The 72,089-nt window shown below is 32.7% G+C and overlaps 4 protein-coding genes and 1 long non-coding RNA gene across 6 annotated transcripts; 3 read left to right on the top strand and 2 right to left on the bottom strand.

Moving 5' to 3' along the window:
• The first annotated feature begins 30,400 nt into the window (after positions 1-30,400).
• On the top strand, positions 30,401-36,961 carry LOC133284774 (transcription factor MYB51). The gene is made up of 8 exons (XM_061481853.1): positions 30,401-30,533; positions 30,641-30,770; positions 31,538-32,222; positions 35,352-35,379; positions 35,412-35,477; positions 35,578-35,857; positions 35,957-36,089; positions 36,735-36,961. The coding sequence occupies exons 1-8, from the start codon at positions 30,401-30,403 to the stop codon at positions 36,807-36,809; spliced, it is 1,530 nt and encodes a 509-aa protein (XP_061337837.1). The 3' UTR covers positions 36,810-36,961.
• A 3,398-nt stretch (positions 36,962-40,359) lies between these two features.
• LOC133284755 (uncharacterized) lies at positions 40,360-41,664 on the top strand. Its single transcript, XR_009747938.1, has 4 exons — positions 40,360-40,532; positions 40,830-40,906; positions 41,006-41,070; positions 41,502-41,664. It is a non-coding gene; the product is annotated as an uncharacterized LOC133284755 (long non-coding RNA).
• Positions 41,665-51,908: 10,244 nt separating this feature from the next.
• LOC133284791 (mitogen-activated protein kinase homolog MMK2-like) lies at positions 51,909-56,922 on the top strand. Of its 2 annotated transcripts, none has more exons than XM_061481871.1 (7): positions 51,909-51,958; positions 52,254-52,479; positions 52,588-52,717; positions 53,911-54,048; positions 55,260-55,592; positions 55,969-56,152; positions 56,259-56,922. In XM_061481871.1, the coding sequence occupies exons 1-7, from the start codon at positions 51,925-51,927 to the stop codon at positions 56,432-56,434; spliced, it is 1,221 nt and encodes a 406-aa protein (XP_061337855.1). In that variant the 5' UTR covers positions 51,909-51,924; the 3' UTR covers positions 56,435-56,922. The 2 variants fall into 2 exon arrangements, with proteins under 2 accessions (XP_061337855.1, XP_061337856.1); XM_061481872.1 differs by lacking the exon at positions 51,909-51,958 and adding an exon at positions 52,030-52,044.
• Positions 56,923-57,071: 149 nt separating this feature from the next.
• LOC133284771 (probable polygalacturonase) lies at positions 57,072-59,241 on the bottom strand. Its single transcript, XM_061481849.1, has 7 exons — positions 59,222-59,241; positions 58,686-59,030; positions 58,461-58,581; positions 58,200-58,374; positions 58,000-58,070; positions 57,819-57,905; positions 57,072-57,665 (listed from the first exon to the last, which is right to left on the bottom strand). The coding sequence occupies exons 2-7, from the start codon at positions 59,025-59,027 to the stop codon at positions 57,196-57,198; spliced, it is 1,266 nt and encodes a 421-aa protein (XP_061337833.1). The 5' UTR covers positions 59,028-59,030; positions 59,222-59,241; the 3' UTR covers positions 57,072-57,195.
• A 9,150-nt stretch (positions 59,242-68,391) lies between these two features.
• LOC133284756 (protein SPIRAL1-like 5) lies at positions 68,392-68,861 on the bottom strand. The gene is made up of 2 exons (XM_061481822.1): positions 68,622-68,861; positions 68,392-68,466 (listed from the first exon to the last, which is right to left on the bottom strand). Exons 1-2 carry the CDS (start codon positions 68,859-68,861, stop codon positions 68,392-68,394), a joined length of 315 nt encoding a protein of 104 aa, XP_061337806.1.
• Positions 68,862-72,089: the final 3,228 nt, after the last annotated feature.

Genomic DNA, 72,089 nt, shown 5'->3' with positions numbered 1-72,089 from the left:
ATTTTCATATCAGCCATTGACAGCTGATTCACAATACCTTTGTAGGTGTTCAGGTGTTCAATCATGCTCATGTCGTCCTTGTATTCAAGCTTAACAAGTCGGCGAACCAGGTGTGCTTTGTTCCTGGGAGTCTTCTTCTGAATCATGGACTCCAGCTTCGTCCACAACTCATACGCGTTCGTGAATTCGGACACGTGCTCAAAGAGGCTTTTATCAATATATTTCCTGATCGTGGCTACCGCCTTCTGACTCAGGATCTCCCACTCCTTATCTGTCTTGCCTGCTGGTCTCTCATCAAGAATAATGGGCTCATGCAAATCTTTGTAGTAGAGATGATCTTCCATCATCGGTCTCCAATAAGTGAAGTTGTCTGCGGTCAACTTGAACATATCTCCATCATGAGTTATGCCACTGGTCTCCATCTCGTCTCCCTCAGAACCCGTCGAACCAGGCTCTGATACCACTGTTGGGAAAAAATCGGTTCCCTCAAGCTCGGCTCAGGGGCCTTTGTGCGGAAGTCAATCAACAAGATCCTGATCTCGGATCTCGGCAATACCTCAGCCTGAACTTCACCAGGTCAGGCAGCGCAGCGGAAAAATCAAAACGTAAACACAGGAGAGAGAGAGAAGAACACAACCAGATTTAACGTGGGAAAACCTTCTCCAATGAAGAAGTAAAAACCCACGGGACCTAGTCCAGATCAAAAATTCACTATGAAAATAATGGTTACAAATAATCAAATACACCAATGTGGTGGTTAACTCAACCTCTCCAACAATGGTGATAATCAAACTACCCTAGAGATGTTTCACTCAAACTCTCTCTCTAGAGATCTTTCAAATGCAAAGCATAAAGCCTTGCTCAAACAATCAAATACTTCTCTCAAATTTGTTCTCTCAAATCTGACCTTGCCTCGACCCACAACTAATGAGTATATATAGAGGAGGTGGAAATTAGGGTTAGGGTTTTTAGGAAACCCCTCAAATGGGCTTGGGCTTAGCATTGAAGAAGGAAGCCCAACAGAAGCGACTCTAAAAGTCAAAAGTTTTCACGTTTCAGATTTTCAATATTTACATATTCAACGATTGTGCTCAAGTAATAAGAAAGATGTAAGAGAGACTTACGGACTATTTGACTATTTTGCTCTTTTTTATCCTAAAAATTATTAGTTTGCTCTTGTCCTAAAACTATATACCAATATATCTATGTTTAACCAATATACTCGAATATATGACCCTATACTCAAGCATATCAAGTCTCATGAAGATGTACCCGAGTACATGTCTAAGATACTCGACTACTTTCTATTCCTGGACATGTACTCGAGTATATGATTAAAAAAATTCAAATTTTCTCCGAAACATTGCAAACGCGGAGCTCTAGAAAAGTTATATGGAATAAAAAAAATCTGATTAAGATATTCGAGTCAAAAGTTATGGCATTCCAAAGTTTTATTCAAAAATTTCCAAAAAATTTAATGCCAATAGATTTTGTGATACTCACAAAGCTCCTCCTCAGATTACTCGGTTTCATAGTCTACGTAATTTCATAGTCTACGTAATTTCATAGACTGACATGGTTTCTTATAAACAAAAAACATTTCACATTCTCTGCTACCCTTCTCGTGCTAATGTAGCTTCTTACGAAATACAAACAAACAACATTACATACCCTCTCCAAAATTTGCGTTTAAGATTAAAAATACAAATCATTATATAAACAAAAAACAAATCAACTCTATGTGGAAAATTGACCTTGATAGAGCTAAATAGGGATGTGCATAGGTCGAATTGAATCGAATTTTTTGAAAAACCGAACTAAATTGGTTTAAATGGTTCGGTTCGAGAATGGATCGATTTGGTTCAAAACTGGTTCAGTTCGGAAGGGGTTCGATTCGGTTGGAAACGGTTCGGTTCAGAACTGGTTTGGGTCGACCCAATTTTAAAAAGAAAAATAATTTAAAATTTAAAAAATAAATTTATAAAAATCAATTTAGTTCGATTTGAAAATGGTTCGGTTCGGAAATGATTCGGTTCGGTTCAAACTGGTTCGGTTCTTAAACTGGTTCTAAAACCCGGTTCGGTTCATGAACTGATTCTTAAAAATTGATTATTTTAAGTGCGATTCAGTTCGATTCATGGTTCAGTTTAGTTTTTTTGTTATTTTACATACCCGTATACCTAAACAGTCAAATTATACTAAGAGTGAACAAAAAAGCCAACATAGTCTTTTGAAGACTAACAAAAGTTAGATTCGGTGATAAATAAGTCGTCAACATGGAGAAGGTAATTACTAAAAAGATTTTTACTAATAACCAACCACAATACTACTTGAATCATTAGTCTCAAAGTTAGGTTTGTAGAAAGATCTCAATAAAAAAAGAATTTCATAGAATTTTTATATGCATACATAAAATGTATAGGCATTCACGCGACTAATACCCGAATTAAACAACTTGTTGAAATGTACCTCATTTAATTGAAAATCAAACAACGGAGACGTCTTCAATGCTCCGGAAAAGTCAGGGTGCATGGATGCAACAAGCTTGTCTAGCCGTTGATTATATAGAAAAAAATAATTAAGGGTAGGGATTAGAAAACCTAGAACTTGGTCAACGGATAATGATAAACATTTTAAATTACAAAGGTAGTCCCTGAAATAAAAGCAAAATGTTTATAACATTTATTTTGAGTAAAAAAAAAAATTAGAATTGTTCCATGACAAGGGTTTAAATTTCTTGACCCCCAACCTTTATTAATCCTACAATATTTCTATATACTTGAAACCATTCACAAAATGCAAAAATCAAAGCCTTGAAAAATAAAATTCCATATCACTCCACAAGAAGTTCGATGGTAAACTAGCATCAATTTTCATAGCAAAAAGCTATGACTCTGATTGATTGTGTTCTTATTTTCCTGTTTTTCTTAAAATTATTTCATAGAATTGTTTCTTATAATTATTTTTAAAATAAAATATTAAAAAAAAGTATCCAATGAATTTTGTTTTAAAAATAAGTTTTAAAAACTTAGAGAATGACCAAGGCAGCGTCAACCAGTGACAATAGTGCCGACTTCCACAGTGATGGCTTAAATAGTAATTGATATTGAAAGTAGATATTATGTGAAAACAAGTTAAACAAAAATAAACAATGTATATTCTTAGGGAGTTACTAATCTCATATTGCTTGAGATAGTTCTCTCATGTATGTGAGATAAATATGAGAAATTCACACTTTAAAACAAAAAGAAAAAAAAAACTGACACAAAATTTGATGAGTGTATAACATGAGATAGTTATCTCCAATGGCATAAGAAAAATATTTCCCATTATTCTTATTGCATAACAATTAAGTAATTAAATAAGTTTTATTGTACATTTTAATTATTAAAAAAAAAAACTGTTTTCAAGCCGATAAATCAAATAAGCCCTTTATCCCCTTCACTCTCTTATTTTCTTGGAAGGAAATATCTGAGAAATGGCATTCTGGTAGTTTTGGAGAAAAGAAAGGGCCAATTGGTTGTGGCCCTGTAAAGTAAAGAACGGACAACGTTATTCTGAGTCACCTCCTAATGAGCCAGGAATTGATCGAATCTCAGAAGCCCATCATCAGTTTCACTTTGGACTGTAACCCCATCCTTTTCTTGGCTCTAACCATTGATCAATTCATTCTCTTTCCTTTGGACCCACCCATTTCGGTAGTGTGGGTGAGTTTCTTTTTCGAGTTGGGTTTTTTTTTTTTTTTTTTTTTTTTTTTTTTCATAGTATCCTTCGGTTTGTGAAAAATCAATCTTTCATATGTATTATGTAGGTTATTAGATGTGGAAACCTCTATTAATAATGCAATGCAACATTTATTTAGAATAAATTTGTAGATATTCTCCCTCACCAAAAAAAATGAGGGGGACGTTTGGAAGTTAGGGGGCGTTTGGTTCAGGAATTTTTTTTGAAATAGCAGGGAAATGAGATAGATAGAGAAATGATTGGAAAGATAGATAAAGTGAGATAGGTAGAAAAATGTAAAAAAAAGTTGTTTGGTGGGGAAAAACTTTACTGGGAAAATTAGGTAACTTTATGAAATCAACAGTGCATTAAAAGTCAGATAACCGATTTTCCGAAAAATTCTACCTTGAAATTGGGTTTCTAAACAGTGCGGATATCTATGTTTCTCATAAATCCAGACAAATTGGATAGATGGGTTTTTGGTGAAAAACGTTGAAACAAACATGGTATTTCTAAAAGTCATACTTGAGAAAGATAGATATCCGCTGAAAAGATCCCAACCAAACACCACTTTAAGGTAGTTTGTGTTTCTTACTTTCTTGGATAAGATGAATGGTAGTGTGTCCTCTTCATTAGAGATTAATGGCAGATTACCGTTAATTGTGCCATGAAAGAGGGCTTCAAAATTGGGTTATACATATCAGGGTTTCTGTTTTACAATGATTTATTCACTTTTGAGAATCTAGCCTGCCTTAGTTGGGCAAGGTGGAGGAGATAGAAAAGAAAGCATTTCACAATTTGAGTCACCGACCCTTCTAAAAAAATATGACAAATAAAATTATTCTAAATTTTTTCCCTTTTTCAATATCGCAAGGGCCATAGATATAGCAACTATAATAAGGTTAGAACTTAGAAGCTAACAATAACAAACCACCGACCTATCTCAACAAATATTACAAATAACGTGACACGCATCCTTATATTTGTTTCAAATATTTTTTTTATTTTATATTTTGTTAAAATATCTGCTGTTATACTAAAGTGAAGTTTATTGTTTGTAGAGTATCTTAATCTTTTAATCTACTTTTTTTTATAAAGAATAACATATGTTAATTATGCATATTATATTATTTGTACAATTTTAAACTTTTTGTCTTACAATCAACTTTCTTCTTTAATTTTACCTGTGAATTATGTACACGTATTTTATAATTTTAAAAATTTTATTTTAAATATTTTTAATTTATATTTTTAAAACATTTATTAAAATTTAAAATATCCTTAAAATACACTATCATATAAAATCAACTAACGTTTTTGCTTCCTTCTTTTTTTTCATTATACTTGGCGCGAAATAATGAATTAATGCTTCATGCCGACACTAAATATTTTATGATGGGCTAATTAACAGTTTGTTTGTTTTAATTAAATCATGAACACAAGTAGGTATATTTAGTGGGAGGATTTTTTTATTTTTTATTTACCTCCATCTAAGGCCGAAACGTAAAATAAATGTTGACTATGAGAAGATTCTATAACAAGTAGACCAATTACCTTATAAGTTATAACTCCCTTTCCTTTGTTAGGATATTATAATTGAAAATTATTTCTATTTTTATCGTAAAAAAATTTCTCTGTCACACTCATATATAAAGTGAGTGGATCTCATTGTAAAAGAGAAAAGAGATAAAATATCAGTAAGCTAACTCGCTTTTATGTGAGTGTGACATATGTTATGGACCTATATAAGATTCATATATCTGAAGGCCCAAGCACAAAGTTAAAAATGAACTTAAACATGATGCACCCCAATACCTCGAATATCCAAGCTTAGAGGCAATTGTTATGACCCTATATAAGGCCCATATATATGAAGGCTCAAGCTCAAAGTTAAAGATGAACTTAAACATGATGCGTCCCAATACCTCGAATACTTGAGCTATTAGGTTGATGGACAATTGTTATGGATCTATATAAGGCCCAAATATCTGAAAGCCCAATGAAGGGCAACCACATGACAGCAATATAATGGCACATCAGGCCCATAGACTAGAAAAGGCCCAAAACTCTCATACCCTCCGGCAAACTCTATAAAGAGGAAATAAAGCCTATAGGTATGACTTAATCTCTCTCTTAATTTTATGTTGTCATTGTGCACACACACCACCCCATTGGCTAACGTCATTATCAGTTGTGTACAGTGATCTGCTATCTCAAGTTATCTCATTCGTAGATATCTTAGAGAGAGTACTTGATCCTACATTGATCTACTAGCCTTTGGCTAAATATTTTTGTCATCTAGACAGAACATGTAAATTTTTTCTACAGCAAAAGTAAAAAATACCCTATTATTATAAAAATACTTCAACAATATATGCCACGTGATATGAGTAGAATCACTAAAATCAAAAGGGCAGGATATACTTTTGTAGTGGTAAATATATCTAAATTAATGGTAACTAAGTTGGTTGTATGGGTGATAAATTTTTGTAGTGGTAAATATATCTTCTCCAAATTAAAAATATTTTAATTTGATTTAAGTTGGAAATCAAAATTTATGTTTATAAAAAAGTTATATTTGAATTGATTTGTACAAAAAGTTTAATTTATATATTGTACTCATTTAAAATAGAATTAATTTGATTTCATTATTTTATATTTAACTTGATTAATTCGGATTTTAACTCAAGTACAGGTCATTATCTCAATATGTCATCTCACTTGTATGACTCGTCTCCTAATATTTGAAACTAGGCAGTCTCATAGTCCCCGAGTTAAAGGATTGCTCTCCTCACAAATAATTTGACTCACTAGTGACCTAGTAGGGAGAAGATATTGTGTTTACCAGTAAGTCATGTTGGGAACTCGGTTCCTTCAGATTGGTTCAATGGTTTTTTTGCGGAATTCAATCAACAAGATTCTCGATCTCGGATCTCGGTAATACATTAGCCTGAACTTTATCAGGTCGGACAGCGCAGCAGAAAATCAAAACGAAAAATCACAAAACAGGAGAGAGAACACAAGCAGTTTTAACGTGGGAAAATATTCTCCAATGAAGAAGTAAAAACCCACGGGACCTAGTCCAGATCAAAAATCCACTATGAAAATAATGGTTACAATGAATCAAGATTCACCAATGTGGTGGTTAACATAACTTCTCCAACAATGGTGATAATCAAACATCCCTAAAGATGTTTCACTCAAACTCTCTCTAGAGATCTCTCAAATACAAAGTATAAAGCTTTGCTCAAACAATTTTCTATCAAATTTCTAATCTCTCTCTTCTTAACCTAGCCTCCACCTTCAAAGAATATATAGAGGAGGTGGAATTTAGGGTTTAGGGTTTAGGATTTTTAGGAAACCCTTCAATGAGCTTGGGCTTAACATTGAAGGAGGAAGCCCAACAAGCCAATATCTTGTGTTTGTATATATTGCATGAATTATTTTATTTATTTATTTATATATTTTATTATGATTTAATTTAACCAATTCAATTATTGACTCACTGTTAATCAATAACTCAATAATCCTACAATATGACCGAACCGATGCCCAAATCAAATTTAAGAACATCGGTACATGGTGCATGTTGTCAATATGGCCCTCAAGGCGATGGAACAAGACTTTTTGGGAAGTCTGCGGTAATTTTTTTTGTATATATATATATATATATAAGTGAAAATTAAACACATAACATAATACAACCTATCCAAATTTCTCATCATTAGATCAAACTTAGTGACTTAAAAAAAATCTGGGATAATCTTTGAGATTAAATGCAGCACGAAAATTATTAAGTCTTCTTTCCTCTAATTCTCTTAAATACAATTACACTTAATTCATTTTTCCTAAGATTTCAAATCAAAATTTCTTTCATTCAAAATTTATCCTAATCCATCCTTAACATAGTATGTTAAATATGACCTAATTAATTTGATATATATTCTCTTCGTTGGAGAATTTTTTTTTAATAATTGTAATTTAAATAAAAAAATACAAAATTAATGTGGTTGGCAAAGTATTTACGAAACTAATGCAACCAATTGCGCATAAAATTGAACGTAACTGGTTGCGCATCTAAGGAGGCAGAACGAGCACTGAGTGGCGCCTGTGAACATGCAAAACTCAATACCCGTTGCGCCTGTTTTGGTGCACATCTTTTCATGTAATGTGTTCAAATTAGTGCGGAACTCACATGATGATGTCACTTGACACAATCCATCCCGTCGAGTTCAATTACCCCTTACCATCACCACATCCTCAATAAGTAGGCATTTGTTTTCTAAAATGGATGAAGTGTGTGAAGATGGTTAAAGACACACATTAAAATAGGCGCAACTCAGTGCCTGTTGCGCTTCCTATGATGCACAACTAGTTGCGACCAAAACGATACGCAACTGGTTGCATTAGTTTCGTAAATAGTTGCCCAATTGCTTTATTTTTTGTATTTTTTTATTTAAATTATGATTTTTATTTTTTTACCCTTCTCATTGCGATCCATAAACTTACACGTTCACACACAAAAAAAGAGAAATATAAAAGTGCGGTGCATTAAAATTTAGAGACATGGAATTCCACAAAATTTACCAATATTAATTTTATAAAATACAGTAATTGAGATGTCACACAAGGCACCGGTAGGGTTGGCAAATGAGTCAACCTGTCAGGTTGGTTCGTAATCCGTCTAAAATGAGTCGGGTTGGGTTGGCAGAAATGAGCTGCCAGCTCAGGAAAAAATGAGCCAACCAGCGTGTCAATTGGACCAGCTCAGGGGTTGAGATTTTTTTTTTAAATACAAAATATAATATACAAAAGTGCACAAAACCCACATTCGCTGTCATCATCTTTCTTCCTTCTCTAAACCTAAGTCCTTAATCTTCTCACATCGCTGCCATTTTTATATTGGTAGACTGTGTTGGCTCTGTTTGGTTCAAATATCTTATCCACTTGGTAGCAAGTGATTCTGATTGTTTTGTCGATGTTGGTGCAAATTTGTTGTGAAAAAATTCAAAACTAGAACATTTTGCTTTTACTTCTCATTCTGTAACCCTTTTCTATTTTGCTGTTTTTATATAAACTATTCTGTAAGACAATTATATTGTTTAAGTTGATGGAAGCCACATAGTTGGTACGTTAATACTATAGGTTCATTTAAATAGGCTGAAAACAAGCCAACCCGCGAGCCATATTTTTGATCCAACCCGCGATTCAACCTAACCCGGCTCGAGTCGAGTCGAGTCAGATTTTTTAGCTCTCTTTTTTTCGAGCCAATCCTAACCCGACTTTTTTTTTGGGTTGTACGCAGGATGAGCCGGGTCTAGTCAGGTTGGCCTGTTTTGCCAATCCTAAACACCAGACAAAACAATAATGAAATAACTAAACCAAAAATATGATCAGCCATCCGAAAAAAAGAAAAAGAAAAAGATGATTTTTTTAGTTGAATTGATTTTTTATATTTATAATTTATAATTGCTACTGCTCCCTATCACACCAGCCGTGCTGCTGCCAATGTCTTTGAATCTAATTTTTAAATTATGAATTCATGACACAACTGAATTTTTTAATTTAATTGAAGGAGTAGCATAATTTTTTCTGTTTTTTAGTTTTTTATTAAGTGTTTTGTACATTAGGCTAGCCCAATTTCTTATTGGATAACTGTCCGCTAACAACGTTTCCTTTAATTAATTTAATATTTAAGCCCAAATTGTTGAAGGTTTATCGTCATAAAACGCGGAGCGCATCGTACCGATGCGATGAAGAATAAAGACATCGCTTTAATTATCTAGGGTAAAGTAGTGAGCGTGACAATTTTTTAGTTCTCCTTCTCAAGCCTCACGATCTGCAACAACGCACCACGAACGGTCCCAATTCCGCTCTACGGTTGATCTTTCAGGCTATGACTCAAGGGGATCAGGGGGTCGTGTGGGCAACCGTTCAGATGATGAACGTCAACCTCTTTGTAAGGGTGTAAATATGCTAGGCTAGGTTTTGCTTTAAATAGGTTAGGCCTGTGTAAAAAATATTGGGTATGGCCTGACCTATTAGCCTCCTGTGTAGGCCACAAATTACAAGTCTGGCCTGACTTATATTTAAAAAATAAAAGCTTTGGCCTAGGTCTGTTAGCCTGTTTAAGCCTATTAAACATTCAACAATAAAAAGAATAACTAAAATAATATTATTTTATATCAAAATTATTAGAATAATAACTTTGTTTATTATATTTTAAATAAATAATATGATATAGGTCGGTCTGTAGGCTTATAGGCCCGATATGTAGAAGAAAAAAGCCTATGGCATATTTGTTAAATAGGTTTTTTTAAAAGCCTATGTCTCTTCTATTTTATTATTTATAATATGCTAAGTCTGGCCTAGTATAGGCTAGGCTGTACGCCCCTGTAAGCCGGCCTAGCCCATTTACACCCCTTCCTCTTTGGTGTGTTTATGATGTCTGTAACCCTTGGAGGCACTAGAGAGAAAAGAAAGTTTATATACCCTGCCCAATCCAAAATTAACCCTAAGCTTCATCGGTTAAAATTACACTTTGTGCTCACTTTCACTAAAATTATTGGGCTTAAGTAAAAAGAGCATACTAAACGCAACAATTATTCCAAGTAAAAATGTAAAAAAAAAAAAATCAAGCTTGCGGGGCAGCTAATTTTCAGGTGGGACTAGATCAAGCAAAAAAATTAGTTCTCGCTATCAAAACCAAACCACCATGTGTTATATCGGGTTAATTGAGTTGGCCCGTCCAGTTTGTCCTTTTTGATTCAAATTAAATCCTAACAGATTCTATGATGGAGGTTAGAGACTTAGAGGGTAACACGAAATTAGGGCTGGTTGAGCTCCCATTTGGTTGATGAGTGGACGGGGTCCTCCTCCTATGTCAAATTTGACAAATTAAAAATATTTATATTCAGATTTATATTAAAAAACTACAATTAATTATAAAAATATAGATGCTATTTAACCGTATACTTTGAGTTCTAATAAATGATTAAAGTCAAAAATTTCAATTTGTCATGAAATCGTGAAAAATGATCAAGACCTTTCAGATTTCATATATATTGTTTGTTAGATTATTTTTGTTATTATTTTGATTATTTAAATACGGAATAAATTGAAATAAATGATAAGAGATAAAAGAAAATGTAGATAAAAAGATAGAGGAAGGTTATAGTTACTACATCTTTTTCTTACTATTTGTTATTATTAAATCGTAACCGTTGATTTCTGTCAATCTAACGGTTATAATTTATTAGAAGTAATAATTAATTAATAAGTATGACCCAATAAATTATAACCGTTAGATTGACAGAAATCAACGGTTACGATTTAATAGTAACAGATAGTAAGAAAAAGAGGTAATAACTATAACCTTTCCCAAAAAGATAAGACATAAAAGAAAATGGAGATAAAAATATAAGAGAAAAATAGAGATTAAAAAAATAAGAGACAAGATACGAGGGAAAAAAATAGAGATAAGACTGTAAATGAAAAAACAAAGATAAGAGAATAAGAGAGAATATAGATTTAGAGAAATATTATACTTAATACCATTTTATCCTTATTACTCTTATTATTTGATTGGTTACCGTTGGATCAATTTGAAATCAATATTAATTATTATTTTTTCCATTTTTTAACCTTTGATTTCAAATTAATCCAAGTGCAACTAATCAGGTAGTAATAGTAATAAAGCTAAAATGGTACTAAGTATAACCTTCCTCTAAATCTATACTCTCTCTTATCCTCGTATCTTTGTTTTTTCATATATAGTCTTATCTTTATTTATTTTTCTCATATCGTATCTCTTATTTTTTTTAATCTCTGTTTTTTCTTTTATCTTTTTATCTCCATTTTCTTTTATGTCTTATCTTTTTATCTCCATTTTCTTTTATCTCTTATCACTTATTTCAATTTAAGAGGAAAAAGTGAACAAAAGAGAGCACATCCCATTTTAAAAAAATAATATAGACTTTACACCAAAAAAAAAATACCCCATCCATGAATCATGTTTAGCAACTTTTTTTTTCCCTCCTAAACTTCCTCATAAATATTTTGTTGTATTGATTTCGAGGACTTGAATCCATGGGTCTAGGTTTAAGATTGTCCAAAGAGTATAATAGTAATTGAATCTTATTGTAGTGATTTAAGTTTATCCTTTTGAATTGACTTTTTTCTAAATTTACTGATAATCCCCCCCCCCCCCCTGATTTTGGGGACTTAAATCAAGGATTTAAGTTTGAGTTTGTCTTAAGCATAGGTTTTAGTTTATATTTGAGATTTATTGAATCTTATTGTAATAATTTAAATATATCCATCCATAATTTTTTCCTGGTTGAACTAAGAATGTTTTCCATATTAAAATCACACATGTGTTATAAAAATAAAGAGAAAGAAGACAGAATTAAAAAAGGAAAAAATTACAAGTGAAATAGAAGGAGATTTAAAGAGATATTAAGAACACAATAGAGTAACAAAAGAATAGTTCTTCAGGAATTCATTTCTTCTCATCTACTTCTTTTCTTCACAAGAATACATCTCTATATATAGGGAACAAGGATGGAAGAGGTTACAAGTGTACATAATGTAGTTTAATACATCATTACTAATAGTTGTAACCACAAAACCATATAATGACACCTAATAACCTCTAATTAAAGTAGTCATCCACCATGTAAAACATGTGTGTTTTACAACAACATGATGATCATTATTTTTATACATATTATTATTTTATAATTAGTTTAAATTTAATAATTTCATTTCATTCATATTGAGATTGATGTTGGATAATAATAATAATAGAGAACGCTATTGGAAGCTACTTTACTACTCATTTGTCATGCGTCACTAGAAGCATGAAAACATCGGTCAGGGAGGCGAATAATCAAAAGATGGAAGTAATATAATTTTTTTTTTTAGTACAAAGGAGGGGCACAAAGGCCCAAAGAAAAGAAACAGAAAACTAATAACTCGGAGGAGCCTCTGACACTAAAATATGCCTAAGCCCGAAGGGACAAAGGGCAAGAAATTGAAAATCATCATGAACATGGGAGACTAGATCTGCAATCCAATCAGCACAAACGTTATCATCTCTACGAATATGTTGGAAGATGACATGTCAATCCTTATCCCTCAACTGATGGATACTTTGCATAAACACATTGTTTTCAGTATTTGTGACATCATTAGAAATGGCTTGGATGGCAAGGAGTCACTATCGACTATTAAGTCTTGCCCAAATATAAATACTTTGCACTCACAACTAATGTTTAGTAATTGTGTCATAATTCACATAGTCGTATGTTGGACAATTGTAATAATAATTATTCAAATAAGAGAATAAATAGAAGATCAACAACAATGATAGAAAACGATCATAAAAGGGGGACCAAGTTAGGACTAAATTTACGCGGTTTTGAAGAAAAAATAATTTTGAATGAGGAGGAGGAAAAAGTAACCACCACTATTATGAGATTCATTATCATGCAACAATGATAAGGTTAAAAACTAGCAAAAGTTGTTATAAAAAAAAAAAAAAAAAAAAAAAAAAAGCTAGCAAAAGTCAACATATGTACGAAATTGAAAGAAGAAAAAGAAAAACTATTATTACGGTGAATAAATAAAGGTGTATTTTTTTTTAATTTTATTAAATAAAATTATATTATACTTTAAATTAATAAAGATAATATACTATATATTTACTCATTTTCTTATACAAATTTATTAATACATTAGTGTATTTATTGGTCGCCTGTGTTCCTCCATTTAATGTTTGATGGTTAAGTATGCACTTTATTTATAGGTGCATAACTCAATGTTTGCTTCACCACTTCAATGAATGTTATCCATCTAATTATTGATAAAGATTCCAGAAGAAGGCTTATGCTCTCTCCTCACCTTTATAAGCTAAAGAAAAACCTTTTATAATGGTTAGCTTAGAGAAGCTTAGACACTGTGTGTGTGAGATCCTCTAAAAAGAAGTTTGAGTGTGAGACATTTTTAGAGAAGATTCTTGTAATCACCATTGTTGGTGAAGTTTGAGTGAACCTCTAGTGTGATTAGGAAAATTTGAATCCTTTGCAATACTACTATTTATAGTGAAAGACTTTCTCGATAAATGTCTCGTGATTTTTACTTCTCTGTTTTAGGGAATGTTTTTCACGTTAAAAATTGCTGTATTCTTCTTCTCTATCTCTTTCTTCTGCAATTTCTATTTTTTATGTGAATTGGTCGACTATTCATTACAGATCAGTTGATTGTGTTGATCGACCGGTACCGATTATTAGTGTCGACCAATAAGCTTGTATTGCTCATCGGTAAAATTGCTTTCACGTGAACTATTTGAGGGACCCGTTTTAACATTTATATCTAGAATTGAGATATTAATTTTTTTTTTCAAAGATGTTTATACAAGAAAGACGGAAGGTTAAGTATGCTTAGTGACTTGAAAAAATTCATTTATGAACTCAGGTCTTTTTAAAGAAAATTTGTACCGTTCGTAATAAGAATATGGTTGAGACAAACAGGACATCATATATGATTGATTATATTCAACCTCCTAATACTTGGCTACTTCTTTTGTTTTTTTAGTAAGATCATATAAAAATATATTTTAGAATCTTCATTCTTAAGAGTTAAATATTTTTTTCCCCTTAAAATACGTAACTTTATTGTTGTTTAATATCTTTTTATGGTTTTAAAAACTCTTAAATAATTATTTTATTTTGTTAAAATATATTTTATCAGTGTACTTATGAAGGGATATTTTTTCAAAAAATATGTTTTATAACGCACACATTGTAATATATGTGTATTTAACAAGTAGAGAGGTTCATTTGTTTTGAACTACAAATTTTGATAAAACATATGCTTTTTGACTTGACTAATACAAATTCCAAAATCATTCACTTGAATAAGTTTCTGGTCGAACATATTATTAAAGTAACGCAGCTTACAAAGATGCGGCAAATGTGGCACCGCGTTTGGTACAAAATGTCTGACACATCACTAATGCAATACTGCAAATGACGCATCTTAGATGCATTAGTGAGCTTGTCGTATCTTTGATTGTGGAACATTTGTTTATCTGTGTATTATAGTGAGTGAATTTTCATATAATCATTAATCAGTGTAGCAAGTTTGGATTTCCAAAAATTAAAGTAGAAAGTTATTTGCCTCTTCTTTAACACCTGTAAATCCCAAAAGTCCCCTTCTGTTGTTTTCGTTTCACACAAGCACTAAGGACCTGCATGCCCAACTAATATATAAAATACAAAATATCAAGCCAAAATTATGAAACTGGGCAATTATGAAAGTTATTTAAAAAATAATAATATTTTCAAATAGAACATTAAAGCAGAGAAACAAACTAATCATTTAATCAATGCTGGGTATGGAGTATATGAAAATCCACTTGCAATTGTTTATTTATACTATTAAATACTAAATAGTGTATACTAAATACTATGAAAATCCACTCACGACTTTCATGCCCAGCGTTGATTAAATGATTAGTTTGCTTCTGTGCTTTAATGTTCTATTTGAAAATATTATTATTTTTTAAATGATTTTCATAATTGCCCAGTTTCATAATTTTGGTCTGATATTTAGTATTTTATATATCCGTTGCGCATGCAGGTCCTTAGTGCTTGTGTGAAATGGAAACCATGGAAAGGGCCTTTTGGGTTTTACAGGTGTTAAAGAAGAGGCAAACAACTTTTTTGCTTTAATTTTTGGAAATCCAAACTTGCTACACTGATTAATGATTATATAAAAATTCACTCATAATAATACACAGATAAAAAAAATGTTCCACAACTAGAGACACGACAAACTCATCAACATGTCTGAGACGCATCATTTGCAGTACCGCATCAGTGATGTGTTAGACGCTTTGTATCAATCGCGGTGCCACATTTGCCTCATCTTTGTAAGCTGCATTACTTTAGTAATATGTTTGACCAAAAACTTAGTTAGGTGAATGGTTTTTGAATTTGTATTACTCAGGTCAAAAAGCCTAAACCATATCATTGTGGTGTATTTAACAAATAATGTGCTCTTTGGGCCAATAGTCATGCATCGTAATGGTTTACAAAAAAATAAAAAAAATGAAGCAACTCAACACGGTTTGAGTGTAAATGATGAGAGGCCATAATGGGTTCAAACCCAAAAAGTTTATTAAGACCCATTTGGTACAACAAAGTGAATAAACCGACTTCAAAATCAACCACGTCTTCAAAGATTTACTGGATAATTGGTAAAGGCACCCCAGTTGGGTACAAATTGTTTTTTTTTTTTTTAAAAAGAAAAGTTGTTCGAGTTTGTACTGTACTTTGTATCTGACTTCTGAATTGCCTGTCAGAAGAAATTTGTTCCTATAAGCCTTGGGTTTGTGTGTGAAATTGCTTATTCATGCAATATCAATATGCTAGCCAGTAAGATTTCATGTAACGGTTAAAATGTTTAAAATTATTAGAATGTGGGTGTTTTTTTTAATTTAAATTTTGAATAAAAAAATATTAATTTCTTTCTTTCTCTGTCATTTAAAATGACATAATTTTATGTCCTTTAAAAGGACTAATATTTTTCTCATTTGTTATATAAAAATAAGAGATTTAATGTTTCTAAAGTGAATGTAGATAAGTTATCTACATTCATTCCCAAAACGACGTCGTTTTAGATTTAAAAACTAAAACATTATAATGAAAAAGACTATTATAACTCTGAAATAAATTATAATTATAAAAATACCTTGATTTCCGTCTCAAAACGACGTCGTTTTGAGCTTACTGTAGATAAGTTATCTACGTTGACTGTAGAAAAAGTGAACCTAAAAATAATTGAGTCTCGTTATAATAAGAAGAGAGAAAAAATTAATAGAATATAATGAGATCTACTCATTTTTATAGGAGTGTGGTAGAAAAAAATTAATAATAAAAATATAAATACTTTTTCCACAAAAAATAAGTGCGGAGAAATCGGAAATAATGATAAAACTGTTTTTTTTTTTTAATTGAGAATTTCCGGAATCAAATCCGAGAGAAAATAAGATTGCAGATAATAATTGGCCTCAGTCCACTCTCCTTAATCACACTGGAATGGAAAAAGTGAATTTTGTTAGGATTTTATGTATTAATATGAATAAAAGTTTGAGTTGAACGGATATGTCTTTTTGCTACCAAATAAGTGTAATTTTAAATTGTAACCTTTTATTTTTTATAAATACTAAGGAAATTAGAATTTTTGATTTTTGTAATATTTTTCCTACTATTTTTTTACATTCATATGTTTATATTTGCATCCTTCTATTCACCGTGATTCTTTAGGCATTTGATTATGTTCAAGGGGGCTCATGATCAATAATTTCACCATTTTTTAGAAGAATTTTGTTCTATTCCAAGAGGCGATTGTCCAACATTCTTGGGCATTGGTAAAGAAGATCACAAATCATCGTAAGGAAACAAGTTCGGTTGGGCTAGGAATATTCTTGCATTTCTCATAGATTCATATATCATGTGAGTTTTCTTAAATTCTAATATTGTGTTGAATCGTATGTTTACTTTTCTTTTTGATTTCTATTTTCTAGAACACAGATTATTCAATACATGATCCACAACTGATTCGTAATTACATTTTCGATATATATATATATATATATATATATATATATATATATATATATATATATATATATATATATATGAAAAAGTATTTTTACAGCCACTTTAAATAAGATTATCTACAGCTATATCTTTTTAACTAAGTACGACCGGTCGTACTTAGTTATAACAATAAATCCGTTCTTTTTTTTTCTCTCCTCAGACACTGTTGGCTGACGTGGCGGAGAGAGAAAATGTATTTTTAATGTACGACCGGTCGTACTTAGTTAAAAATGAGTAGCTGTAGACAACCTTATCTAAAGTGGCTGCAGTTATGTTTTCCTATATACATATATGTGTGTGTGTGTGGGAAAAAGTATATAATGTGACATTAGATAACTCTGTCTAATATTCACCAAAACGAAGTGGTTTTGGGTTGAAAAATTAAAAAAAAAATTAGAATAATAAAAACTATTATAACCATGAAATAAATTAAATTTACAAACACACTATGATTTTCGTCCTAAAATGACGTCATTTCTGCGAATATTAGATAAAGTTATCTAAAGTAACTTTAGAAAAAACGGCTTACCAAAAAAAAAACTTTAGAAAAAACGAACCCTCTATATATATAGGAGATAGATCTTTTGACTCTTGAATAAGATTTACAAGTCTTACTCCCCATCACAACCGTTGATTTCTATTCATCTAACGGTTATCTATACAAACTGATTACTATTAATTTCAAATAAATAATAACCGTTAAATGGACGGAAATTAACGGTTGAGATTGAGAATAAGAATTGTATATCTTATTAAGGAGTCAAAATATCTCTCACTATATATATATATATATATATATATATATATATATATATATATATATATATATATAAGGATTTACATTTCTGTAGCTGTTGTACGTGGCAGGAAATTATAACCATACAAAGTATGAAAGCATTAAATGTGGGGAATCATAACCATACACCCGTCGTTGCTGTACATAACCGTTGATTTCCGTCCATCCAACGGTTATGTGTAACGCCTGACCGCTTCAAGAATCAATGACTATCCCCACATACTAACACGAGATTTTTCAGTGTGTTTTTTCTTCACTTGCACACTTCCTGGAAAAATTTCCCAAGAGGTCACCTATCTCAGAATTGCCTCAAGTCAAGCACGCTTAATTATGGAGTTCTGCTGTTCCGGCTACCGAAAAGCAGATGCATCTTGTTAGTATAGGTAGTACCAATTAATTCTTATAAGCTATTCTCAACTGTACCGTCCCATACCAGCACAGTCTCTGGAATCCCTCTCTTTCGGGTGTTGATTCGATTCACTCATGTACCCCCGTCGCTGGAAGCCTGCCAGGAGCCGCTCCTTGTTCATGCCCTTTCGCACCGGCGATCACTCCCCGCCCTTCGTCCGCGCCCGGGATGTTACATTATAGTTTAGGAAGTTATATTAATTAATTAATTATTAATTACACTATAAATGACAACCGTTGATTTTCGTCTTTCAACGGCTGAGATGGAGAGTAGGACTTAAAAGTAGATGAGGAGTAAGACTTAAAAGTCTTACTATGGAGTCAAAAAAACCCTTATATATATATATATATATATATATATATATATATATATATATATATATATAGGCAGGATCATTTGATACCGGTGTCAAAAAAAAAGTTTGACACCTCATCTTAGAGCCGTTAGATTACAAAAAATCAATGGTGTCACATGCTTACAAATCAGAATCGTTGATTTTTTGTAATCTAACGGCTCTAAGATGAGGTGTCAAACGTTTTTTTTGACACCGGTGTCAAAGGATCCTGCCTCATATATATATATATATATATATATATATATATATATATATATATGGGTAGGATATTTTTACACCGATGTAAGAGTTAGAAGTATAACACTCAATCTTGATCATTAATCCACTTGTATCCAATGGTTCACTTTACAAAAAAAATTAAAACCTTTAGATATAAGTGGAATCAACAGATAAGATTAGGAGTGTAACTTACACTAGTGTAAAATGATCATGACCTATATATATATATATATATATATATATATATATATAGGAAGGTTATACTTACAACCTTTTTTCTTTACAACCTCTTGCAACCATATCTTAACACCGTTGATTTTCGCTAATCAACAGTTATGATTTTCGCAAATTAAACTCATTAATTAATTATTAATTCACAATAAATGATAACCATTGATTATCAGAAATCAACGATATTAATATATGGTTGTATGAGGTTGTAAAGAAAAAAGGTTGTAAGTATAACCTTTCTTATATATATATATATATATATATATATATATATATAGAGAGAGAGAGAGAGAGAGAGAGAGAGAGAGAGAGAAAAGTGTTTGACATTTTAAATGACATAAAGTTATGTCATTTTAAGAGAAAGATAGACACAAAATAATTTTTTTATTTAAATTTTAAATTAAAAAAATTCATCCATTTTCTCTCTCCCATGATTTTCATTTTTTTTATGTCTATCTCTCTTAAAATGACATAAATTATGTCATTTAAAATGACAAACACCAAACTCATATATATATGGAAAAAATGTGTATCATTTTTTTTTTGAATATCAATTGTTTATCATTTTAAAGGATGTAAAATTGTGTCATTTTAAGTGAGAGAAATATATAGATAAAGGAGGAGAGAGAGTGGACAAAAAAATATAAAGGTGTGGGACCCACTTATTTATGAGAGTGAAATAACATAAGTTATGTCATTTAAAAGGACAAATAATTTTCCATATATATATAGGGGTAAACGTTTCTATAGCCACTTTAGATAAGGTTATCTAAGCCTACCCAAAAACTACGTCGTTTTGATTAATGAATGGTGTTTCTGTAATTTTTTTTTTATCATATTCATTTTACTGAAACACCCTTCATTAATTCACCTAAAGTTACAGAAACACTCTTAATTAATCAAAATGACGTAATTTTTTGAATAGCTGTAAATAACCTTATCTAAAGTGGCTGTAGAAATATATATATATATATATATATATATATATATATATATTAATATTTCTCCAGCCACTTGAGATAATACATAGCTATAACATTGAAGTTGTTTTTTTCTTTTTTCTCTTTCTCCTCAGTTAATTTTCAGAACTTGTCTGCTGACGTGGAGAGAAAGAAAAAAACAACTTTAACATTATAACTATTTACTATCCGTAATAGATAGTTAAAAGAGGTAGCTTGAGATAAGTTTATCTCAAGTGGCTGGAGATATTTTTTTTTCATATATATATATATATATATAGAGGCAGGATCCTTTGACACCGGTGTCAAATTTGAAGTTTGACACCTCATCTGAGAGCTATTAGATCAAAATAGATCAACGACTCTGATTTGTGAGCATGTGATACCATTGATCTTTTTTGATCTAACGACTCTCAGATGAGGTGTCAAACTTCAAATTTGACACCGGTGTCAAATGATCCTACCTCATATATATATATATATATATATATATATATATATATATATATATATATAGGGGAGGGTTCTTTTCACTCCAGAGTAAGACTTCATCTTAACCGTTGATGGACGGAAATCAACGATTGTCATTTATAGTGTAATTAATAATTAATTAATTAATATAACTTCCTAAACTATAACCGTTGGATGGACGGAAATCAACGGCTAGGATAAGGAGTAAGACTTATAAGTCTTACTCTGGAGTCAAATGATCTCTCTCCATATATGTATATATATAGAGAGAGGTAGGATCCTTTGACACCAGTGTCAAATTTCAAATTTGACACCTCATCTAATAGCTGTTAGATCAAAAAATATTAATGGTGTCACATGCTTACAAATCAGAGTCGTTGATTTTTTTTGATCTAACAACTCTTAGATGAGGTGTCAAATTTGAAATTTGACACTGGTGTCAAAGAATCCTACCTCATTCATATATATATATATATATATATATATATATATATATATATATATAATTTTAGCCGTTTTATAATATTTTTTTTCTATTTTGATATATCGATCTTAATTACTTATTTGGGACAAATCAATTTCGAGTATTTCTACAAATTTTAACTCTTTAAATTTGGTCACGAGACTAATATAGAAAATATGAAGGCGGAAACTTGAGGATGACATCTACGTCAAGCAATGGTAGAGACATTTCATCCATGACTTAATAAATTAACCAACAATGCTTATGGAGGCAATGCCCTTATTTTTCTTCCACTGCTAATCATTAGTTACAAATCGAAGTGGTAGGGCCAAATACCACTCCATTGCTCCTCCTTAAAGCTAAGTATAATCATTTACCCTTTTTCAATTCCTCCGAAAGATCTCTTTTAAAAATCATTTATACATTACTTTTAAAGTTTTAGCTTGCGATTCATACAAGCAAACGTCGGTTTCTCGTCTTTCCCATCAATTGCGGTGGTTCATTTGCATCAATCAGCTCTTGCTCTTCCTATCACTTTCAATGCTCCCCCTTAACCATATTCTTTATACGTGTTATTACAAAACGTTTGAAATGCCATATTAAACAAATGCCTAGTTATATTTTATATATTTATATCTGGTAAAACTAGTTATATATTGTAACTAATCAAAACAACACAAGGCCATTGTACTACAAAAAAAAAAAAAAACACAAGGCCATATATGCTGCATCCTATTTAATTTCTTCAAAAGAAACATTAGCTTCCATATACATCTTGCGACATACCATCTTATGCAATCATTTTCAAGACAAAGAAACCATCTTCGAATTCACTAATTTATATGTAAAATGATCTCAATAGTGATATTACCACCAAGGAAAGTACGGAAGTTCATTGCATGGAATTGCTTTTAGAGCCAATGTCATTGTGTAATAGCAACATGATCTCACCTCCATAACTAAGAGGGTCTTTCATGAATACTTACTGCCTTGGTGACCTCATGCTGCCTTTCTCTTAACCACATGTCTGATTTATTATTGTATTTAATACATTGTCATATATAATACTTAAATCATCTTCCAATAATTCATGAAAATCTAAAGAAAAGTAAGGAAAACCACTTTTCACCTTTTGAGAAATATGTGATTGTGTGTGTGGTTATAACTTATAAGTGATTAAGTGGACCTGCCAATAAACTTGTACATCTAAGAATCCAAATCACAGTCATCAATAAACCCCCAGTTCCACTTTAAGTCACTAGCTAGTTGCCTGCTGAAGTGGTCCACAGGACCAGGCAACATGAGTGCTGGTCTTATTAGGGTTGAAATTGTTGCAAAGTGTCAATATCAACAATGATTATAGCTTTTGTAAGATATATTATTAATTGTGAATCCAACATTCTTAAATAATAGAAAGATTGAATAGTAGAATCAGTCCTTAAAAAATATAGTATCAGTGAAATTGATCATTGAAATATAAAATAATTATATAAAAATTTAAATATACAGTTTGTCGGTCAAATTAGTATTCTAATTAACTATTTTAACTGACGAAATACATATTTTAATAACCTGTGATAATTTATATACTAATATAGCCAATGTTATTATATCCCTTGCAAATTAAATAAAGTATTTATTCAAATAGAAATATACAAACTGGTCTATCAAAAAAAGAAAAAGAAATATACAAACTGAAAGTAATAGGACTTATTGACAATTAAGGCTATTAACTTTGGGTTTTATAAGAGTTGTTGTAGGAAAAATGATTGTGTAATGTTATAGATATTCGTTTTGCGCGTGGTAGTTTTTTTTTTTCTTCAAAAATTGTGGGCCCACAAAATGTTGTGTGTGTAGGAAAGTTTGTTGTGTTATGTTAAATGACAAATGCAAACTCCATTAACTTTAGTCGACGTTTCTATCCAAAAAAAAAAAACTTTAGTCGACGTCAATCGTGTTACTTATAGACATTGTTCCACAACATTAATGAATTATTATTCCTTCTTAATTACATTAAGACACAATCAAGTCAAAATAATTGAGATTGCTTAAATCATAAAGCAAATAACTTTTTTTTTTCTGTCTTTTTCATATGTGCATGCATATTGCATTAAGGATTCTCTTGTAAGCCATGAAATGAAGAATTAAAATGTCGAATGCTTTCAGAATATATGAAACATACGCTGTTCCACCGTCAGCAATACATTTATTAAAATTCGAAGCATTTTTTTTTTTTTGGTAATCAAATTCGAAGCATTTAAATCGTGAACAGTTTAGCCAATATATTATAAGTAAGAATCAAGCAAAATCTGATTTCAAGTATGTAAAATGGGATTAATGGTTTTCATATAGTAAGAAATAATTTTATGTCCTGAATATATAAAAAATGTGGGGCCCATATGAATTCATGGGAGGAGAAGAGAGAAAAAAGAAAATATGAACATCATATATTTTGTATGTATATAGTAGATAAAATTTATCTTTTATAACATGAGAAATATTATTTTTATATAAAATATACTTAAAAAATATAGAATTTATCTCAGTTAAGAAGCTCCGTGTTGCCGTACAAGTGCCTCTCTTTTTTTATTAAGAGAAACAAATATCTAAGTATATATATTTTTTAAATGGATAGATTGATTATGGGAAAAAGAAGAATAATATTGTAGGAAAGTTGTTAGGTTATGTTATAGAGATAGGAATTGTGAGACCCACACTTGTTTTCAAAAAATAAAAAAACAAAAATAGTGTGGGTCCCACAAATTCTATATCAATAACATAACCTAACAACTTTTCTACAACATTATACTTCTATTTATCATTGATTATTCTACATACATTTATCTACCATTTTCTAATAATATTAAACATAGTTAATAAAATCGGACCGACCCGGCCGGGTCGACCCGAGAACCGGTAAACCGGTCATATAATCGATCCGGTTGAAGTAACGGACTAGCCATGCATCAGAACCGGTGCGACCCGGTCTGACCCGGCCGGTTTTCATAAAAACCAGTGACTCGGTCGGTTAACCGGTGACCCGGCCCGGTCCACAAAAAAAAAATTCCAAATTTTTATTTTTTTTCAAAAAAATCATAATAGTCATATTTGAATTTTTTTTTTTTGCTTATTGACTTACATAAGTTATGTACCTACAACACTAATATTATCTCAATTATGTACTATGCATAAAAGTTTGAATTAATTTATAGTTAGAGATGTTGTTTTATGAACCTAAAGCCTCGTATCACGATCATTATATTTTTGTTTGATTTTTTATTTGATAATAATATATGATTTATTATTTGTTGTATTAAAATATTTGAAATTTTTATTAATTTTTTTTAGATATTTGAGTATGTTTATAATTTTTTAATATAAATTATAAAATTGCATATAATTACTTGGTCATGCGATTGAACCATATATATATATATATATATATAGAAAAAATATTTCTCCGGCAACTTGAGATAAGTTTATCTCCGGCCACCCAAAAATTACGTTATTTTATTTATTTATTTTCTTATATAAATTGATTCACCTTTGAATGGTTATAATTCCTTTTTTTTCTCTCTCTTCCTTTATCACCCTTGATTCATCTTTATACGGTTATGATTTAGTAACCGGAGATAAAATTATCTCAAGCAGCTTGAGAAACGATAAGCCCTATATATATATGTGAAAAATATTTCTCCGGCAACTTGAGATAAGTTTATCTCCGGTCACCCCAAAACTACATCGTTTTGTTTATTTATTTCCTTATATTAATTGATTCACCTTTGAATGGTTATGATTTCATTTTTCTCCCTCTTCCTTTATCACCATTGATCCATCTTTGTACGATTATGATTTAGTAGCCGGAGATAACTTTATCTCCGGCAGTTTGAAAAATGATAAGCCCTATATATATATGTGTGTGTACGGAGAAAAAAAGAAGTCGATTTGTTTATCACGAAAAATTTAATGCAGATTTGAAATAAATTTTATAAATAAAATTTTCTAGGACATAATTATTAAATAAATAATTAAAAGATAAAATAGATAAGAGATTTGTAACTTAAAAATGAATTGTGTCTATAATAGACTCTAAGAATGTTACATTAATGACTCCAAAAATCTACAATAATAAATCCCTTGAAAGATATTTCAGGGGCATCTGTCTTTGTTTCTTAATCGCTCCCTGCTTTGCAGAAGATGAAGAATCAGCTAGGGGTGGCAAAAAAACGGGTTGGCCCGCCCCGACCCGCCGCCAACTCGCCAAAAGTGGGTTGGCCAGCCCCGCCCTGCCTCTTGGATGTGGGTTGTAAACCCCAACCCGCTCCGTTTTATGGTGGGTTGGCGGATCAACCCGCCTAAAAAATAAAAATAAAAATAAAATATAATTAAAAATTAAAAATAAATTATATTTTATAAATATTTTAATATTACTTATTTTCATAAATCATATATTCTTTACAAACTTATTTTTATCTCCATGTATAGATTACCTTTGTTATAAATAAAGTTTTTCTTCTTTATTTTTTCCATAGAGTATTAAGATAACAAAAAATTAGATATCACAAAAGCTTAAAGACAAATAAAATACTACTAATAGTAAAAAAAAAAAATTGACCCGGCTGGCCAACCTGCCCCGACCCACCGCCAACCCGTTTTGACCCACAACCTAACGGGGCAGGTTGAGGCGGGATAGTGGATTGAAATGTGTAACCCAACCCGCCCCGTTTTGGCGGGTTGACCCGTCGGGTTCAACCCATATTGCCACCTCTAGAATCAGCCATTGAAAGTCAGGAAAAAAAGGAATATCATAAAGTTTCAAAATATAATCATGATTAACAGACTAACATATAGTTAACAAAAAAATATTAAAACATTGTATATTTCCTAACTATCTAACAATTTTCAAATATATAGTTCAAGGGGCAGGTTATATTTACAAACTTTTTTGTTTACAAACTCTTACAAACTACACCATGTTCTCCCGGGAGAACATAGTGTAATTTGTAAAAAATTTCAAAAAAATTTGTAAACGGATCCTTCCTCATAGTTCAACAATACTTATAACAATTAGTGGCAGAGCCACGTTAATGCCAGCATGTACCTTGGCACCGGCTAATTTAGCCACATTTCAAGTGTAGCTAAATAAACGTAGCCAATCATGTTTCAAATTTTTTGAAAATTAGCCACGTTTTGGACTTAGCTATATAACCGTGGCTATTTTGGCACCAGCTGAAATTTTTTATTTACTGGCTAAAATATTGGCTATACAACTTCTTCCCTAGCAACATATAGAAATATTACGTAGTAGAAAATTATAAACGCACAAATAGTAGGTAAGTACTTAACTCTTTCTCTATCTTAATCTTTTTGTTAGAATGATTAACTGAACAATTAAAATATTCTTCCTTGACGACATCAAATTTTATAATAACGGTGACAACAAAGTACGGAAAACATCAGTAACATCGGCATTATCACATGTTTGACTCTAACCACCCTGGTAAGACATTAAAATTGTATAAAATTATTAAACGTTATACAAATAGCGCAAAAAATATTTAATTGATAAAATCTGATTTTAATTTAAAGATACCGCAACTCTTTTTGGATACTGCTTGATCCTAAAAATTAAAATTATTTATAAAACTAATACAAAGTACTAATATAATCAAATAACGTTTGAAAATGAAATCAACGTACATTCTGATAAAATAGAAATCTCTTTCACGGATTTTATTCCCGACTTGTAAAGGACCTTTCATAGTAGCATATATCATTCCACCCTACAAAACGCACACATTAATAAAATAATAAAAATCAAAATATATTATTTCATAACAGTCATGCCAAATAGAAACCAAAAGTATTATCTGTTCATCCAATAGAACTATCTCCACATTGTCATCAAAATCTTTCCGATTCAAGTTAGGAACCTTCCAAGTACTAGCCACCCTAACATTAATCCTCCACTCCTCCTTGGTATGATTAAGATCCTTTATAAAATCATATTTGGAATACATAATGTAGAAGAACAGTTTGAGAAGAAGAAGAAGAAAAATAGTCAGAGAATCGAAGAAATGCGTGCATAGGAGCCAACTTTCCAAAGAATGGAGTAATTTTCGATTAGGTTTTGGTTGGAGCAAAATCAGAAAAATATCTCATTTAAATAAGAAAAAAATGAAAACTAAATATGATGGCTAATTAACCCCTTGATTAGCGCCCGATCACTTCCCAATTATACTGGGTAATTTTCATTTTTCTATTCAATTGATTGATTTTCCTAATTTTAACCAATCAATCTAATTATTTGGTTTACTTTATTTTCTCTTTTGTCATTAAATCTAATTTCAAGACTATATTTAAATTAGAATTTAAAATTAGAATTCAAATTAATTTTATTAATTTAATATTTAAATTAATTAGGTTGCACCATGGATCAAGTTCCACAAAATGACTTTGAATATATATATATATATATATATACACACACACACACGAGACATGATTCTTTGACATGGGTGTCAAATTAAAAAGTTTGATACCAAATCATAACCGTTGATTTTTCATAAAATTAACAATTATTAATTAATTATTAATTTTCAATAAATTATAACCGTTAGATTGACAGAAATCAACGGCTAATATTTGGTGTCAAATGATCCTATCACTATATATATAGGGCAAGTTATATTTACAAATTTTTTGTTTACAAACTCTTAAAAACCTAACTATGCACTAAAATTGTAAGAGTCTGTAAATATAAGCCTCTATAGATATGTGTGTGTGTGTGTGTATTGTTTACTTTACAAAAAATTTCACTTTATAAAATATTTAAATTGAGAGTTCTATTTTTTTGCAAATAAAAAACTAATCATATGTGTGTGATCAATCATTAAGGGCGTGCATGACAACATTCGCAGAATCATTTTTATTTTCAATTTTTGTTCCGGGGAACAGAAATGGATAGAAATAATGTTTGACAAAATCGGTTTTTTTATTTATTTTGGAGAATGAATGGTTCAATTTCTGTGTTGCAGAACAGAAAAAAAATATTTTTTTCTTTTTTGTGTGTTCCTGGACAGAAAATGAGACACACTTGTTTCTCTCAATCACTCTTCTCCACTACCATCATCACCACCACCACCACCACCATCCTTACACGACCACCGCCACCAACGTCGCCGCCATCGTCACCACCACCTCTACGCCATTGCCACCATCACCACCACTACTACTACCATGCCACCGTCACCACTACCACCACCACCTCCACCACCACCACCACCACCGTCACCATCGTCGCAACCACTGCTGTCACTACTACCACCGCCGCTGCTACCACTATCACCTTCATCGTCGCAACCATTGCCGTCACCACCACTACTATCATCATGCCACCGTAACGCCACCACTGCTGCCACCACCATCGTCGCAGCCTTTGTCGTCACCACCACCACTATCACCAATGCTGCCACCGCCGCTGCACCGTCACCGACACCACCACCACCACCACATCATATGAAAAGGAAAGTGATGATTCGAAAAAAATTTATTCTATTATTTGTTGTGTTATCAAATGCTATTCTTAGTCTCGGAATAAAAATAGAACATATTATCAAATATTTTTTTTTCTCCTCAGAAACTATTCCAAGGCAGAAGAGTAGAAAATAATTGTTTCTTTTTAAAAAACAGTATCAGGTAACAGAATGATTGTCATGCAAACCCTAAATAAATAGAAGTGATTTCTAGGAAATAGGGTAATTATTTTTTATTTTTCAACTCCCTTGAAGATAAAACTTAGCTTGTGGTTGTTGGGAAGGACTTAATTAATATCAATTATATGCCCAATAAATTAAACTTAATTGAAAGAATTCCAATTTTGTATATCACGAGAGTTTTGAAATATTATTACCTCAATGTAGATCAAATGATTAAGATGAAGTATCAAAATGCGTTAGTTCAAGTGGTACATATGTTTGATTTCGCTTAAGCAAGGTCTTAGGTTCAAAGTTCTTGTGAATGTAAAAAAAAATTCTTTGGGAGAATTAACCCTATCATGATGTGGATGTTCTCGCCTTGAACAGAATTGTGATACATGTTGATGCAGTTTATCCAGAAATGATTAAGATGAAATAATAAATGATAATTTAACCTTAAGATGAAATAATTATTTTCATTTTGGCCAATCATAAACTGATCGTTTTTTCTTTATGTTTCTGATATGGGCCCAAACCCAACAAGCCCCATAGACAACCCAGCTCCACCTTCAGCAAGGAAATGATCCTAATTCCTGTATAATGACCTAACCATTGCAAGGAAATTAACTCATTCCTCTGTAAAAGTTGAAATGATGGAAAGAATTATAAGCAAAACTTAGGACTTACATAAAGCTCTTGCTGGAAAAAAATATGTGTAAAAAACAAGCCTTTACCCTTCTTCTCATTGCTATGCACTATTTTATGGATCGAGACTATAATCCTAAACCCATCTTTCTGGTTCTTATTGTGCTTTACTAATGTACGGAGACGAAAACAAAGGAAACTTTTTTGTTATTTTTTGATATAAATGAAATTAATGAGATTAACTTGGTGATAAGGTCTAAAATAATCCTCCCCGTCATTTTCCCACTTGCTTATGAGAATATGACGTTGCTGAGTAGTTGCAGACAGGGAGAATGATGAGGTGCATGAACAAGTCCTGCAATATTTTCTTAGTCTCTCCTTTTCTTCTTATTTTGGGGCTTTGGTGGTATGTGAAGAAGGTTGGTTACGTAATACCACACATGTACGTAGAAAATGGTTACACTAATCAATAGCTAGCTATAGACTTAAGTTGATGGAATGTCATTTTAGTGTTAGATGGAGATCTGGGTCCCTTGCATGGACCCCATCAGGTTCTGAATGTATGTAGGGTTCAATACTTCCCTCACTTTTTCTTTTTTTTTGTGTGTGTGGAAACTACTTCCCTCACTTTTAAAGGAGGAAAGAGAGAGAGAGGGAGTTAACAATTGCACACAAATCCATATTTGGTCTAGGGAATACAAGCCACTTAGGGAACAAAACTAAAAGAAGGGAGAAAAAAGAAGACATAGCTAGAAGCCTAAAATTATGGGTCACCATTCTTGCTGCAACCAACAGAAAGTTAAGAGAGGGCTTTGGTCCCCTGAGGAAGATGAGAAACTCATCAGATACATTACCACTCATGGCTATGGCTGTTGGAGTGAAGTTCCAGAGAAAGCTGGTCAATTTTTCTTTTTTAGTTATTTTTTATCAGCTCCTCTTTCTTCCTTGTTGATAATAATAGCTAGTACCGGCCTCAATTTTACAAGTTTTTTATGTGGCTTTCAGGGCTTCTAAGGTGTGGCAAGAGTTGTCGTTTGAGATGGATTAATTATTTGAGACCTGATATTAGAAGAGGCAGGTTTACACCTGAGGAGGAGAAACTAATTATAAGCCTTCATGGGGTCGTAGGCAACAGGTTTGAATTACACAACCTTCGATTTAACTCTTCCCCTTGTTTGTTCTTCTTACAGTTACTGTCCCTTTGTCTAACATATTCCTCTTTTCGTCCTGTGGCAACAACCTAAATTTAGTTAAGTCGAGTTCAATAAATCTCAGCCAAAAAAAACAAAAACAAAAAAGTTCTATAGCTTTCAACCCGACCAGCTCCAAATTAAATTTACATATGTCTGAATTTTGGGAAGTATGAAATTAATACAAGATATATATGTGATTAATTTGCTATATTGAATGAATGGGATATTGAGCGGGTTACAAACTAAATATGAAGACAACAATGGAATTTCAAGGCTTCATGTGTTCTAGCTAACTGTATGAAAACAAACCACAAAAATAAGTCCTTAATTGGAGCTTATTATAATCAATTAAAAAAATAAATTTCTAATTAAAGGCTGTTGGCCTCTGAGCTAGAAGTTAAGCAGGCAATTTTGTCAGTTGAAATTTACTTGTCCACTTTTAGTGTGTGAGCTCCTAGCCTCCTACATCTACAGTCTTAATTAATCTATAAAATATGTATATTTGTTGATAAAAAATAAAATAAAAAATTAAGCAAATAAAATGTTATCTTATAGACATGAATGCTTCCGAATTACGATTTTATGTAAATTATAGATATAAACCTCAGATAAATTTTTTGATTGAGAAGTTAACTCTCTCTTGATTAATTTAAACCGTGGGGTTTATACTTTTCATTATATATATTCTTCTTGAACTTGGGAAATGCAGATGGGCTCATATTGCAAGCCACTTGCCTGGTAGAACTGACAATGAAATAAAGAACTATTGGAATTCTTGGATCAAAAAGAAAATAAGAAAGCCTTCAGTGTCTTCAACAACCATTGCACAAAGAGTCGATCAATCCCAGTTCAATTATAATTCCAATCAACTAGGTCACTTTGCCAGCCAAGATAATCATCTAACAGCAAAAACATCAGTGGAAGAAACCTTATTTTCTTCCACATGGCCCTTGTTTATGTTTGAAACTATTTCACTTGATGGGACTTCAACAAATAGCAATGTACGAGTAGAACACTTCCAAGTCGATGCAGTGGGTTTGAACTCTGAACCATGGAACTTGAGCCACCATCAAGTCCAGGCACTTCCTCCTTCATCAGCAACAACTTTTGCATTGGGTGTAGGTTTGGACACCACGAATTATCTACCACCATTGATAGAGAACGTGCAAAGCATGGTGCCAATTGAAGCACAATCTTGTAATATGGACGAGGAAGGAGATATACCTCTTGAGTGCTTGCAGAGGCAAGAGTTAAATGAATGGGTTGAAACCCAACAACAATGTTCTAACTTTGTTTTTTGGGACAACGTTGAAGCAGAACTTGGTGGGGAAGAACTAGCACCAAATTCATCAAATATGGGAGCAAATACACTTTCTCCTTTTCCTTCGTCTTTGTGAGATGACAATGATTGTGAAAACTGTCCCCACTCTTCTCTCTCTCTCTCTCTCTCTCTCTCTCTCTCTCTCTCCCTTCTTATGACCACTCTAACTAGGAAGACATTTCATCATGGTCCTCGCCTGCCTTTCCGAAACTTGCAGAGATGCTCCTTTTCCTTTTGATTGCTGATTTGTAAAGATTGTATAAAAAGAGAGTGAAGGTAAGATATATATATATATATTATATATAACCATGTTTGATGTTTATTGAGTGTTTTGACGTGAAGCGGGAGGGGGGGTGGTGGAAAATAAAGGTGATTGCAGCTTGCTAGGAGAAAAGTTTGATTTTGAAGATGTATAAAGCATCTTCAATTTGCAATATATTTGACTGTACATGTGGTGGATTTTGAATGATAATAATGCATGGGTTTTTGCCCTTTACATTTTTCCATGTCCTTTTATCATGCAACCAACCTGTCTTGTGGAAAAAGACAAAAGAGAAAAGCATTGACTTATCATATGCATAATGTCCCCCAACCCGAGTCCCAAAAACACCAAATGCAAAAGCGAGAGAAAAGAGATTCTGGCTAAGGATTTGCATATATGTATTGATTGCATTCCTATTGGCAATGGCATTTTTTCATTTTTCATTTTTCATTTTATTTTTTTAAGAAATTGGCATGTTATTTTGTGTTGTCACCGAACAATTACACACACAATTGCAAATCAAAAAGACACAAAGAATGTTTACTGAAAAAGAAAGAAAGAGAAGAAAAACAAAGATACATATTTACCTTCAACCAATGTGGAAAAAAAAATTAAGTGCTACTTTCGTACCTACCTCCATACAATGAAAACATGACAATTTTACTAACATGTTTTTTTTAGGAGAGTGAAAAAAAAACTTTAATACTTTGCTTATGTATTTTCAGAATACATAGTCCATAGATCATTCATAATAAATTAAGGTGTCATATTTGAATGAAAGTAGTACCTACTATTCAGTGTGATAAGAGTATTAAAAATGCTCTCCCAATATGAATTACGTTCAATAATATACATTATATTTTTCTCATCACCACACTAGTTACAAAGCACCTAGTTCACAAGACAAATATAAATATACTTAAAAACCTTAAGTAATAGTAGTTATTTATAAGTCTAAGTCCAAACTAACCATGTTGGCTTTCTCTGTGTTTCGTTAATAGGGAGTTGTCATTAGAAATATGAACCATACCCAATAATTTGGTCAAATCCAATAGCTAGTGTTGTATAAATAACTATATACATTGAGAAAAATATTTGTTTTTTTAAATGACACAACTTGTATCATTTCACTCTCACTAAGGGTGAGATTTACACTTTTATTTTTGTTTGTCCACTCTCTTTTTAAATGACACAACTTATATCATTTCACTCTCGCAAAGAGTGGGATCCACACTTTTATTTTTGTTTGTACACTTAAAATAATTGATTTTAAAAAATAAATTTATGAACCGAACTGGATTTTAAAAAATCAGTTCATGAACCGAACTGGTTTATAAAACAAGTTCAAGAACTGAACCACTTTCGAATTGAACCGAACCGCTTTCGAACCAAACTGAACTAGTTTTTATTACTTTATTTTTTATTTTATTTTCTTTTCAAAATAGGATTGACCTAAATTAGTTCTGAACCGAACTGTTTTTAGTCGAATCGAACCTTTTTTGACCTGAACTGAACAAATTTCGAACAAAACCGAACTGGTTTTGAATTAAATCGAACCATTTTTGAATTGAACCGTTTAAGCTAATTCTGTTTGATTATTCAAAAAATTCAGTTGAATTCGACCTATGCATATTCCTACATAATATAGACTTGTTATAACATGTTTGGTTTAGCTTCTAAAATTCCAAATCATGATTTAGGGAAAAGGTAAAAGATATACATTTTTTTCTTAAACATAATTTGGACTTTTCAAAATCAAAATCAAACATTATTAATTATTACGACTCAAATTACAGTTGCTGTGAGGGAGCGAGTAACATTTTGGATTAAATTATCCATTAGCACCAACATCAATCCAATATTAGAGGTACAAAGCCCAATTATAATTTCACATCAATCCAGTAGTAGTTTTGATTTGTACCCTTCATAACACAGTCATTGTTGTGCGCGCAGTGAATAATATAAAAGACAAAGCACTAATTCCTAGGAAAATGAAATAAATAATGAAAATTTTAATATCTTTAAAACATGGGTTGAAATGTTCTATTTGTTGTAAATTTTTATCATTTAATATTTTTTAAAAGAATTAAAGAATATTGTATTTTTAAATAATATAAAAATAACAACACAAATGCAAACTGAACCGAACTTCGACCTTATCGGATCAAATATTGAAAGAATTGGTCCCAGATGATTAATACGGTCTACTATTTGTGTTGAGGAGGCCATGGGCCTAGTGACCAATTGTGGCCCATGTATAACCTCAAGAAAATGAAATATAAGTAAGAGAGTTTATTATAAAAAAGGTAAAAAATTATATATATATATATATACGTATATATATTATATTTAATTAAGAATTAAATTTTTTTGTTAAATTATTATAAATATATATTTTTCATATATGCGTGCATTTTAAATTGAATTAAAATTAAATTTTATAATAAAAATTAAATCAATTCAATTTATGTTTAATTTTTTAACTGAATTGTTTTGTTTTGATTAATTTAATGAAATTTTAAATATATTTAAAACTAGGGTTGAAATATTCTATTTTGTTAAATTTATATATTTTAATATACTTAAAAGAATTGAAATAATTAATTTTTGAATATATAAAAATAACAACACAAGTGCAAAGTGAACCGAACTTCGACCTTATCACTTATCAGATCAAATACTGAAAGAATTGGTCCGAGATGATTAATACGGTCTGCTATGCTTTAGGGAGCCAATGGGCCTAGTGACCAATTGTGGCCCATATATAGCCCCATAAAGAAAAAAAGGATAAAAAAAAGGAAATGTATTATAAAAAATAAGTAAGAGAGGTTAGGGTTCACTGCGTGGAAGTGGAAGTGTCTTGGAAGTGTTAGCACTGCTTTGTATCGCCGCCCCCAAATCTTGTAACCATGGTATGTTGTCAAATTCTTAGTTGTTTAGGATCCAATCGAGTTTCTTTTGCATTGTTCTGTTGAATTCATTGAGATGCAAATATTTGTGTTTGTCTATTTGTTCAGATCATTACGGAGAAGAACCGTAGGGAGATCTGCAAATACTTGTTCCAAGGTCATTTGATATGATATCTATGATGAATAATACTCTTCGTTGGTTATGGTTGCGTGGTGTTTGATCTAACACTTGGTTTGTGTGAGTGTGTGTGTTGCAGAGGGGGTTTGCTTTGCAAAGAAGGATTTCAATTTGGCAAAGCACCCAGAGATTGATGTGCCAAATCTACAAGTGATTAAGCTGATGCAAAGCTTCAAATCGAGAGAGTACGTGAGGGAGACATTTGCTTGGATGCACTATTACTGGTTCCTTACCAATGATGGCATTGAGTTCCTCAGAACGTACCTTAATCTTCCTTCAGAAATCGTCCCTGCTACTTTGAAGAAACAAGCCAAGCCACCTGGTAGACCGTTTGGTGGACCACCCGGTGATCGCCCAAGGTAAATTTACCTATTATCAAATTGTTTTATGCTTTTTTGATGTGTGTGTGTGTCTGTTTCTGATTACATTGCTGATTGAAACTTGGGCAATTTGAACAGGGGTCCACCACGTTTTGAAGGGGAACGTAGATTTGGTGACCGTGATGGATACCGTGGAGGTCCCCGAGGACCTGGTGGTGACTTTGGAGGAGACAAGGGAGGAGCTCCTGCTGATTACAGGCCTTCTTTTGGGGTAATGTTTCTGCCACTGCACTTTCTCTTTGGTATCTATCATTAGTTGAGTTTAATATGTTGTTTATCTATAGAATGCCTTGTGTGGGTCGAAATGATGTATGTTTTGTCTACTCTGTTTATAATTTCGAATTATGTTTGACTTTTACTTATTGTTGAAAGTCTAAAACCAAGTCAAGTATCAAGAAGTCATGATGTCTCTAAGATATGTATCTAATGTTGCATCCTATGAGCAGCAACTCTTGGGCTTCCCTGTATCTAATGTTGTATATCAATTTGTGCTTCCATGTGAAGTTGAAAGTTTACTTGAATATTTGCGCACTATTCTTCTCTTTTACATATTGCAATTCACTATTTAGCTCTGTTTGCTTTGTCCGCTAATGGCCTTTTTGAAAACTTGATTTTTCACTGAACACAATGGTGTTGTTTGATCAGTGTAGCTGACCCCCGTAATTGGAAAAGACTTTTGTTGTATCTGTGAAACATGTCGTAATGTTCGTAACTGCATTTGCATGTGAATAAAACATTTTGGTAGAAACTGGTTTCTTCTGACAGTAGAGCTCCTCTATATTGGATATGGTATGGTATCATTCCTTTTTTAATATTCTTTTAGTTTTCCTGAATCAGTTGGTTTGCCATATTGCAGGGTTCTGGCGGAAGGCCTGGCTTTGGTCGTGGATCTGGTGGTTTTGGGGCTCCAACCAGCTCAAATCTTGCTTAAGTATAATGATTTCTGCTTTAGATTTTGCTTAGTGTTCTAGAAAATGCGCCTGTTGGAGTCTGTGATAGATTCCCGTCCCAGAAATTGTTTGATTAATCTGACTCTACTTTATATTCGGTTTTTTATTCAATGAAGATTTTGAATCGAGTGTTTTTGCTATAAATTGTGGCTCATCTGGTGCTCAAACTTTGTTTTCTCTTTTTTCCCGTTCTTGTTCTGACTAATTCTCAACTTCAAATGCTTGCAGTTGTCTAAGTTTGCAAAATTTCGGCCAAAACTTTTGTTGCGATTTTGCCTATTTCGAACTTGTAACAAATTTAGCTGAGCATGAGTGAAACAAATTCATAATTTCGTTATTTATGCCTTCTAACCTTATCATAAGAAAAGAATGGGACATAAACCCTTTATCAAATTCCCAAGGCCTATTCCTCCTTCTTCCTTAGGAGATTAGCTTAAGGAGGACCTAGTTGTTCATTACATTTAGCTGGTGAAATTAATGAAATCATCGATTCTGATTCCTGTGAATTCAATCCCATTCTAAAGAGTGTGAGACACAGCACAGAAAAGATCGTCCTCAAAATAAATATAGCAGGGCAGCTAATTATGGGATGTGAAAACATAACAATTTCTGTGGATCTACCCTGGTGAGTGCGTGGCATGCATGCATCTCTGTTCCTTAAAGTTCGTACATGGTGTAATGAACATAAGATGACAGATACAACATATATAAACCCTATCTAACGAATATCATTTTTCCCACTATAATGTACAGATAGAAACTCAGGGTATGTGTGATAGAAGTTTTATTTTGGATTTGACGGGGAAGTGTGGGTGCCTGGGTGGGTATTGGAAAATATTATGTTTGGTTCAAGTTTTTGAAAAAAAATATTAGATAGCTGAGAAATGACTTTGGTTTTGGGTGAAATTTACTCTTACAAAATATCACTTGAGATGTGGTATTTTGAGATAACTGGAGAAGTGAAAAAACAGGTGCGAAGTTGCTCCCGAACATAGTCTTTACAAATTTAAATAAATTTTTCCGGTAATGGTTCGGTTAACCAAACATCTTTTTATAAACTTTTTCATCAAACTAACTTTTCTATCATTTTCTTAGTAATTAATTTCTCTAGTAAATTTTTTTTTTCTTCTACCGATATTTAAAACTTGTATTGAATTCTAGAAATGAAGAAAATTGTGTTTGGTCCGGTGTTCGAAACTAACTTGGATTAAAAAAAAAAAATCTGCAAGATTTGAATTCCACTTCCACTCTTGCAAGTTGCAATGACTCTCCCAATTAAAAGAATCTGAATTTTGAAATATAAATTAACGAAAAAAATATTACCAGGTTAGTTTCTCTAGAAGCCAAATTATACGTACTCAATAGTTCGGTCATGATCATGCTAGGAACATTCAGACTAACCTTCAAATGCTCAGAAGATAAATGTATCAGAAAGCCCACTAGTATCTAAAGACAACCACAGAAATAGAGAATAGTGATGATCAAAGCATGACAATACAATCCAAGCTTAAGTGGTCATAGCATAGCTAACCTCACACCATTTTATCTTCCACTTAGATTGCTCATCACAGGATCGGCAACAGCTTAATGCTGCATTTTTTTTTTTTTTTTTGTAAATAATGCTGCATTTTCAATCTCACAGTAATTACATGAAGAAAACATCCCGAATTTAGAAAATCAAACCAAATATATTCCATTTGGGGACACCAAACCCACATCCCATCGGTTGAAAATAGCTAGTATTCTGTTTGAGATAAAGAGGACTGCTAGCTTAAGCTTTGAGAATGTTTGATCCTTGACCCCTTGCAGAAAACCACAAAGGTAACTAATATTCTCAATAAAGGTGATTTCAGGAAAAAATCTTGTCACAACCAATAAAGGAAGAATAAAATGATTTATATTCGAGTTCACAATTTCTAAAATCTCACACCGTAATAGTGTCGAAGTGTTGAGAACCCAATTTAGGTTACTTGAATCGCCTGGTGGAATTTTACTTCAATTTGTTTAATTCTTAACAGCAATTCCATGAATGGAACCTTTTAACAGATCCACCCAAAGTTTCAAAACAAAATCCTTACAATTTTCTAGCCCAGCATTTGAAGATTACTTCACATATAGAAAAAACCAAACCACCCAAAAATTGAAACTTCAGTTTTCCAACGATACCCATACAGTAGTCAACTAAAGCATTCCACTTACACCTAAAAAAAAAAAAATACAAAATATAAACATATAATACGAGATTCAATTGATTTTGCTAAATGTGTACATAAAGGATGTGCACAATTGATTTTGCATATCATATGCCATGGATGTGGATAACAATTTTTGTCCTCCAAACGAAAACTGGTAGTGGCCAAACACTCCTCGATCATCCACAGATTGGAACTGAGATGTCCTAACAGCAAATTGTGTGAGGATGCACCATAACCAATCAAGATATATAACTGATGCACAAGTATGATACCAGTGGTAATGTAATTTCAGCTTTCATTGTTTATAAGTTTCTAGTTTCATTAAAATTCATGACTGAGTCCGAGCATTTAAAGAGACCAATAGAGACTATTATGGCCTTTAGGTGGGATAATCTGCGTCTTTCCTTCCCGTAAGCCTCTCTTTGGGATTATAATGGATTCTGAGGATTAAGTGTTTCCTAACTGGACTCTTTCCTATTGTCAAATAATCTTGCATGTACCTACTAAACCTCATAACTTATCATGTGTTGGGTTTGCTCTTTTACTAAAGCCCAAATGGGTTATTAGTATGAGAAGAGCCCAAGAAACTTAGAGTCCAATGAGCTAGGGTTTCTTGGAACCCATATAAATAGTACCTCTTAAGTCATCAGCCGCGGGGAGGTCTTTTTTGTGAGAAAGAGGCAAGCTCAGAATCTAATCAGTGCCCACACACTTCCCCTTCCTCCTCGAGAGATAGTTTGGAAGATCTGCCACAGTCCAGCTTCAAGGAGGTTGTTCGTGCTGCGGCGCTGAGGTGAGCTGTTCGTGAAGAGGAATCCTACAAGGGAAGATTCTACACGAGACCTGCGCACCGAGAGGTAATTGTGAAACAAGGATGATTCGGTAAGCATACTATAATAGCCCAACTTAATTAATTAGTAAATTTAGTGTAATTAATTAATTAAACATGTTTTGGTGAGTGAATTTAAGTATAAGGCTTAATTAAATGAATCTGAGTCACTTTGGAGTTAAAAAGTGTACTCAGTGAAAATTAAGGGGTATAAATGGGTACTGGTGAAAGTGCCCAAAATATAAAAATAAAAATAGTAATATTCCTAGAATAATATTCCAGACTTTTGGGTAAAGTTTGGTAATTATTGGAGTTGAATAGATAGACGAACCAATACCCGCTTAAGACCACTTAAGTTGAGTTAAGTGACCAAAACACAAAAAACCATTTCATTTTCCTTCTTCTTCCCGTGGTTCAGCGACAGAGAGAGTGAGGAAGACATAGGTGAGCCAAAAACCTAGCTTTCACATTTGGTGTCCAAATCAACTCATTCCAAAGCCTAAACCACTCCAAATCTTCCCCTCTTTCATAATTCTAGCTTTGTTTTGGGTGGGAGTTATTGGGGAGAGAGATATCAACCCTCCAAAATTCGCCCCTTTTGGTGAGAGTTGGGGTTTTGGGGTGATTCCCTCCATTGAAGCTTGAGGAGCCATCAATCCTTGGTTGTGTGACCATTGGTGGTAAGATTCTAACCCTTGAACCTCATGATTCCTTGAAATTTGCATGAGTTAGGGTTTATGAATAGTAAATTGGGATTTTTATGAAATGTAGTTGAATTAGCTATGTTCTAGGAAGAATGGAGTTTAGAGCATGTTGTGAAAAATGCTAGGAACGACATTTAATCGGTGGAAATAATCCTTGATAGTCATTTGATAATTGTTCATAATATTGGAAAATTCATGCTTGGATTGGTTAGTATTCTAGCATGTTGAACAATTAGTGAGTGGAATGATTGATTGGATCCTTGTGATGTCTAGGATTGAGACATTTGGACCAACCGTGAGTGATCAACCATTGGAGCAAGCTATGGAGCTTGAATAGCTCATTGGAATTGGTAAGCTCGTACTTGTGTTGTGTTTTGAATTGAGTAATTGATGGTTGATTATGAAATACTCTTGGATGCAATGTGTTGATTGCATTACACCATGTGTAGGTGTTGGTTTTGGAGTAGAGTATTGTTGACATTGGTGAAGAACAAAGGTCGACTGAAGCATTGAGGTAAACCTTCGGACCTTGGGTGTAATTCCCTTGACTGTTCTACCAAGCCCTGAAAGGGTGGAGGTTGTGATTGTGTATATAAATGCAATAAAATAGTGTAATGCTTTGTTATACGTATGTGTATGCATTTGGTGTGGCATATGATGGTGTTTCCCTATGTTGGTATGTGGCATGACGATGCGTAAATCATACTTGGTAGTTAGCTGGCCAGTAGGACTATTTGCATCTGAGTTTCCTTAGGACAGCTTGAGAGCTCGAGGGATTTCTCCTGGAGATGTATTGCACTTTGCATAGATATGTATTTACTGCATTATTATTGTTATTGCTATTACACTGATATGGAACTGTGGGGTGGAGAGATGCTCCAAGGACCCCTGGTTTACTGGATATATTCGTATATCTCACCCCGTGTTGTGGGGACCCCCTTTCAGGTAAGGATGCTGCAGGAGCCTCTGGTGGCAAGTGGCCATATCTGGATTATGCATGAAATGTGGCATTTCTTTTGAGTTTATGCATGCCTTTTGTAGTTGACATGTATAGGATTTTATTTTGAAAGCCCATGGTCATTTGTATATCTTGATTCATTGGATGAACTTAGCCTGTGCTCATGCCTTTGGTTGCACCTTTTGTTGATGGGAGCCAAGGGAATGATCATAGTGTTTTGTAAGCTAAGTTCTATGATTTGTAAAGGATATGTAATGTAAATGATGCCTACTTGAAATTCAATATATGCATGCTTGTTATGTATTGAGTTGTTGAATTGGTTGGGCTGAAAATCAATTAGGTACCCCTTTGTTTAAACTGGTAAACGATGAGAAAACAAAGGTCATGCTGCCCAAATTCTAGCTAAATCTCATGAGGAGAGGTTGGATGAGTGCTAGGATTTAGTTTTGGGGCATGGACAATTGGGGTTTGTAATAGGGATGCATCTTCCCCTAGGCTTGGACTTGAAAAATGTGGGAATTGGAATTCCCTGGCAGCGCGCTTAAGCGCCCAGGAGCTCGCCCAAGCGCCCTGCTGCCCCTGCGAGTGCCAATGCATTCTGCCTCCTCGCGCTGGAGCGCCCAAGTGGGGGCTTAAGCGCCCAGGATTGCGCGCTGGAGCGCCCTGGCGTGCGCTTAAGCGCCCTTTGCTGCAGAAAGTTGGGATGCTTACTGTCCCCTCGTGTTTTAGCGCCCAGGGTGGGGCTTAAGCGCCCAGGGTTGCGCGCTTGAGCGCCCTGGTCCGCGCTTGAGCGCCCTTAGCCACTGAAGGAGGAGATGCTTCTGTCTCTGCGCGCTAAAACGTCCGAATGGGAGCTTAAGCGCCCAGGATAGCGCGCTTGAGCGCCCTGATGCGCGCTTAAGCGCCCATCCACACTGGAATGCCTGATGCTTACTGCCTCCGTGCGCTTAAGCGCCCAGATGGAGGCTTTAGCGCCCGATAGCGCGCGCTTGAGCGCCCGGTAGCGCGCTGAAGCGCGCGGGGCCTGTGACCAACACTCTCTTGTGCTGCTTCAAATTGTCCTAACTTGGGCTACAGTGCTCCGATTTGAGCACGGTTTGAAGCACGGGTAGCTAATGAAGAAACCTACAATATAATAGAAGTTGTGAATTAAATAAGAAGTAAATAAATGGTTTAAAAATGGAAAATGAACATGATGTTAAGCTTAATTTATCTGATTCCGCAAGGTAATACGGTTATGATCACGAAATTGGGTATTATAAATTCGGCATGTTTTAAAATGAAAAATTTATCCGGATTTTAATTGAACCCATGTGATTGTAACTGCGCTTAATATCATAATGCGATGTTAACAAACCAGTTCTAGAACGGGGCGTTACACATACCAATGTACTAGGTCCTACACCGCTTCCGCATAAATCTAAGATTTCCTACAATTGGTATCAGAGCCTTGGCTGTACATTGGTATGTGAATCTAGTTTCACTATTCATGTAATTAGTTTTGCTTCTTGAAATGTGGCACCTAGGGTTCTAGGATTATGGTATGAATCTAGCATGTGTATTTTATAATTCATTTTCATAAAAGTTTAAATTTTAATCGGTAAAAATGCTTTAATCCATGGTTAGGGTCTCTCGTGTATTTCTCAATTTGTAACAAGGAGGCTAATCCCATATGATTAGGTTTCCTCCTTGCTGTTTTTTTTAATTTTTCGGAATTTTTGTGTATTTTTCAATATTTTGTAAAAATTCAAGATCGAGAAACCGCGAGGAAGATGCGCAGTCAGTACTGTCGGAGACTTTTCGAGGTCTTCCCGATCTCGGAATGAGGCTATCTATATATGGTTGGAAAGAGGACGAAAAGACGAACGCAACGGGGGGTGTATAGCCTCCATCGGAGACTCCACGCTCCACCACGCGCCTCCACAAGAGGATGAGAGTGGCCGCCACTCTCCGGCAAAGAATGGGAGAGTGAGGGAGCGTCCGGCCACCTTTTTGGGTGGTTCCGGCGGCGGTGCACTCGTCTCTACGTGGCGGTCCTTCCCCTGGAGTTTCAACCTGATTTGACTTCGGGTGACGGCGCGACAGACCTGACGACTAGGGTTCCTCTTTCGCGTCCTAGGGTTTCTCGCCAAAGGATTGGGTCTTTGGGCTTTTGGGCCCATGAAACCCTAAAGGTGCTTGAGACAGATACTATGAGCTAGGCGAAAGTCGAATTTCAAAGTTGTATTATTTAATTTAATTTTATTTTATTTTCTTTAAAATAGGAAGGCCATGGATTAAAGTAATTATGATTTATTATTTAATGCTTTTATTGATTGGTATAAATTATATGATTGATAACATGCTTTATTGCGATAACATGCCATATAGAATAGGTGGTGCCATATTGTTGCATAACTTGTATGATTGCATGAGCATAATAGCTATTATGTCTTCAGCGACTAGTATGATAGTTATTATGGGATTATTTTGATTTTAAATCATCCTAAGAAATTAATTAATAATTATTATGATTTAAATTGGAAAATTGGAAATTGGAAATTGGAAAATGTTGCTTATGTTGAATGGAAGGAGATTTAAATTAAGAAATTAATTTAACCTTCAAGCGCATTTTAAGGACCATTGATAAAATAATCATGTGAAGTCTCATCGAATAAGCATGATTGGATTTTATTAGATTGGACCTAAATAATTATGGGAGGAGATTTAAATTAAGAAATTAATTTAACCTCCAGGCGCATTGTGGGCCTATCAATAAAATAATCATGTGAGGCCCCAACGGATTAGCATGATTGGATTTTATTGGGCCTTAATAATTTCAAAATTTTAATAAAGTATTGTACGGCTCATCGTCGATAATACTAAGTTATTAAAGATAATTCTGAAATTAAACAATGAATTCGACAGGGCTTACGAAAATTCTCAAACAAAAATGTTAAATGGGTGAAGGTTTTAAAAATTAATTAATTTTAAAACCTGCGGGCTCCATTTGTGGGTTTATTAGTGAAATGGTTTTCGCTGAATCCCCATCGGATAAGGATAATCAGATTTCACTAGATTAAATCTTAATAATTTCAAAATTTTAGTAAAGTATTGTACGGCCCATTGTCGGCAATGCTTAGATACTAAGGATAATTTTGAAATTAAACAATGGTTAATTACATTCAACTTTGGTAAAATTGTTAACCCTCCCATCGAGGCTCTGGCAATGGCACTGAAGGCCCAAATAACAATTTTGGTTTTTACAAGTGACTTGCCCATCGTAAGCCTTGTAAAGATAAACTGAAGGATTGTTAACAATAAACAAGAGTAGTTATGAGAATCTACTCGCACTTCATTTGTTTATTGCATTATTTGTTTGTAATTGTGTGCTTTATATGTTTTTTAGAAAATATCTTAGAAATGATTTTGAGTCGAAAACCTCTAGATGGTACCAACTATGAATAAGTGAAAAGCAAATTTTTGATATTGTTCTAAAACATGGAAGCTAAAATTTGTTCTGACAATACGAGGGCCATAGCAACCTGCAGAGGATGCGTCTTAGGAAACTAAGATGCATTTCTCAGATTAGGAAAGGGCAAATATGGTAGTTCGCTGCTATATTATTGTCCGTCTTTCCAACTCCTTGCAGAAGCAAGTGTACATGATTAAGAATGGAGTAGAAATGCTTCAGACTCTTAATGACATGTTTGCTGCGTCTAGCAGCTCTGCTAGACAGAATGCAGTCGGTGCAGGTTTTGTTAAGAGTCTTGTTAAATCCAAAGGGAAACCCAAGGGTGGTAACAAGAATAAAATGACTTGGTTATTAGTTGTCAAACCAGTTGCTATGAAGAAGCCACAAGGCAAGTTCTTCAAGTGCAGACTGAAGGGATACTGAAAGAAAAATTGCCCAGAGGTGATGAAAAGAACCAGACATGGGCATATCTAGGCCTGATCAGTGAATGAATTATTGATTCAGGAATCACTGATTATGTTTGTTACTCTTTGTAGTAGTTCAAACATAGCATACCTGTCAGCAATGGACATAGATATTTTAAGCTTGAAAATGGGAACTTGTGTCTGCATTTGCAGTAGGACAAGTTATTTATAAGACTATGGTTTTGGGTGACTGTTTGTTTGTTCCAGATTTCAAGAGGAATTCAATTATTGTTAGTTGTTTTGATTAAAACATGGGTTGACAATGCAATTGATTCCTCAGTTACATTTCGAAGTTCATCTTCGTCTTGTTTTGTTCTGGTACATTGTTTAAATAGTTTTTTTTATTACCTATGTCCTATACCTTTTTTTTTAAATTTGTTATGTTGAATGGAAAGGATGATGAACAAGAACTTTCACCAAAGAAATAAAAGTTTCAAAAGAAACATAACTTTGGCCTTTGTGATTGAGTCATATTATCTCAAGTAGGAAACATGTTTTAGTTAAAAGAGGGACTGAAAGTTCAATAATCTTTTAACTAACAGCTACATGTTAGTCCTATTTGGAAGGTAAAGTGGCCAAGCAATCCTACAAGGGTCAAAAAGGTTTGCGCAACTATTCAACTGGAACTGGTACATACTAAAGTATGTGGACCACTTAGCGTTCAGACCAGAAGAGGTGATGAGTACTTCATTATATGAATGTTTACTTTGGATTTGGACAGATGAACCAAGTGCGCCATAAGTCTAAAGCTTTTGGAAATTTCCAAGAGTTTTAGTCTGAGGCAGAAAAGCATGTAGGTGTTCAAATCAAAACACTTTGGTCTACTAAAGTGTTTGGCTACCTGTCTGGTAATTTCAGGTCTTACCTGATTTAAGAGGGGATTGTTTTCGTAACTGTCAACTCTAAGAACGCGTTAGTTGAATGAAGTTGCAGTATGCAAAAATCAAACATTTCTAGACTTGGTGAAGATCATGTTCAGTTATTCATCTTTGCCAATGTTGTTCAAGGGAGATGCCTAAGAGAAGGAAATGTACCTTCTTAACTTGATTCCGTCAAAGTTTGTTGTAAAGACACCTAAAGAATTATGGAAAGGGTGCAAGCCCAGATCAAACCATATTCGGATTTAGGGTGCCATGGCACACGTCCTACAACAGCAGTCAAATGAGATGAAATCTTGTATGGAAGAGTGCATATTTTTTGGCTACCCTAAGAGAATTAGGGATGATTTCTTATTTAGTCTTAAGGACAAGATAATCTAAGTGAGCACTCACATGATTTTCTTAAAGGAGGACTAGATAAGAAATTATAAGATCTAAAGTTAGGTTATTCTTGATGAGATTTATCTCAGATCAAGAATTTCCAGAATCTCTAGAAGCTTCATCCACTGTTCCCTTGATTGTTTAAGAGGGGATAGATATATCTCTAAGTGAACAAACAAGAGAACCATGATTGGAAATTCAACATGATAATATACAAGTGAAACTAGTAGAAATATTAGTATCACATGTAAAGGAACAATATCAAGGATAAGCGGATCCTCAAGAAATTGAAGATCCATCATTTGACCCACTCTTTGTTTTACCTATAAATACACAAGGTCTAGTGCAGTACATTCGTAGTGGGAGAGAACCTTGTTAAATCTCAAGTTGTTTCTTGTTGAGTGACATTGATCCTACTAGTTACAATAATGCACTAGAAGATGTTGTTGATCAAGTGTTGCTCAAGCTATGAACAATGAGATGAAATACTTGTATTTCAACTCCGTTCGGTCCTAGTAAAAACACCAAGAGGGGTAAAACCCACAAGGTGCATGTGGACATAAAAGGCAAAGAGAGGATGGACAGAAAGGTGAAAACCTTCAAAGCTAGCTTGGAGGCAATTTTTGCCAGACGCCATGCTTGAGTCTATCCAGATTCTCTTAGTTGCTATAAGTCTCAATTATGAGATTTCATTTTGGGAGTTGGATGTCAGGATATCTACATACAACAACCAAAAGGGTTTATAGCAAATGAGTAGGAACACACGGTATGCAAGTTGTGAAAGTCTATTTCATAGACTTAAGCAAGCATCCAGGTCTTGAAATATCAGTTTTTGATCAGGTTATCAAAATTTTGATTTTGAGATAACCTTGATGAATGATGTGTATTTGTATGTAAAGGATACAACGGAAGACAATAGCTTTTCTGGTACTTTATGTAGATGATATGCTCCTTATTAGAAACAATGTGGAGGTAATATCAAGCATAAATAGTTGGCTAAGTTAGTGTTTTGGTATGGAAGTACTGGGGAAGCCAATTATATTCTTGGTATAAAACTCTTATGAGGCCGGAAGAATAAGTTGTTGGCATCACCTCAGGCTACTTACATTGACAAAACCCAAAATTCAACATGAGAATTCTAAGAGAGAAGAATTATAATTCTCAGATGTGGAATTCATCTTCCTAAGGAGTGACCAAAGACTTCTAAGAAGGAAGAATGCATGAGCAAGATATCTTATGCTTTGGCAAAGGTAGACTCACGCATATCATGTTGGGCGTTAAACCAGACATCTGTCACGTAGTGGGAGTAGTGAGATAGTACCATTTTGAACCTAGAGGAATACTAGATTATTGTTAAGCATGTACTCAAGTATCTTTAGAGAACGAGCGATTATATGCTGGTATATTCTAGTGGGAGTCTTGAAAAGCTGAGTTTTCAAAAATTCAGTTATTTCAAGTGGATATTGACTCAAGAAAATCAACCTCGAGCTATGAGTTTTTCACTAAACTCAGATAGCATTAGAGGTGGATCTTGCAGACCCAGTTACTAAGAGTTTGCCTGAACTTGTGTTCGAGAGGCATGTTACTTCTTTGGGTCTTAGGAGAATCCCAGACTTGCATTAAGCAAGTGGGAGTTATTGGTTTTATTGTGCTCTTGGAATAAGACGATGAAACAATAAAATCATTTTCTGAATTTCATAAATAAGGTTTTATTTATTTATTTTGCTCACTATTTACAAACATAAAGGTCCGGATCAAATTGTGGAGTATATGATCATATGGATACGTTCATGGAGGACATGATCATAGGATCTCACAATTGATGAATGGAGTCACAGCCGTTAAATAAAGTTGAGCACTTTATTCAGGTTGCAATATTTTATGAAATGATTTTGTCCGAATCATTGTAAAATATTGGTGTGACTTAACATTCACATTGAAAGGATCAAGGAGAGATTTGATTAAGGTTGTTTTTCTGTCATAAGGTATCAAATCTCCAGTTAACTATAGTTATGTGATTGCTCTTAATCCTGAGTTTATTATAAATAGGTAATCAAATAGTTTTCATTCTTTGATTTACCAACGGGTGAGGTTCGATCTATTGACGGCCAATAACTCGGTATTTTGGGAGTGAGATTATTTGATTATCGGTATTTATGAGATAAACAACATGGAATTTGTAGGATATGTCCCCTTGATATGTTTCGGTATTTGGATATTAAAGAAACTGGCCAGTGCATGTAATCCATTAGAGAAACTATCATAGTCAAGGGAATAAATAATTGATTGAGTTACAGAAAATTTGTCAATCAATTATAGACATTCTACAAAGGGGCAATGCATATTCATGTTATAAGTGTTGTTAATCTTGGAGTTCAAGTTCAGGCTTTTAGTGGAGTAGCACCGAATTAGATAATCATTCGTTGATTATCAGGAGCCTTGATTAATAACAGATGGTAGATCCCCAAGCTAGCTTGAGACAAGGGATGGGGTATTTTTCGGATAGATGATGACTTATGGGTTACATGATCTTGGGTTTTACGACTCAAGTTTGTATCCAAAAGAGCAAGTGAGAGATTGTTGGGTTTGCTCTTTTACTAAAGCCCAAATGGGTTATTAGTATGAGAAGAGCCCAAGGAACCTAGAGCCCAATGAGCTAGGGTTTCTTGGAACCCATATAAATAATACCTCTTAAGTCATCAGCCGCGGGGAGGTCTTTTTTGTGAGAAAGAGGCAAGCTCAGAATCTAATCAGTGCCCACACACTTCCCCTTCCTCCTCGAGAGATAGTTTGGAAGATCTGCCACAGTCCAGCTTCAAGGAGGTTGTTCGTGCTGCGGCGCTGAGGTGAGCTGTTCGTGAAGAGGAATCCTACAAGGGAAGATTCTACACGAGACCTGCGCACCGAGAGGTAATTGTGAAACAAGGATGATTCGGTAAGCATACCAATGTACTAGGTCCTACACCGCTTCCGCATAAATCTAAGATTTCCTACAATAGTCGATCCATATCCAAGTAAACTTGTTTTTATCTCCAACAAGGTGGTTTTGTGATTGAAAAGGATTCAAATCCTTTCCCAACTACATGTAGTTTTTGGTTATTCAAAATTGTATGGCTTGGCTTACACTCGTAGGAATGATTTAGGTTATAAGTAAGCTTGAGTGGCCTTTGCAATGTTAGAATTTGAATTTAAGGGAAAACATTAAACACTTGTGTTGAGGAGCAACCTTTTTTTAACGATGATTACTCTCACACCCAAAATGAAATGAAAAAAAAAACTTTTAAAACCCAAAAAAAGAACATCATGGCTTCGAGGTGATTGACTCTTATGGTTTTAAGTTGCAGTTCATGAGTACAATGTTATTAACAAATATTGTGATTTTGAAGGTCTTTGCAACCATAATTGTAGTCACATCAGCTGTGTCTTGTTCCAAAATTTGATAATGGCAACACAACTACAAATTCAATTGCGATACGATTTAAAGGCTGGTTGACTATATTCTATGTATTTTAGGGGGGAAAGAAAAGCATCATATATAACACAATTTGTTTCTTTTAACTATTTAATTTGTTGCATTACAAGTCAAGGGATGAGGCTGTTGCAGTCATTGTCCAGGAAATGGGGCACTACAAACTCAATAATAGACTAGCATTGCAGCTAATTTAGAGGGTTTGTTTTGCATCTGTCATCCTTCTTTATTTGTTCTAAGATTCTGGCACTTAAAAGTTTAGAGTAAACACAAAATTTGTTTTTGAATGATTTTCGAAACCTCTGGTTTTTTAAATGTTATCAACATTTAGGTAGTTCTTAAATGATATAATATCAATCTGGTCTTCGTAAGAATAACTTTTGATTTTTGATGTTAAAAATGTGTATCATCTGAGGACTAAATTGATGTAATATACTTTCAATTACAAAAAGTGTGGCTTTAATATTTAATTATACTCTAGGTATTGTCACTGGAGCCCTAGAATACACACATTGGTTTATTGTTAATAATAATTCAAATAAATGGTTAGTGTTTCAACATTCAGGCCGGTGCTTGGAAAGAACTTAGGTTATGGACAAGCTCTTAAATCCGGTCTTTATGAATCTTCAGGTGATTATATTATTTTCAAAGTTTAACAAGAGTAAGACATGTGATTGCTCATCCATTATGTATTAACAATGCTCCATGTCTAATCTTCAATAGAGTACTATAGGCTCAGATACTCTGCATTCTTTTCCCGCAATATATTGTGAATCTTTGTAATAACTTACATGTAAACTTTGCAGGAGCAAAGTTCTTCTGCAGTGAACATAGATCCTTGGTACTCGGATTATAACTGGCTATTCTCATCCACCATTTGCAGATCAATGCTTGGCTGGATCTGATGTTCTATGAAACAAGTCAAACTCGGTGCTTCCATGTTCTCTTGCCAGGTACCAGCAATTCTTTGCACCTGGTTTTCAAACAACAAAAGTTGCATTTGTGTATTCATATTTTACACACGTATTGAGACACAAATCTTGCAATTTGAGTCGACGATCCAAATCCTTTCATACACCTCTCCACAGTCACATCACAACCACTTAATTTTGTTTTTTTAATAACATTTCACATAAAAGAAGAGTTGATTTCAAAGAAAAAAAGAAAGAAAATAAAGAATCTCTTTAGAGCTATATATGCAGTCTCAGAATACGTGTGTGCACTTTATTGTGTTGGCATAGAATACAGACAGCTCGAGCTCGAAGAAATTCATAAGCAGGAGTTTCTAGAATGACTTTCTTTATAACTAATCTTTTTCCTTTCATGTTAAGTTTATCCATTTTTTTCTTTTCTCTTTTCATATTATAAAGTGCAATACGTGGTGAATTGTTAACCACACCACACGTTTGATATCAAAGTCATCATATGCAACTCGTGAACTCAGAATGGAACGTGGTCGTGAGGTGAACACCAACCTAAAAGTGAAAGAAGCCCGGGTTCTAAAGGTTTAACGATTCAGGAAATGCGAGAAAATGAGCAAAGATCTCGTGACAAATCCAAAAAGCAATGAACTAGATATATTGCTTTTAGAGATCACGTTATAGATTAGGCTTTTACAGGTGGAACGATCAATAGCCAAGTAGCATGCCCATGATCTAGAAAACGCCATTTGAGCTTCCAAAAAATGTTTGTTCTAAGAACATAAATATCTTTGTATTTTAATACTGATTTGGTCACCTAAAAGATAATGCTTTCCATCCAGTCATGAAATCATTTGAGTACGTCGCTCACCTAAAAGGTAATTACATTAAAAACTTGCAGATATAGTGAATATAGACGCCTCAGACACTAGTTCAAATCAATACTTAAAAAAAAATCTAAAAGGTAGAAGAGTGGGAAACTTGGTAGTACTGCATTGCATGACATTAACTCTTTTACGTGTCTCATTACATTCCCATCATCCACTAATAAACTCAATACAAATAAAATTGCTATTTGCTGTTTGCTATTCGGTAGCTTAGCTAGCTAGGCGTAAACTCTAACTGTGATTCTGGTTCAATTCACGATTTGTTTTTGCAATTTTGATTGGAAAGGTGAAGACCCTTTTGTTCAAGTTTCAACATTGAACATGGCCACGAAAGAGTCAAGTTCTGCTGCTTCTGCTTCTGCTTCTGCTTCAGGGGATGCTAAAATCAAAAGGGTTCTCACTCATGGTGGTCGATATGCACAGTACAATGTGTACGGAAACTTGTTCGAGGTGTCCTCCAAATACGTACCTCCCATTCGCCCCATCGGCAGAGGGGCTTATGGCATCGTCTGGTAAGTGTTTCGTATCCATTCATAGGACCCCAAATGCATAAATTTGATATTTATTTATTTACTTTATGGAAATGATTTTATGTTCATTGGAACAACCTTTCATTCTAGTGCTGCTGTTAATTCCGATACACACGAACAAGTTGCCATCAAGAAGATCGGAAATGCATTTGACAATATAATTGATGCTAAAAGGACATTGAGAGAAATCAAGCTCCTTCGTCACATGGACCATAAAAATGTAAGTGCTCATCTTTTGTTTAGTTCATCTTTTCTTCCCTGTAAAGTGAGGACGTGGTTTTTCTAATATAATATGTTAGGAAAAACACATGAAGAATGTTTTCAGGTACAATTTTTTTTTTTAATAAGTATTAGTTATGTCATAACATTAGAAAACAATTCTCATAAAATATAAAATATGAGAAAAATTAAAGCCTTATATTTAACGTGTTTCTTTTTCTCCAATGTTAATCTGTCAAAACAAATTACAGTATTCCAAAGATTGAGCTGAAATTAATTACCTCAACAAGTTATTGACATTTTCTTGCCAGCAGTTCTGAGTGTTTAGTAAGAAACTTTTTTAATGGTCTATATTTAATGTGTTCCTTTTTTATGCATATAGTTCTGCGTAAATATAAATAAAACTAATCCTTGTCTATTTAAAAATAGGGGAAATGATTTCTGCAGAAGAGAAATGAATAAGTCCGTGGCAGATTTTTTTTTTCTGAAACATAAATGATTTTTCCTTAAAAACAATAATGATAAGAAATCAGATTATTCCGTGGGAACGAAGTCAATGAACAGTTTAATATATTTTAGAATCGACAAACCTCTGAAGCTAATTTCCACGCAATACAAATTTTATTTGAAAAAATGTTACCGAGAAGAAAGATTTTAAAATGTACATATGTCAATGGTAATGGACAATTTTTGACTTTTTAAATACCCCTCTCCGACAACTATCATGGAAGAAAAAAAAATCTTGTTTTCGGTACATTTACTGTACCTACATGGTTATATCCTTTTCAAAAGTAGTAAATTATTAGGACTGAATGGGAAATACAAAAAAAAATATGGATTCATCTGAGATGCAATTTTTCTAATTAGGGAAAATGGGAGGGACCAATTTCGATACTCTAGTGCTATAAAAAAAAATCCCTTGTAATTCTTTTATTTATATATATATATATATATATATATATATATATATATATATATACATATAATGAAAAAATATTGTCATTTTAAGATATTTATTGTCCTTATATTATTGTCCTCGTCTATATATATACCATGGAAAAAATATTTATTATTTTAAAAAATACACTGTGTGTCTTTCCCATATACTATTGTTTCGTGTATATTTGTGGAACTTATTCCCATTTATAATTACCTTTCTGTTTACATACTTACGATTGCTATCATTTTTCACAGATCATTGCTATTAAGGATATCATACGACCTCCCAAAAAGGAGACCTTTAATGATGTATACATTGTTTATGAATTGATGGACACTGATCTTCATCATATAATTCATTCTGACCATCCTCTTAATGAAGAACATTGTCAGGTTTGGTTATAATGATATTTTTGTATCTTACTTGTATGTCATATTTAATTTTTTTCAAAGCAAGTCTGTCTTGATAATATTTTGCTAACATAACGATATCTACCTCTAGTTACAAATAAAGATATAACCCTTATGTTTTTTTGGTTGAAACACATGCCTTAATGTTATATTAATTAAGGGGGAAAATAATGTGTTAGATTGGATTAGGTTTTGATATAAATAAGTAATATTTATGTAAAATATCCTGAGTCTGGCCTGATTACTAGTCTGATGTAGGTTAAATTATAGGTCTGACTTGACCTATATTCAAAATAAAAAATCTGACCTAGGCTTAGAACCTATTTAATTTGTTTAAACTTCTTAAGCCTTAATATCTATCACGAATTAAAAAATATAAAAAAATATTTTTTATTAATTAAAATTATTTAAACATTTATTTATTTTAATTAAAATAAATAATACTATTTAGGTGAACATGTAAACTCATAGATCGGGACTTATAAAAGTAGGCTTATAACATATTTCTAAATAAGTTATTCTTCAATCCGGAATCTGTTTTATTTTACTAAATAAATTAGGAAAAAATATTTATTTTTCTAAATGACATAACTTTCACAAAGAAGTGAGACCCACATCTTTATTTATATTTTTTCTTTCTCTCTTCCATGATCTATTTTTTTTCCACTTAAAATAACATAATTTTAGTTAAAAAAAAAAAAAAAACATAATTTTATATCTTCTAAAATGACACGTTTTATTCCATAAATTAGACTATAGCTGAGGCGCTGGGCCCATAAGTTCTTTGTCTTATGTAACCCCTTAATTAAGGTTATAAACTTTAGACCGAGCATATGTAGGTTTAGCATTCACATTCTACACAGAAAATGCTCTCGGTATATTCCACTTCAGCGTGATAGACATTTGCCTGCATTAACCAACAAACTCAAAGAACTACTGTAACATAGCTAGTCTTCTTATCTTTTGACATAATGTTCCCAATTCCCATTATAACCTAGTTTTGAAAGTGTGAAGTACGTAGGTAAGATAATAGATAACCTTGAAATTAAAATCTCTTTTCTTTATTATGATAAGACACAAGATGACAAGATTATCGCACAAGAAAACACCTCAAGAAGTTCCGAGTTATGATTTCTGCTTTTCATTGAGTTTGAAATTAAGCACAAAATTGATATTCCATGAAACTTCTGCAGTATTTCTTATATCAGCTGTTACGGGGGCTGAAATATGTGCACTCAGCTAATGTTTTGCACCGTGATCTTAAGCCCAGTAATTTACTAATGAATGCAAACTGTGACCTTAAAATCGGGGACTTCGGTATGGCAAGGACAACATCTGAAACGGATTTCATGACAGAGTATGTTGTCACACGATGGTATCGAGCCCCAGAATTGCTACTTAATTGTTCTGAGTACACCTCTGCAATTGATGTTTGGTCTGTTGGTTGCATTCTTGGTGAAATCATGACCAGAGAACCCTTGTTTCCTGGGAAAGACTATGTTCATCAACTAAGGCTTATAACAGAGGTACGGTTTTGGTGCTTCCATTGTTAAGTTATGGTCTGAATACATAGAATGAATTTTGAAGTTGTCCATAATGGATTGGACACCCTTCCAATGCTACAGTACAAAACCATGCTATTCTGATTCTTCCTGTTTCTTGTGTTTACCTTCCAGGTCTTAGTTATTATTAATTTACTATTGTTGATGAATGGCAGCTAATAGTTGGTTACATTGTATTAAGCCAATTTACTATGCACTGATATCATAGTCCATATTGAATCTTGTTACTGTCAAACGAATGTAAAGAATGCATGTAAGCTGATTTTATAGTTTGATATAAATTGATGGCTACAAGTTGTAACACCATACATACATTTTGTTTTCCTTTTTTGTATTAAAGTTAATAGGTTCACCTGACGATGCCAGCCTTGGATTTCTCCGAAGTGATAATGCCAGAAGATATATTCGACAGCTTCCACAATACCGGAAGCAAAAATTCTCGGCTAGATTCCCTAACATGTTGCCTGAGGCACTGGATCTGTTAGAAAAGATGCTTATCTTTGATCCAAACAAGCGCATTACAGGTATTCTTGTAGAATTTCAGTTTCAAGGTTAGATTTGTAGCTTGTTTATTAGATATAATTTCTCTCATTTGCTTCATATTTATGTAGTATTTTCATTTATTTGCAGCTGAAGAAGCACTATGTCACCCATATCTTTCATCACTCCATAACATCAATGAGGAGCCAGTTTGTCCCAGGCCTTTCAGTTTTGATTTTGATCAGCCAACATGCACTGAAGAGCACATCAAGGAGCTCATATGGAAGGAATCAGTGAAGTTCAATCCAGATCCACCCTGTCAGTAATTCTTATTTGTATAAATGTAACAAGATAAACCTCTTTCCCCTTAAAGACATTGCATGTCCATCGTCCAGATGATTTGCTAGGGACACGAGTTCACTTTCTTGTGATCTAGTCCTAAACCAACGAGGATATGAAAAGAAATTTCTCCTGGAAAATGGGTAATCGTTAAGAATGCAGTTGGATGTTACAAGCATTTATACAAGTAATAAAAAAATGCTGTATTATGCTGAAGTTTGCTTTAGAAGGGATAGGATGTTGGGGTCTTGGCAATTATCTTTAAATGCAGCTTTCCAGTTTCAATATTTAGATATGGCACCATTTGTTACATGTCTAAGATGCCTAGCTATTACGTATGGTGATTGGTGATTCTTCTTGTTTCATGGCTGAATTCGTTGACTGTGGTAAAGCGATATTTGCTAAAGTAACACCAAGAGTAGGATTCCTGTAAATCTGTAATAAGTCTGCATAATAAAACTATCTGCATATTTAATGCAGCATCAACGATGAAAAAAATTGCCTGCTCCTTATTTTACCTATTTATATATTTTGCAAGGTTCAGTTAACGCAAAAATAAAATAAAAAACAAATCAATGAATTTCACAAGCAGATAGCAAAAACGTGAATTATAATTGACTTGGTCTAGTTTAATTATTCGGGTTGCTCTTGTTTTGAATTTTTATAAGTCTCCAATGTTCTAAATACATTTTTGAAGTATGACGCTGTTTGGATTGTTCCCTTGAACCGAGCCATTCCTTTTGCAACGTTATACATTCCTTCTGTAAGTGCACGTTTGAACCTTGACATCTTCGATAGGCAAACTATCTTCTGGGAAGGTACATGCCCCATTATTCTTTACTCCCTGGTCTTGCAACAACAGATCACATGGCACAGGAGTCACATCACTTGAAATCCCAGCAACATCAGTGCAAGTCCATGGAACTTTTTTGGCCATCTTTGCTAGTTCAATGGTTACATTTGATATGCAGATTCCAGTAAATGGGGCACTGGATAGACCCTCCAGCAAAGCTGCCATAGTCACATTCTCAGCAACCATATCACGATAATTAATATTCTGAATCACAGGCAGTGCATTAGGATCATAGTTATTATCAGCATGAGATCCATAATTTCCTGTCATCCAAAATGCCCATTTCATTGTTTTCATTGTCATCCTTCTAACGTATATGTCCTTAACATAGCCTCCTCTCCCTACACCAGTTTTGATCCTAACCCCTGATTCTGAATTGATGGCTACAATGTCCTCAGCCCTTACATCCTGAATCCCACCAGACATCTCACTCCCTAAAGCAATCACAGCACTGGATGGAGAAATACAAGTGAGTCTTCTGATTACCAGCTGCTTCGTTGGCATTCCATAAGATATACCATACTCATCCCAACCACTCTTCACAGCTACACAGTCATCCCCGGACACAATATAACAGTCCTCAATTCGTGTGTTTGTGCACGAGTCTGAAACCATAAAACCTTAGTCAGTTTGGCCAAGTTGTGCTGCATTATATATTGTACCTTATGAGAAAACATATGGAGATGTTTACCAACTTACCAGGGTTGATCCCATCTGTATTTGGAGATGTCACAGGAGCAAGAATTGTAATGCCTTGAACAATAACGTTGCTGCATTCAATTTCTTATGTGAAAAAACTTGAAACAATATAGTAAAGTGTGATGCCTTTCAACAAGGTAGTTTGCAGTGTCATTGATTCAAGATTGATAATAGGCATAGCAGAGACAAAAAAGATGAACCTGCTATAAACAGGATGAACATTCCAGGATGGAGAATTAACCAAAGTGAGGTTGGATATCTGAACATTATCTGAGTACATAATCTCAATCAGGTAAGGCCGGGTATAATTCAGCTGGCCATTGTGGAATTTTTGCCACCACAGATCACCTTGTCCATCTATTGTGCCATTGTCCCCTGGAAATAAAATTGAATTCAATAACTAAAAGAAGCAAATTTTAAGTTAGATTATATTTGTAATCCCAAAAGCAAGAGTTCATTACCAGTTATAACCACATCTGTTAGGTTGGTTCCAAAAATTAGACTGCTAAACCTTCCACCTTGGGTGTCCCTCCCTCGACCATAAGATGGAAGGGGATCAATCACCGGCCATTCACTTTCATCCTAATACCAGAGTTTTTAATACAAATACAATATTAACACACTTAAATGACATCAAGTGAAGAATAACATTTGCATATTGACCAACAAGAGTTAAGCTATTAGACCTGAGAGCCAAGAATTACAGCATCCTTGTGTAGGAAAAGAGTGAAATGGCTGGTGAGATTGAAGCTGCCAGTTAACCATCTTCCTGGAGGAACATAAAGTTGAGACCCACCATTTGATGTGTATCTGCTCAGATAATCTATGGCTGTCTGAAAAGCTTTTGTGTTCAAAGTTGTTCCATCTCCAACCCCTCCAAATTCTGTCAATGAGGCACTGTAACCTCTGCAGCTCATAGCACGGTACTCGAAGTAGTCCATAACTGGAGATTTGCGGCTCTCAACTAGAGTCATGCTTGGCAAAGCAACCATAAGAGCTAGAGCTAGTAATAATAATAACACATCCATGACCTGTCAAATTTCACATGTCAAACAATTCATATGTATCCGAAGATATCAGAAAGAAGAGGGAACACTACCCGGTTTTCCAAGGTTTCATTCTAGAGTAGACCACAAAAAAAACATCGGAAAAAGGAGGTACTATCCTACTGTACTTAATGCAATGATAGAAAGCAGAGAGTAAAATGAATTTGTTCTTGTACCTGTGTCTTTTTTTGAGAGAACCGGAACAGAATTGGGGTTGAGCTATTGGTAAGAAATTGTAGGTATATATATATATATATATATATATATATATATATATGAGGCAGGATTCTTTGACACCGGTGTCAAATTTTAAGTTTGACACCTCATCTGAGAGTCGTTAGATCGAAAAAGATCAACGACTCTGATTTATAAGTATGTGACACCATTGATCCTTTTTAATCTAACGGCTCTCAGATGAGGTGTCAAACTTAAAATTTGACACTGGTGTCAAATGATCCTATCTATATATATATATATATATAGAGAGAGAGAGGTAGGATCCTTTGACACCGGTGTCAAATTTCAATTTCGACACCTCATCTCAGAATCGTTAGATAAAAAAAAATCAATGGTGTTACATGCTTGCAAATCAGAGTCATTGATTTTTTTTTATCTAACGGTTCTGAGATGAGGTGTCAAAATTGAAATTTGACACCAGTGTCAAAGGATCCTACCTTATATATATATATATATATGGGAAAAGTGTGTATAATTTTGAAGGATGTAAAATTGTGTCATTTTAAGAGAGAGAAAGAGATAGATAAAGGAGGAAAGAGAGTTGACAAAAAAAAATAAAGTTGTGGGTCCCACCTCTTTGTGAGAGTGAAAGGATGTAAGTTGTGTAATTTAAAAGTATAGACATTTTTCCCTATATATATATATATATATATATAGGGAAATATAAGAATTATGTTGCAGGAATGACACTGTTCATTCCTGCAACAAGGATCCGCGTCCGTATCTTAAGGATACGGCGTCGTATCTTGATTTTGGTCTGACTTTTTTTTTTTAAGCGTGGGACCCACACTTGATTTGTGTGTGCAGGAAAGTGCTCTGATCATGTCATATGACATAAAGCGAATCCATATATATATATATATATATATATTGACCATTATTTTTTGCTTTTATTTGTGTTCCCACTCCCCAAAATAAAAAAAAAATCATATTTGTCACGTGATAACAGGAAAGTGAGTTGCAAGGTGAGGTTAGCAAATTTAGTCCATCTAGTTCTTTTGGACTTAATTGGATAGTGAATGAAAGGGTAGATATAAAGATTAAACAGAAATACTGGATCCCATTATTACATTTTAGTTAAAATTTGTTCTAAGCTCAAATAGAACGTAGGTGTATCAGATTGTCAAGAATGTATTACTAGACTAGATTTCAGTCTATGTGTAAGGTTAAATTATCTAGTAGGAGAATTGTAGTTACAATTACATAAATTAGATCTTCCAAGAACAAAAATTAAGTGCTCTCATTATTGTGTTCGAAAACTGAGGAATCTGACTCAGCATCTGTTTCTGAGGTGAAGCGGGGATTGAGGGAAATAATGAATTGGCATGTGGATTATGAAAAGATACTCTCAACAGAAAAGATTTGAAGATATGATTCCATCATTATAATGTTTGAGCGCACTGTTAATATATAATGCAAGGCCATCTTCAACTCATTTTATTCTCTCCCTAACGTGTGGTTCTCCTTCACTAATCCCCCACTTACATGTACGCACAAACATATACCTTTGAAGTTTTAAGTGGTGCACTATCGGTTCCGTTTTAAGCTTTAGCAGAAGAGTGGGATGGGCAATAATAGACTATGCCGTAGTGTGCATCAATTTGTGTCTTATCTTCCTCCAAATAAAAATATACATGCATGATTTACCTGCCTCTATTGTTCAGCATATCCATTTTATTGATGAGAGATATAATAATACAAAATTATTAATGTTATCTTTATCTATCAATTTAATTTTTCGTGCTGAATTAATTTTTTTTTATATAATATTGAAATTCGTGACCAAATAATCATGAATTTCTCCGTGTCCCGATTCTTTAGATAATAGTATACAATTTCTTTAACATATTATATATTATCCCTCTAATGGACTCTTGTGAGGTTTTCCCGTGCTATGCTTGTATAATCGTAGTAGTTTGCCTTGGCCGGTTATGGGTATTGGGTCGCAAGTAGCATGTTATTGTTGGGGGAGGAGGGTCCACATTTGTCACGGAACTTCGTCATAACGTGTCTACATTACCAACCATATGCCATCTCGTGAATATTTCTAATCGCAGAAACAAGATGCCAGTGTCCTCATGATAAAACTTCTTCACGGGCCAAATTTCAATTTCTTGAGAGAATCTTGTTGTTCACTTTCCCAAGTAACCTTTAAAAATTATGAGATTCACATTTACTTCAAAAAACAGAATAATGTTAAGGATAGGAAAAAAGAAAGGAGAAGTGTGTCATTTTAAAAGAGAAAGAGATAGATAAAAGAGGAGAAAGAGTTGCCAAAAAAATAAAGGTATGAGTTTCACCTCTTCGTGAAAGTTAAAAGATATAAGTTGTGTCATTTAATAAGATAAACACTTTTTCCTAAAAGAAATATTAATTTTATGAATATTAAAAATTTAAATTATTAAGATCGATCAAATTAATTTATTTAGAGAGAAAGAAACTATTATATTGTATAAATTTAATGGACAAAAATATCTCTAGTAAAAGTAATAATCAATTTGTATTTTATTTCTTAATTTCTTATTATACAGAATTTAATCAATAACTGTTAGCCATTTAATAAGGATAAATAAACAATTGACAAAGATTAATATATATTCAGAGATTTTCCTAATTTTATGAATATAATATATAATTTTATTTACTATCATTAACCATTCAGTGAAATCAATAACCATTCACTAACAACAAGTAATAATAATTTGAAAATTTCTTCCTAATAAGAGTATTTTCATCTATAGGAAAAATATATTGGTCCTTCTCTTAAGTAAATTTTGTGCGAAGCTTTTAATAATTTATACTTTTTGTTTGTTTTAAGATTAAATATTTTTTAGCTGTCCTTCACGTTAATTTTTCCTGTTTTGTAGAGAGAGAAAATCCCATCTGAAGAAATCCAATACTTATTGTCATGTGATTAACATTTCACGAAGTATTAACAGAATTAGATATGACCGGTTGCCTTAAAATAAAATGGAAAATATGATATTAAAAGAAGGAAAATATAAGAATCATGTTGCAGGAATGACACTGTTCGTTCCTGCAACAATGATCCGGCAACGTATCTTGAGGATACGGCGCCGTATTCTGATTTTGGTTTGATTTTTTTTTTTAAACGTGAGACTCACACTTAATTTGTGTGTGCAGGAAAATGATCTTGTCATGTGACATGACAAGAAGCAAACCCTTAAAAGAATAACGATAGCGGGTTAATTATACTAACTAAGATTTGATTTAAAGTTTATTTATGATATTTTAAATTTAATCCAACAACATATATATATATATATATATATATATATATATATATATAGAAATACAATTCACTTTTTAAGTTGTTGTGTGAGATTATGATTTTATATTTTTCTAACTCGCATTCTCATACGAGAGTTCATTGGGCTTGAAGGGTAGATAATTAACAGGCTCACGTATTTGTGTTAAGAAACTCAACAATACTTAATTAATTATTAATTAAATAGGAGATGGTGAGGATCAAATCCGTTATACTAAGACTTTGATACTATATAAAGAATCATTTTAACCCAAAAGTTTAAACTAATGTTGTCAAACTCGAGTTTCTATGTAGAAACGGAAAGGGGTGGGAGAAACGTAAAACGTAGAAACGACACGAAACGTAAAGTTTATACTTTCTACTACTTAAGGTCAAGATACAAAATTATATATATATATATATATATATATATATATATATATATATATATATGCATATAAAAAAAAATATCACATAATGAACATGTGCGTTGAGCCACTTGTCTATCTAAAAAAGAATTTTTTTTTAATAACCAAGTATCAAAATTATAAACAGTGATAACTAACAAGTATCAAATAATGGATAAAAAATATGCTATAACTACTTCATACACTCTGCAGATTTTGGATCATCACTCAAGATATAATTCCACTTCTTTCAATGCACACAATAATCCAAAAATACAAAACGATTCTCATAGTATAACTTATAAAAGACATGTATCCAAACAAAAAGATATCAAGATATTGTGCATATGATTTGAGAGAAACGAAAATTGGGTTTTTTTTATTATTATTTTTTTAAAAAATCTGTTTTAAGTAAAAACGGTAAAAACGTACGTTTTTACCATTTTTACACGGTGTTTTTACCAAGGACAGTTTTACTTGCGTTTTAATACGCACCACTCTAGTAAAAACGTAAGTTTTTACGTTTTTACACTAGTTTTTGACAACAATGGTTTAAACTGTTGAGTGAGGTTACATTAATGGTTTCATATTTCTCTTATAATATATATATATATATATATATATATATATATATATATATATATATAGAAAAATGTTTGTCATTTTTTTTTATTTTTTTTTGGTACATAGTGTTTGTCATTTTAAATGACATAAAGTTGTGTCATTTTAAGAGAGAGATAGACACAAGAAAATATTTTTTTATTTAAAATTTAAATTAAAAAAAAAACACTCACTTTCTCCTATGATTTTCATTCCTTGTGTCTATCTCTTTCTTAAAATGACATAACGTATTTGTGTTAAGAAACTCAATAATATTTAATTAATTATTAATTAAATAGCAGATGCTGAGGATCGAATCCGTTATACTGAGACTTTGATACCATGTAAAGAATTATTTTAACCCAAAAGTTTAAGCTGTTGAGTAAGGTTACATTAATGGTTTTATATTTCTCTTATATATATAAATATATATATATATATATATATATATATAAATGAATTCAGCATTTTTTTCTTTTGTATATTTAAAAATGTTTCCAATTCTTGCAAAAAATATTGAATTTCTCTAATCCGTATATTTAACTTAATGGTTTTTTATTTTTTTTCAAACGGGAGTACCTTAATACGAGTTACCTGATTTGTTTCAAGCTTTTAGGACTAATCTAGATCCCTCACATTGGTCAGGTGCTCTTACTTTTGGGCCAATCTAATACAATCTACTACACAATCCAAAAAATTACCGGAAAGCCTCGAGGCCTAAAAGGCCCCAACAATAAACTTTGTTGTCCTAATGTACTCTTATTCTGGGGCTTTTCGGCCTCGGTTGTTTTTTAAATATAAAGTTATCTGCATTTTTCAAAAATAATATTAATCAAATGCGGTTAAAGTCTATGACAATACACCAACACCCATTGGTTCAAATGGTAATATAATACCCCGAATAATTAAATTACGAATTTGAGAATTTAATTAGGAATTATTTCATGATTATGATAGAGTAATTGGATTAAAAATCTAATTGTAAGATTTTAGTCACTTTTCGGAAAAAAAATACAAATAGTGAATAGTTTCGTATATTATTGAAAGTTTTGGAGTAAAAATACAATTAAGCAAAAGTTATCCTGAACTTAAAAATAGCGTATGAAAAAGCTATTTTTATGAGGTTTATGAGTTAAAAATGCATGTTAAAAATGTTAAGTCATTGGTTAGAAGAATTAAATATGAAAGGCAAAATAATAATTTAGCAGAAGTTGCCCCGGATTCAGATTTAATGATGTGCGATACACTTTGCTAAGCCCATTGGTCTAATAATTGTAAACTAAATTGGATGATTAAATGGATGAATGGCAATTTTGTAATAAAGAAATGGAGCCATGGGCAAAATGGTCATTTGACCAGGAAAGATATTTTGTTAAAATATCTAAATCAATATGCACTATTCAATTTTTTTTTTAATAATGCATTCATTTTTCATTTTCTTTCTTCCTCGTCGGTCTCTCTTCTTCCTTAGCCGCCTCTGCCATTTTCTTAAGCTAGAAAACTCATTTGAAATAGTCATCAAAATGCTTAGCTTTCTTCATGGAAGTTATGTAGTTTGTCAAGTGGAGTAAAACCGATCAATTAGTTTCAAGATAGGAGCTTTGTGGAGGAAGAAAAGTCACTATAAAGTTGGCTATCAAAAAAAAAAAAGTCCTTATAAAATTTAGGTGAAATTGGTGTTCTTGGTGTTGGTATGAGTGATTCAACTCCTTGAAGCTAGCAAAGTCTTCCTCCTAACCTTCTAAAAGGATTTAAGGTAAAGAAACTCTACTTATTTCAACTAAGGGAGGTAAGACCTCACAGGGCAAGAGACCTATATAGAGTGTACAAGGCTCAGATTCTAGAGGATGGATGTTATTTATGTATATAACCATATTTTGAGAATTATGATGTATGATCATATTTTGTATAAGATAAATGGCATGTAATTTTGTATAGGATTGTACAATTATGAAAGGCAAGCTTGTGATTATGATGTGTGTTTAATTCCATATGATTGAAAAAATATGTTTTGTAATCCCTAAGTGTAGGAGACTTGTATATGACAGATATGGCATGGTACATTGTGAGATGTAATCAATAATTAAATGACATGTTTATGATGTGTGTTTAATTCCATATGATTGAAAAAATATGTTTTGTAATCCCTAAGTGTAGGAGACTTGTATATGACAGATATGGCATGGTACATTGTGAGATGTAATCAATAATTAATTAAATGACATGTTTATGAATGTGTTTTATGTTTATGATGTAACTTAACACAACTTCACTTTCCTACACACACATTAAAAAGGCGGGGTTCACATGTTTTTCTTTCTCTTTCATTATTTCACTTTCTCTCTCCCTTTTATTGTGTGTGTTGGAAACAAAATTTAAGTTGTGTAACATAACATTAATAAACCCTTTATGAATTGTATGTATAAATGAATGAAGTATTCAAATACTTGCGGATGACAATGAAGTATTTGATTACTTTTCGAGTTTTAACGAATACTCATGCTATGAAAGGCCTAAATCCACTTATAGTGAGTTGTGGTGTCTTGATAAATGTTAATGGAACTTAACTACTTCAAATATAATTGAAGGTCTAAAAATGACAAATTATCATGGAGTAATGAAATGGTTTAAATATAGTACAAGTTATATGTGTTTAATGAAATGTGGAAGTCATATGAAGTAAGAATGAAATAAAAGTGATATATTGCAATAAGAAGGATGTAGCAGCTTAAATTATAATAAAAGTGTTATATTTAAATTAATGAAGCAATTAAATAATGATACATGGTAATACATAAGGAAAGGTAAAAGTAATTCACATATTTACTTAGGTGTAATTGTGATTTTTATAATATAATCTTTCACTGAATTATCAATTATGTTGCACTTAATATTATATATAATGTTAATATTCCAATTCGAAACAGGATGTTACAAGTAAGAAATTTGTTTATCTTAATTAGAGATCTCGAGTTCGAACCCGAAAATAAAAAAAAATGGTCTAAAATGATATTGAAAGAGCCATATCTTATAATGGGTCTGACAAATCTCGGATAAAATAAAAGTATAAGTGGGACCCACAGGTAAGAAGAGAGAGAAAAAAGAGTGATGAGACCTAACCTTTTTTTGTTTGTGTAGGAAAATTGTTTATCTCATGTAAAATGAGATAAACATAACCCATATATCTAAACAAGTCGACGAGACAATACATATTGCGAAGGAGTGCAAACAAAATGAGTAAACATAATCCGGTCAGAAGGAATTGAACTGCCTTTACTTAGTGTTAGGTTATACACAACGTGGCATTCTGTTCAAAGAGTTTCAATTTTTTTTTTTTTTTTTTTGGAGATAAGTTTCAAAAGTTTTTATCTATAATATGTGCGTGGGTATACTGTAAAAACATATTTAAAATATAGCATTTTTTTGGATAAACCACAATTTTTCTTAAGCAGAATTATATATGTACCACTTAATTTTGAAGTATAACATTAAAATTTATGAACAAGCAAAGGAGAACTTTCCTCTCTTTAATTAATGAACTGTATCCGTTGCCACGACTTGACGCTAGTTCTTCCCTTGCATAATAAACGACATTTTACTCTCCACAAAATAATCATCAAGAATATTAACGATTAAAATAAGGATAAATATAAATGCACGAAAAAAATCTTTTCAAATTTAAAGATAATTAGTTTATTACAACACCATTGTAGAGGTACACATATGCCTTGCTAATATATACTATTTAATGATGAAATTTGAATGATTTCATCATTAATAAGTGCTAAATGGAGTAATAAGTATAAAACTAGGTATATAATCTTAAAATCACTTATGTACATTACATACTGTTATTATATATTAAAAACCCCGGTAGAAAACAGTGCTAAAATATGTATTCGTTAGCCCAGGTATAAGATTTCACCCCCAATTTATTCAAATAAAAAATAAATTGTAATCCATGGGGAAATTTCCTTAAAGTTAGAATTCATGTAGTAATAAGACCCTATCACATTAGGGATTGTTAATTTGTTGCTTGTAATTCTCTGGGAAAATTAAACAGTTCAAATTTCAGTTACTTGAAGTGAATAAATCGAATTTTAATTGTTTAGAATTCACAGATTTAGCTCGTAAAAAATCTGTATAAGAATCATTCCGAGTATTTGAGTTAAGCTTTTAGTTAGCTGCCCCCTCCCCCCAATCCTATTGTCTATCAAAAAGGAAAAGAAAGAAAGAAAGTAAGAAGCTTCTCTCCAAACATTTATCAAGTGTGTGGTTGCGAGTGTTTTTACTTTCTGGAATAACGATCGATGAGGAGGAAGGGGAATAACTTGATGAAGAAAACGGAAAGCGCACACATAGAGTTGTGAACTCTAAATTAACTTTGAACTTGGAAGTTTAGTGATTGTGCCAAGAAGAAGAATAAACTATAAAACTTAATGAGATCCACGTAAAATTAAAATGGAAGTGTTAGTCACTGATATATTACTATCTCTACAAGCAAAAGTAACAATCTGATACTCATTAAAAGACTTAATATACAACCAGTGAATCAACAACAGAAGCTCCGCAATTAACATATATAACATATGAAGAATTAAACAAGTTCCGTGCCAACTGAATTTAAGTATATGATATGAGAAGATCAACCAACATAAAACTGAAAGTTACAGCAAAAATATAATGTTTACATATCCTTGACACATCTGATTTCACTGATATATAAACAAACTATCAGAGATCGAAAGCACATATTGATGTATTACTTAATTGTTGATACTTCTTTTCAGAGGCATCACTACCAGGGAATTCCATATATATATAAAAGAAAATGTCACTTATCTCCAAACAAGTACCCAAGCGAGGAATGTCCACCAGGAACTGATTTGACTCTTGTTGAGGGGCGATCCTGAATCATTATTAATTTGTTGATGTGGAAAGGATTAATTTAAAAAAGAAAAGAAAAAAAGATGATTAACAAGGTTGAAACTTGAGAGAGATTAATTAATTGGTAACGAATATATTATGATATCATAACTAAATATCTCTAACTAAGAAGCTTACAGTTAGAATATTTCCCAAGTGTTGGCCTTGAGATCGGTCAATAACTTGGCTGGTAGAAGAAGCACCATCAACAGGGTGCTTGCCGTTGCCGTCGCCGTCTCCACCGTCGATATCAATGCCATACGGTGGCAATGAAACTGTCTTTGGCGGCGGAGGAGGCTGACTTGGCTGCTTCTCCTCTGATCCAAACAGGTATTTCAAAGAGCTCTGTCCACCACCACTGCTTTCACCTCTACTCATGATGGCTTACCTTCAAGATCTGTGCCACTGCTACCTAATTATAATTGATTTATTAAAGGCAAACACTAGCAGGGGTAACCCTAAAAATATATAGACCGGCAGTAAACAAAAGTATGTATAGTGTTTGGGAAAAAGTTTGTAAATCTTTGTAATTTATTCTTTTATCACTTATATTTTTATATTTATTTTTTTATCAATTATTTTTTATGATTTTTTTCCATCCAAATCCACCCTTAACAACGTTAGTAATTGAGCTAACTTATCCATTTTATTTTTATTACCCTAGAAATTTATATAACTGAATAAAATTAATTCTTCTAAATATTATTTGTAAATACAAATCAATTCTTTGACGGAAATTAATAATTAATTAACAAGTGTGATCCAATAAATTATAACTATTAGATTGACGGAAATCAACGGTTAAGATTTAGTAGTAAGAAGTAATAAGAAAAAAAGATAGTAAGCATAATCTTTCGGATTTTTTACCCTTTTGCCCCTCATTAATTAATTAATAACTATTTCGCCCCTGATTTGAAACTATCTACCAATCTGCCCCTCTTTAATCCTACCTTGCATTTTTTATCGATTAAATGGTCAAAACAGGCAAAAATGGCTGTTGGGAGATTTAATCGACTAAATCTTCTTATTTAATCGATTAAATCTCCCAACAGGCAACAAAGGGAAACAAGTCAGTATGATTTTTTAATCGATTAAGTAGGGAGATTTAGTCGATTAAATCTCCCAACAACCATTTAATCGATTAAAAATGCAAGTTAATCGATTAAAGAGAAGCAGATTGGTGGATAGTTTTGAATTAGGGACAAAATGGTTATTAATTAATTAATGAGGGACAAAATGGTCAAATAGTCATAATCTTTCTCTTCTTTTAAAAGTAATTTTACTAATGCAGCATTAGTTATAGAACTTGGATAAACTACGTCCAGGCTAGAATTTTCCGGTGATCCAAATACCTTGTCGGTTTTGTCATATATATTTAATAAAAAATTTAACAAAGAGGGATTGGTTTTAATCGGTATAAGACTTGATATCTTCAGATTGATTTTTATTAATTACCTTATTATTTTTAGTGTGAGATTTTATATTTGATAGATAAACTCCAAAACATAAAATAAGTGTAAAATGAACAAGTTAGTTTAATTACAAATAGTGTTAAAGGTGAACTTGGATAGAAAAAATCACAGGGAGTAATTAATAAGAAAAAAAGTATAGAGGTATAAGTGATAAAGAATAAATCACATGGGAGTTTATGAATCTTTCCATAGTGTTTTTATACAGTTGAATTGGTTTATTTTTTTAGGTTATGATTTTAGTTTTAACTGTAAACATCAGCACCAAGTTCTCCTTGAGTATAGCAAGGCTAACAATAAGGAATGCTCCTCTTAACTTTTTTGTGTAAAAAAAATAAATATATTTTTTATACAGAAGTACACTGTTAATGATAATGCACTGCACAATTAGTCATTACTTTTTTTTATGTTAATTTTGAATTTTAGTGCATATGTAAATTCCCTTGCTAAAAGGAGCAACGGGCTATGCGATGCTGTTTAAGGAATAAGAAGGAGCTTTAAGCAAAAAAAGGGTGAAATAGTTTATCAATGACAAGACAATGCATTCCCTTTAAATATGTCATAGTGACATAGAAGGTAGGAATTTTAAAGAAATGTTACTTTTACAGTATTTTTACATTGATTAATGATGATACAATAAATTAATAAATCATGAGGGTACAAATTATTTATCGAACTAATAATTTATTTAGTTTATTAGCAACAAATTTCTAATTCATTAATTAATATAAATTTGGTTGCAAAATTTATTTTATGAAACTTTGTTTTTTTGGTAAGCATTTTATGAAACTTTATAACTGCTTTCACTAACTATTAAAAATTTAAAAAGACTAGTAAATTAAAAAATAATTGTGGATTTATTTTATCCAGAGCCATGACGACTAGACTCGAGTTGATTTTTAGAAATATACTTGACTCATAATTCTGACATCAAAGAAAATCCACGTTATTATATTTCGATTAAACATGTATAGTTGCTTCCATTATTTGAGTTTAGGTATTTTCAATATTAATTTTTTTGTCTGGTGTAATATATGGAAGCTGGCACAACTTTATTTCTTGCTGAATAATTTAGTTTTTATTTTATTTTTTTTATTGTGCTTTGGTTACCTTTACACTTATATAAGCTTGTGAATAAAATGACTTACACCTGCTAACTTTATTAACTTGTAATATATCCATCTCATAATAAGGAGAATTCAATTATATAAAGTTCCAACGGAATTTCCGATCAAAGTTATAAAGGTTTTTTTTTTTTTTTTGTAATATAGTTATAAAGGTTTTGGTTCCTACATTTATATATAATGTTAAATCTTCATATAAAGTAATAAAGATAAGAAGAACGAAATTTTATACAGTGTTCAACATAATGTGGCTCGCTGTATTTATCAAGAAACTATAGCGACAATATCCATTACATCATCCATTACATCAATCAGTGAGTTTTCTCTTTATTGTTTCATTATTAATATTGGAAAAAATATTTATCTTTTAAAATGATATCATTTGTGTCATTTTATTCTCACAAAGAAGTGAGAGTCACATCTTTATTTTATTTTTTATCCACTCTCTCTTCTCCATAATTTATCTCTTTTTTTACTTAAAATAACATAATTTTATATCTTTTAAAATGATATATTTTTTCCATTAATATTTCACTCCATGGATCATAAATGCTACTATAGATCTCTTCCGGTTTATAAAAAAATAAGAGTGAAAATAACTATCGAATATAGTTAATTCAATAAAAAATTTATCTGAATAATTTAAATTGAAGTTATTTAGTTCTTGTACACGAGTAACACTACAATTTAGAGTTCGATATCATCATATCAAAATACCTACTGTCATATATCATAGGCCATAATGGTATATTTTCCACTTTGTGGTTTATTGAGGCATGTATTATAATCACCTTGGCAATCGAATAAAATAATTGATTTCCGCGTTAATTAAACACATATTTAGATCAGATCGTAAATTATGGTACGAAAGTGATGATTCACTAATAGAAAAAGTACAAGGAAAATAATGTAAATTTGGGGTGCATTGTCATTCATGGACGGACCAGGTGGCTTGGGCCTAAATGATACTTTTAATGTTGCAGAGACATTTATTAAGGGGATTAATATTTTTT

This window comes from Gastrolobium bilobum, unplaced genomic scaffold, assembly GCF_033153095.1.
Source record: "Gastrolobium bilobum isolate Gb01-03AN ecotype WA unplaced genomic scaffold, APGP_CSIRO_Gbil_v1 utg27505, whole genome shotgun sequence".
NCBI classification, from domain to species: Eukaryota; Viridiplantae; Streptophyta; class Magnoliopsida; order Fabales; family Fabaceae; genus Gastrolobium; species Gastrolobium bilobum.
Note: the sequence above shows the minus strand (reverse complement) of the source record. Positions and strands in the feature narration are given on the sequence as shown.

Excerpts from the sequence above, each read along its gene's own strand:
- LOC133284756 (XM_061481822.1), bottom strand. The coding sequence starts at position 68,861 with ATGAGTAGAGGTGAAAGCAGTGGTGGTGGACAGAGCTCTTTGAAATAC. Across the intron at positions 68,467-68,621 it reads ACTTGGGAAATATTCTAACT|GATCGCCCCTCAACAAGAGT; the intron begins GTAAGCTTCTTA and ends ATAATGATTCAG.
- LOC133284791 (XM_061481871.1), top strand. The coding sequence starts at position 51,925 with ATGAAATCATTTGAGTACGTCGCTCACCTAAAAG. Across the intron at positions 52,480-52,587 it reads GGGGCTTATGGCATCGTCTG|TGCTGCTGTTAATTCCGATA; the intron begins GTAAGTGTTTCG and ends CTTTCATTCTAG. Across the intron at positions 56,153-56,258 it reads TCCAAACAAGCGCATTACAG|CTGAAGAAGCACTATGTCAC; the intron begins GTATTCTTGTAG and ends ATTTATTTGCAG.
- LOC133284771 (XM_061481849.1), bottom strand. The coding sequence starts at position 59,027 with ATGGATGTGTTATTATTATTACTAGCTCTAGCTCTTATGGTTGCTTTG. Across the intron at positions 58,375-58,460 it reads AACAGATGTGGTTATAACTG|GGGACAATGGCACAATAGAT; the intron begins GTAATGAACTCT and ends TTTTATTTCCAG. Across the intron at positions 57,666-57,818 it reads GAGTGGTTGGGATGAGTATG|GGGTTAGGATCAAAACTGGT; the intron begins GTATATCTTATG and ends ATTCAGAATCAG.
- LOC133284774 (XM_061481853.1), top strand. The coding sequence starts at position 30,401 with ATGGGTCACCATTCTTGCTGCAACCAACAGAAAGTTAAGAGAGGGCTT. Across the intron at positions 30,534-30,640 it reads TGAAGTTCCAGAGAAAGCTG|GGCTTCTAAGGTGTGGCAAG; the intron begins GTCAATTTTTCT and ends TGTGGCTTTCAG. Across the intron at positions 30,771-31,537 it reads CATGGGGTCGTAGGCAACAG|ATGGGCTCATATTGCAAGCC; the intron begins GTTTGAATTACA and ends TGGGAAATGCAG.